Source organism: Prenolepis imparis, unplaced genomic scaffold (assembly GCF_030444845.1).
Source record: "Prenolepis imparis isolate NDT839.2.m4 unplaced genomic scaffold, iyPreImpa1.0 SCAF_3, whole genome shotgun sequence".
Lineage (NCBI taxonomy): Eukaryota > Metazoa > Arthropoda > Insecta > Hymenoptera > Formicidae > Prenolepis > Prenolepis imparis.
In genome coordinates, this window is record NW_028141161.1 from 3553616 (window position 1) to 3625704 (window position 72089).

At 35.8% G+C, this 72089-nt stretch overlaps 2 protein-coding genes, 2 long non-coding RNA genes and 2 pseudogenes across 5 annotated transcripts; 4 read left to right on the forward strand and 2 right to left on the reverse strand.

The window, feature by feature from the left end:
- The first annotated feature begins 2821 nt into the window (after positions 1-2821).
- On the forward strand, positions 2822-29374 carry LOC145934271 (uncharacterized; annotated as a pseudogene).
- Positions 29375-29533: 159 nt separating this feature from the next.
- Positions 29534-51761, forward strand: LOC145933571 (G-protein coupled receptor Mth2-like; annotated as a pseudogene). The gene is made up of 6 exons (XR_014424896.1): positions 29534-29622; positions 29802-31042; positions 31595-31673; positions 48142-48325; positions 50235-50400; positions 50935-51761. The product of XR_014424896.1 is annotated as a G-protein coupled receptor Mth2-like (transcript).
- LOC145933573 (uncharacterized) lies at positions 31687-34175 on the forward strand. Its single transcript, XM_083033393.1, has 4 exons — positions 31687-32873; positions 32967-33097; positions 33186-33333; positions 33403-34175. The coding sequence occupies exons 1-4, from the start codon at positions 32802-32804 to the stop codon at positions 33424-33426; spliced, it is 375 nt and encodes a 124-aa protein (XP_082889519.1). The 5' UTR covers positions 31687-32801; the 3' UTR covers positions 33427-34175.
- Positions 50443-53404, reverse strand: LOC145933574 (uncharacterized). The gene is made up of 3 exons (XR_014424897.1): positions 52924-53404; positions 51918-52029; positions 50443-50641 (listed from the first exon to the last, which is right to left on the reverse strand). It is a non-coding gene; the product is annotated as an uncharacterized LOC145933574 (long non-coding RNA).
- Positions 53405-60532: 7128 nt separating this feature from the next.
- On the forward strand, positions 60533-61999 carry LOC145934272 (uncharacterized). Its single transcript, XM_083034633.1, has 4 exons — positions 60533-60804; positions 61100-61212; positions 61334-61568; positions 61995-61999. Exons 1-4 carry the CDS (start codon positions 60786-60788, stop codon positions 61997-61999), a joined length of 372 nt encoding a protein of 123 aa, XP_082890759.1. The 5' UTR covers positions 60533-60785.
- A 6927-nt stretch (positions 62000-68926) lies between these two features.
- Positions 68927-69706, reverse strand: LOC145933467 (uncharacterized). Its single transcript, XR_014424867.1, has 3 exons — positions 69427-69706; positions 69136-69338; positions 68927-69060 (listed from the first exon to the last, which is right to left on the reverse strand). It is a non-coding gene; the product is annotated as an uncharacterized LOC145933467 (long non-coding RNA).
- Positions 69707-72089: the final 2383 nt, after the last annotated feature.

Sequence of the window (72089 nt, forward strand, 5' to 3'; positions counted from 1 at the left end):
AAAAATAGACGCGAGATAATAATGTTAACGTATGTGACAAAATTGATTTCAGTCACGATGAATTGGAAATAATTTCCATGTGATTCTTTTCATTCGTAAATCGTCGCATTAAATCGATAAAAAATCGAAATTTTCTTTATAAAGTATCAAAAAATAATACTTGCAGGACAGAATTATTTTATAAGAATAAAATAAAAGTTATAATCTTTACACTTAAATTATATTATAAGAGAAGATATTGTAAAGTATTTAAACGAAAAACTCTTAGTCTATTATTTTATAACTTGTGTTTTATTATATTACATGTCATTTATTAAATTTTGTTAAAGTTAATAAAGTTATTTATTAAATTTTGATCTATCGAAATGTTTATAAAATAACTTGCAGGACAGAATTTATATATATATATATATTTTTATAGAAATATAATAAAAATTATAATCTTTATACTTATATTATATTATAAGAGAAAATATTGTAAAATATTTGAACAGAAAGCTTGACTTATTATTTTATATCTTGTGTTATTGTAATTTATATCTCATAAATCATTTATTAAATTTTTTTACACTATCGAAATTGTGTTTATAAAGTTTCAAAAATACTTGCAGGACAGAATGCTTTATAAAATTAAAATTATAATTATAATCCTTATATACTTATAAATTATATTCTAAGAGAAAAAACATTACAAATTTAATTATTTATATTAAATTTTAAATATATAAACAAAGAACTCGGTCTATTATTTTATATTTTGTGCGTGATTATAACTTACATGTCATAAAGTATTTATTAAATTTTGATCTACATTATATATCCCGAGATCTCGAGAATGAAAACAAAAATAACGTCTTAGTTCGCGCGAGGAACAAATACGAGAAACCACATGGATGGGAGATTTGAGTAGAAATAACACACACGTACAACATTTATACTATACGCGCACGTGTAAATGGGAAACGGTTTCTTTTCACGACGTGTTCGTGATCGCTTGTACTCGCGGGCAGTGATTAGGAGCGATGCGTGAAACGTTCGTAACGTTAATGAAAGAAGAGATCGCCCGCGGTACGTGACGTGCCATTTTCACTCGCGGTCAGATCAAGCGGAGAATTTTATCCTCTGTAGCGCGCGCGATTGTTCTCGCCCGATCCAGCGACGTGACGGCGTTTATTGGATCGATACATCCTCGCGGTTCTTTTCCTCTTCTCTCTCGACGCTAATAAAAAGCACGGACCCGATATTATCCACTGTATATATGTGGCGCAACCAGGCTGCTGCTGGTCACTCCGGCATCTCTCTTGATGATATAAAAAATGGCGTCCTGCAACACGGCTACGTGACGTGAGTAATTACCAGCAGCCGTGTGAAACACACACATGCAGGTATGTAACACGATAGTCAAGATACGAACTCGTCCTCTATATTTTGGTGCGTAAAATGTTCCGAAGGGGGACGTTCGTTAACTACCCGCCTTTTCCCATTTTTCTCAAAACGCATCTCAGAAAACGCGACGATTGTCGCATGAAATTGCGTTTTCAATTTTAGATAAGAGACGTGACATCTGTGTCTTTAACACACTCGCATGCTGTTGTAGTAGCAGAGGATCTGAGATCGGGTTTGTTAAATTTAAATTTATACACAGAAATTGGAAAATTCTAAAAAAGAAAAAAAAAAGATCCAAGGGAAAGACCGAAACGTTCAAAATAATTAAAAAGGAATTTAAAAATAATTTTGTTCTGCGTCTGGCTCTTATTAGTCTTTTTTGTATCTGACTTATATACATAGGAGCTTTTTTAATTTATTATCTTAAAACATAAAATTTCAAAAAATATAAATTCTAAAGAAAAATGAAAAATTTCGAAAAATAAAAATTTATTTAAATAAAAATCGTATAAATTACTTGATTGCATAATAAAATGACGCAGAATCTACGTTTGCCAAAACGAAGAAAACAATCTGACTTGTGGTTTATATGCAACAAACATTTCGAGTGAAATGCAGAAGAACACGTATAATCTGTTCTGTAGCTATATGTTTTATCGCCAATGTCACGACCTTCAGGTATAAATTCTAACTTACATCCCGATTAATTTTAAATCGCTATCTAAACAGAATTAATGAAGATATTATAACATTCATGAGATTATATATCAAGGAGATAAAATTCTTATCGATTAAGATGTAAATAGTTTATATGTCGAATATGTAAATTGTAAATTTGTTGCATTCGACTTTTTTTCCTCAAGGATATAATTTAAAAATTGTCCGCGCAGGATATAATTTGTTCAAAAAATTTTTTCATTGATAATAGCTTAAATATTTTGCATATGTCATATTCAATATTGGACGAAGATTCTGAATATTCTCGTATACGATTGAAAGATTACTATCCGTCGAATTATTTATTCGATAGCAATTTTTAATGATAAATAATTTTGAATGTACTTGTACACGTAAGCCCTTAGTTAATATCTCATTTTTTGAAATATTTAAATCTGATACATTCACCTGTGTGTATATACGTGAAAACGCACACATTTTCTCATAAAACAATACCTTTCTAGAAACGCGGATTGCAGTGATTTACAATCGGAAATTAATAAAATTAAACATTTCATATCTCAGAGAAAGTTTGGATGGATGAAACAATAAAATCCAAGAAAGACGCATTTCTCCGAGGATTGACTACGGGGCCAGCTAATCCAAGAGGAAAAGGCAAACGATTAATTGTTCTGCATATTGACAGTGCTGCTGGTTTCGTTCCTGGCGGGCTTCTATGTTTCGAATCGAAGAAAGATCGGGAGATTATCACGATGAAATGAATGGCGACTCATTTCTCGAATGGTTTAAAAATATTTTACCATCGCTAGACGACAATGCTGTTATTGCCATAGACAACGCTCCGTATCATTCTGTGAAATTGGAAAAACTGCCAAATACTTCCTGGAGAAAAGCCGAAATAATAGAATGGTTACAAAGTAAAGGAAAAAAAATAAAAAATACTATGGTAAAGGCCGAACTCTTGCAGATTGTTGCACTACAAAAAGATAAATTTGATAAATATGTCATAGATGAAATAGCAAAACAGGATAATAAAACGATTCTCAGATTACCTCCATATCACTGTGAACTTAATCCGATTGAAATGGTCTGGTCAATGGTTAAGGGATATGTTAAAAGTAATAATAACACTTTTAAAATTCAGGATGTAAAATGATTACTTGAACAAGGTATTGAGCGAGTAACAGCTGAGCATTGGAGTAATTTTATTAGGCACGTCTTCAAATTTTTTTTCTTATATTTATTAAAAATATTTATTCTATTTTAAATTCTATTTTAATTTTATTCTATTTTATTCTATTTTTAATTCTATTAAAAATTTTATTAGACACGTTAGAGATGAAGAGAAAAAGATATGGGAGATCGACCATATAGCTGATAGTATGATTGACAAGATATCTCCATTAATAATTAACATAGGCGAAACAACAACTTCTGATTCTGATGATAGCGATTAATCCATTATTCAATTAAATGTCGAAATTCTATAATTCTTTAATTCTTTAATTCTTTATTAAAAATATTTATTCTATTTTAAATGTTTAGTTTAGTATATTTTAAATGTTTATTAATTAAAAAATGCTTATTAAAATGTTTATTATTTTTAAAATGTTTAATAAAAATGTTATTATGTTTAATAAAAATGTTTATTAAAAAATGTCTCAATTTACTAAGCTGACAATGAGATAATAATCCGGGGTCCGAATGTGCCTGAGCGAACTAATACGGTACTGATTGTGAGTAGCGCCGCCACGCTCTCCCCACTTTGCCCGCCTATGCGCAGCAGCAGCACGTTCTCTCATATAGTCATGCATTGATTACTTTTTATTTCGATATTAATATTAATGACATAAAGGCAAATATGTTTTTTTGTTATAATGAACTGAACTTTTTTTATCATTTTGTGATAAAATAATCGTTAAAAGATAATTCGAATGCAAAATTAAACGACGATAAACATACTACGAAGATAAATAAAAAAGTAAAGGGACAAATAAAGAAAAACACATTTATTTTAACCTATGTGGAAAATTTACATATCATTTTTCGACATAATCCCCACCAACATCGATACATTTGATCCACTACTTAATAAGCTTCTATATTTCATCCTGGAAGAAAGATTTGGGTTGGATGCGTAGCCAGTTATGCACCACTGCAATGACCTTCTCATCCAAAGAAAATTTTTTTTCTCGTAGTATTTCTTTTCTTTTTTCTTTTCATCTTTTCGGTTTATTAAAAGAAGCACTACAAGGAAAAAATTTTTACTCTTTTATTTTTTTTACGCGGGGAAATCCTTATGGATCCCCTCCGATCTCCGAGAAAGTAGTGCCGAACTCTTACGGCGAAAACCCCGCGAATATCCTACTCGGATTTTGTTTGTGCGAGATACCCGGCACAATTTGCTCGCTTCGGGACACCACCGCATTCAATGCAACATTCTTGAATAGAATTGCAACGATTCGAATTGATAAAGATAGCAGATACACATTTTAAATCACAATTTGTCCTTAAAAAACCGACTTTTTTCAAATTGCGATAACTCAGCGAAAAATTATCGTATCGAGTTCCGCCAAAGCGCATTTTAAAGAGAAAAGTTCAAATTTTCACGTGCTTTTTATCCTATTGAGTTACGTCAACTGATTCACGCCGTGCATTTCAGGAAAGTGGACCTTCTATTCAGCAATTTTGCAGGTTCACATTCTATCATTTGTCATTGCAAAACTGATCATTCCACGTAATCGGCACTAAAATTTTCTCAAACTACAGACTTCAAGTTTCATTTTCGTTTTTTAAACACCTCGATAACATAATTATTAGCTGAGTTATAAATTCTTGAACTTTGACAATTTTTTATTACTTTTCAAGTGTATCGTTTTTCTTTTGGCCGAGTGTATAAAAAGACACAAGTAAAAAATGCTTATATTATTTAATTGCGAATTTGACACGTCTATACGTGAGCTATTCGCGTATACAATCGTAATACATTACATTAAAGATCATCTACGTGGGATAATCTCATGCCTCAATCATGATAGTCTTACATAACGTATGTTGGCTGCGAGATATACAATCTAATACAATCTATACTATCTATATAATTTATATACGAGGGTAAGTCAAAATGTAAAAGGACAAATAAAAAAAGCACATTTATTTTAACCTATGTAGAAAATTTACATATCATTTTTCGACATAATTCCCACCAACATCGATACACTTGATCCACCGCTTAACATGCTTCTGTATTCTATCCTGGAAGAAAGATTTGGGTTGGATGCGTAGCCAGTTATGCACCACTGTAATGATCTCCTCATCCGAAGAAAATTGTTTTCCTCGTAGTGCTTCTTTTAATGGACCGAAAAGATGAAAAGAAAAAAGAAAAAAAAGAAATACTACGAGAAAAAAAAATTTTCTTTGGTTGAAGAGGTCATTGCAGTAGTGCATAACTGGCTACGCACCCAACCCAAATCTTTCTTCCAGGATGGAATACAGAAGTTTGTTAAGCAGTGGATCAAGTGTATCGATGTTGGTGGGGATTATGTCGAAAAATGATATATAAATTTTCCATATAGGTTAAAATAAATGTGCTTTTTTTATTTGTCCCTTTACTTTTTGACTTACCCTCGTATATATCGTGTACTATTCGGCAATGATCATGAAAGGTTCGCGTGGAATACAAAGAACCTTTTTTTTCGTTTTTAATTAACGTTCGAAAATTTGCCATTTATTATGTGTATATATGTCGTAGGCAAATGGTTATTTTAGGAAAATAGCTTTTGACTAGACAGATGCTATCTGCCTAGTCAAATGACTTTCGCCCGTTTATTTGTGTTTAAATGCTATTTTCCCAGGCAAATAGCATTTGCCTGAACACTTTTCAGGAAAATGAAAATAAATTTTATTTTGGGTGTACTTCCGAATGACCCCTGCTTCCGATCGACCTGAAATTTTACAAATAAGTTGTTTTTGATGTAAAGAATAAAGTGCGTGTGCTCCCAACTTCGGGAAATGAAAAAATAAATTTATAACAGCACTTATCGACTAAAGCGTCTAATTTCCCGGGGGATAGTGGAGTCCTTCGCAGAGGGAGTGGAATACACTGCCTTCATGGAAAAAATGTATGGGTAACTTTCATATGTAATAACTCCGCGAAAAAAAATTGTACAAACTTTGCTTTTTTTTTAAATTTGTAGTAAAAAGTCCAGATTTTACGATAGTTATGATAAGATTTGCGAAAAAAATTTATTCCACCCCGTGGAGTGCGTCAAAGTACGCAATTTTTTAGAGACAAGACACGTCCTTACTTTTGAAGCAGTAGCGTACGGGGGGCAGGATAAATTAAAAATCTGACGAATGGTTTTTAAAGTAGAGACTTCAAGCTTAACAGTAAAACAAAAATTTTTCAAATACGATCATTTTTAGCGGAGTTATGCTTATTTGAAATTATCATTTTTAGCGGAGTTATGCTTATTTGAAATTATGCGAAATTTTGACTTAAAATACATATGCGTTAATTTTGTTGACGAGTGTATATATATGTACTTACACACACACAATTATATACAGATTATATATAGGGTGTTAAAAAAGTGTCGCATATGCTCAGCGCCATTCAATAGAGAATAAAATCTAAGAAAAAATGTCTAATACTATTTTTCGATGCAATGAATAATTTTGCCACAATTAATTATTGTAATCAGTCAATCAGCGCGGAGCTACAAAAGAAAGCCAGGGGCGGAGCGCGCGAAGTGAGAAAGGCGCCTACCGCGGTTATGCTCTCGTACCGAACGGAGAGGAAGTGCTTGCAATTTGTTTATTTATTTTACTCAACTTGTTTTTGATATGAGTAACAAAATAATTTACAGGAACAATCATCACGTAAAACATTTGCGTGATTCTGTATCACGATACAGACTTCGTTAATTTAATGAAATAATTTCTTTTTAATAAGCAAAATAATTAATTTTTAATAAACAAGATAATTATTAATTAGAATAATTATTTTGCAAGACCATTGAATCGTTAGGTAAGCAAATTTTACCTAAAAAATCAATTGCAAAAATTATCAAATTGATTTTGATTCCTCTTATTTTGGTTGCAATTATAACATTTATTTTGTTATGAAGCTCATTGTGCGCGTTATAGTATTAAATGTAAATTTTATTAGAATTTAGACATGTATGATTGCTCTTTTACAAGAAAAATATACTACTGCCAGGTATTCATTTTAAAAACCATTAAGTCAAAGTGCCATGCGACAATCGAATTTAAAGAAAAGCCTTCTACGCATTTCGCTTGAGTGTGTCTGCCTCATAAAATGTACCTTAGGTTTTATTTTTCAAAATTTCGACCGAAATTCGACCCTAACGAGAAAAATGTTTTGTAAATAGTTACGTGTTTTATAAATAGATTTAGCACTTTTTGTGTTTTGCTCGAGTGCGACATCCGGTCTTATCAAACTTAACAATTTTTTAACTTAAAATAAAATGCAGCCGCAGCGAGATAATTGATTATTATTAGTAACTTCGTTTTTTTTTGCTTATCGCATAAACTCTCTAATTAAAAATAAATTCTTTTATTAAATTAACGAAGTCTGTATCATGATACAGAATCACGCAAATGTTTTACGTGATGATTGTTCCTGTAAATTATTTTGTTACTCATATTAAAATCAAGTTGAGTATATAAAATAAATAAAATAAATAAACAAATTGCAAGCACTTTCTCTCCGCTCGGTACGAGAGCATAAGCGCGGTAGCCGCCGTAGCCTTTTTCACTTCGCGCGCTCCGCCCCTGGCTTTCTCTCGTAGCTCCTGATTGACTGATTACAATAATTAATTGCGGCGAAATTATTCATCGCATTAAAAAATAGTATTAGATCTTTTCTTAGATTTTCATTCTTCTTAGCATCCTGTATATATTTATATATACAGGGTGCCCTGATAAAAAAATTCGATAGAAAACAATAAGAACCGATACGATCTATAAAAAATCTTATTGTTTCCTATCGTATTCTATATTGTTTTACTTTTTAAATTTCGAAAAAAATATTGTTTCTTATCGTTTTTTTTCATTCTTTGTTAAAAACGGATTGAGTCGTTAGAATACGATAAAATTCTTATTGTGATATATTGTTTTTTATCGTTTTATTGGAATTCATCGATAAGAAATGATTGAAAATCTATTAGTAATCAATTGTATATTTAGAAAGTTTTAAGTTTTTTAACGTACAATTACGAAAAAAACCTATAATTTTTAATTTGCATCAATTATAAACGATTGAAAATGTATTTTATTGTAAAGTTACAACAAAAAACATATTCCTGATAAAAAAATCGATAGAAAACAATAGGAACCGATACGATTTGCAAAAAATGTTATTGTTTTCTATCGTTTTCTTTCATTTTCTGTTGAAAGCAGATTTAATCATTAGAATACGATAGAAATCTTACTCGCACAGAACAGTACATTGCAATTACAGTGCAGTAATGTTACAATCTTGTAAGTTGCATTGTAATACTGTAGGGGTAGGGACATTATAGGAACGTATAACTGTAATATTTTATGAAAAATATTACAGCAACATTCCAAAAATATTATAAAAAATAATATTCAGTAATCATTAGTTCCTTCATTTACCACTATGCGACGCACGATTCACTATCTATCTCGTAATTAAGTTTTAGTCAAAAGAATTATATAAAGTTGATGAAATTAGCTCTAAGGTATCATACTTGTCTCTTAACTTTAAATGTCGAGTAAATGCTAGATTTTACGCTTAATGTTATAACATCAGTATAAACTAGCATTTACTTATACTTAAAGTTAATAATTATAGAAATGTATATATTTAAACAAATTTATTTAAACGGAATAATATATATTTAAACAAATTATATTTAAACGGAATAATGAGACCAATCAATTGGTGTAAAGAAAACAAATAATTGTTTTTAAAAAAAAGTTTGTAATTTGCAACATACAGCTGTGTACTTTTTCTTAAAAACTACTATGTGCTTTCTTTATATTAATTGATTGATCTCGATTTTCTATGCATAAAAGTATTAAGGTAAGATTACCGAAAACTGAATAATTTATAAGATATTTTGTATTTTATGTCAAAATATTGTATCTTTCAAGCCTATAACTAAAAAAATACTTAACGGAAGAACATTTTATTATAGTGTTTTGGAAAACTTTCGAGATAAGCTACAAGAATATGTAAATGAAAAATAGGGAGTTCCATTTCAGAAATTGAAGATAACCTTTATGTGACCTTCGAATGACTATCCAAGGTCAAACAGATAGTACCATTTTATGTCCCCCTCGGTCATAAAACTTTTATCTGAAACATTTTCTAAAAAAACTTCCTCTTTTCAAGATATTTGCCTGTTAAAATTAAAAAAAACATTATATATACCGGGTATTCAAAATAAAGCGTTACAAATTTTTATCTCCAAAAATAGTTTCTAGAAAAAAATGTTTCAAATAAAAGTTGCAGTATTTCAAGGGGGTGATAAATTGATGTTATAGAAATGTTTGTAGGAGACGGTTTTCAAGGTTATTTTAAGGTCAACTTGATTTTTTAAAATGAAATTACCCTAAATATTTTATGTAAATAGATTCCTTATAACATTTTCTGCATAAAAAATAATAAGGATAAAATAGTCAAAAATCAAACGTATCTTGTTAAAATGTAAAATATCTTGTAAAATATTCAGTTTTCGGTAATCTTACTTTAATACTTTTATACACGGAATAATGAGACCAATCAATTAGTGTAAAGAAAACACATAGTTGCTTTTAAGAAAAAGTACGCAGCTGCATGTTGCAAATTACAAAAATTTTTTTAAAACAATTATCTGTTTTCTTTACATCAATTGATTGGTCTCATTATTCCGTGCATGAAAGTATTAAGGTAAGATCTGTAGGATCTCTGCATCTGCAGGAGATAATTTTGAACAGAATTTGTAATACTTTTATATAACTTTTAATAATTTATTAAATAAACAAGTTAAATTAAATATCTTTTTTCTTTCTTTTTTTAAATATTTACATTTACTTTTACTGGTTGTAGTTCTGTTAGGAAGCATTTTGGGACATATTTTTATTAGACAATTTTAACTCTAAATTCTAAATGACTTCAATAACACGCCCTTAATGTATGGACCTCGAGTCATGGGACACCCTGTATATATTTGCATATAATTATATAAAGATAATTATATGTATATTATTATATATAATATATATTTATATATAATTATATATGTTAATAATCTTTTTTCTACGTAGCCATAATTATGCTGCCTTAAGAAAGTTCTGCGTAGCTATAATTATGCTGCCTGAACGTAGTTCTGCCATAATTATAGCAATGCAGAAAGATTATTAACATATATGTATAATTATATATAAATATAGATTTAATATATAATAATATATAATTATCTTTATATAATAATATATAATTATCTTTATATAATTATATATAATTATCTTTATATAATTATATATATAAAATGATAAAAATTTATGTGACAGAAAAAAATAATATAAATAAAAAATAAGAAAATGACTTACTTGAATATTGATATCTTCTTACAATTAGAATGTATCCATATATTTATTGAATACTTTAACTCTTAATTAAATATCTAATAACATTTTCAACACTAAATAACATAACAAATAACACATATGACACACTGTGATGACACAAGTTATGTCTAAGCCGACCATATGGTCTTAAGTCCAACTGTAAGTTACTGTAAGTAATTAAGCTCTTTTTTATGAACGTATCTGAAAAGAGACAAAGATATAGTTTAACCGGAGGTTAAAGTTAACCAATGTTGGTGAAATTGGCCCTTAGTGTTGAAAATATTACGACGTTAGTGAAATTGGCCCTAAGATTCTCTATACGGATGCTCACACAAATCTTATTGATGAATCATTTTGCTTATTCTTACAATTAGTTTCACTCGGCAGCCAATGAGAGATCGTATAGACAAAATAAGGTAAATTGACAAAAGGGGACCCAGCCCCAATCACCTTGACCTTGACATATGTTGTCAAGGTCATAGGACTGAGTAACCTCCAACAAATTTTAGCCGTCGCTTGTTGTTTAATACAAAGTTATTAATAAAAAAAATTGCAAAGAAAATATAAAATATCAGAAACATATATGCACACACACACACACGCGCGCGCGCGCGCGCGCGGGGGGGTGAGTGCAAGGGGGCCTTTGCCCCCCCCCTGCCGCACCCTCGCGGCCGGTAGGGGATGCATTGTGAACAGTTCAATCATAATGGACACATCCTGTAAGTTGTAAAGCGAGGTCCACCCTGCCTACCGGCGGGGCGGGTGCGGGAGGGGGGCCGAAGGCCCCCCTTGCATCCCCCCGTGTGTGTGTGTGTGTTTAGTAAACTTTTTTAGATAAACGTATTGATGCTTTTTTTGAAATAATGAGCAAAATGTATTCAATAAATAATTAATTCATCATATTAATATGTTATTTTTGAACACTCTATATAAAAAATTGAATGTTTATTTAGGTATATGTATATAGGTATATAGTATAGGTAGAGCTATTTCTATGAACTCTGTCATCAAGTTTTTCACTGTTAGACTACGTACAAATTTTAATTTTTACAAATAATTTTTTATTAATAACTTTCTTCTTAAGAAGGAGCGACGGCTAAAATTTGTTGGAGGTTACTCAGGCCTATGACCTTGACAACATATGTCAAGGTCAAGGTGATTGGGGCTGGGTCCCCTTTTGTCAATATTTACCCAAAATAATATTAATTTTTCACTTTTTATTAACAAAATAAAAAACTTTACTTGATTACGAATAAAAAACTTATGTTCAAAAGATGATATAAAATTATGCGGTATTTATCGAGGATTAAGGTCACGACCGATCCGGATTCAATGAAACGCATATTTCCTCGTTTTCGCCAACTTATGGTTGGCAACAGTCGGGAGTAAAAACAGTATTTTGCAAAAAAGAAAGTGCAAACTTCAAGAAATGAAAATAAAAGGCGTGATAACACCTTAGAGCATATAGATATGGAGGCACAGATGTCTATACTAAACCTAGATCGCTAACTTCGGGTTTTGACGTATGAAAAGCTGTGTAAGGTTTATAGCCGAAATCGGAAATCCGGCTGGTCTCAGCTTTTTTGACAGAGTTAGCGATCTAGGTTTAGTATAGACATCTGTGTATGGAGGGAGAATACTGGTCTGAAAGTGTCCACAACATCTGTGCGAGAGAGAAAGGTATAAGTTCCTATTAGTCTTCTGTGTGCAAATGTTGTTTCCAAGCAACTGTTATTGCTATGCAGTTGTTACCTATTTTAAAAGAAATTTGGAGCTGTCATTCATGTCTGCCAATTTAGCGCACGCGTATAGAGAACGAATAGGAATTACTATACCTTTCTCTCTCGCACAATCTTGGGGACACTTTTATTTCCCGGAAAATATATACTATTTTCCTTCCATGTCTATATGCTCTAAGGATAACATTCGCTCGACATTGTTGCGAGAGTGTATACGAAGTAAATTATCGCCAATGCACTGCCACCATTGCATCCGCTGCGCTCCATACTTTCTACTGCGAGTTCTTTGCGTTATCGCGGCACAACGAAATCGCTAAAACGATCCTAAAATGCATGTCTGAAAAATTTACGCAATGAGCGGTAGTTTTTATAAAAATTTTATAAAATTTTTTCTTATAAATATTAAACGAGTTTTTAAGGATAGTATTTCTGAGACAAATTTTGAATTAAATTTCAACAAGCAAAGATATATAGTATAATAGAATTTTATTTTATGTTAAAAAAATTTTTAAATGTGTAATTTAAAATTTGTAGTTAATATGTATATTGAAGAAAATTTATATTTAATCTTTACTATATATTTAAACAAAAATCTACAAACTTTATAAAAAAAAACTAATGTGTAAATAATATATATCTGATAAATACACATCAAAAAATTATTTTATTATTATTATATAATTTATCCCTAAACTTGTATAATTGCGATATATTTTTGTTATAAAAATCGATAGTTTTCATCATTTTTTGCAATAAAGTTATCATCTCTTCTACTCTTTTTTAATTTTAATTTTCAGATTTTTATTTATCACCAATTGCAGCGTTATATATCTTTTGCATAAGAAACATAAAAATATAATAAAACAAAAATCTATAAAAACTTCAGAACATCGACGTAAAAAAATCAATGAAGATTTGTACAAAGTTTAATTTCTCAACCTCAGATCACGAGTGAATGATTATTCACAAGTTTACTTATGTTACTTTTTGACGAAAAAAAGACTCACAACTTTCGAGTTCACCGCTCATCCTCATCATTATTTATTTTCTCTCATGTCACTTTTATATACATACACGATTCGTAATGTACTTACCATGATTTTATCGCTGTGTCAATTATCGAGAAAAAAAATTTTTTTAAACATTTTAAAACAAACACATGCTTCACTCAAGAGAGCGTCGCAAAAGATGACTTCTTCGTCTGCGCGCAACCAAGAGCATTTATAGGATTTATTTGATTAACTGGGAGGACAAAACGTGCGGTCCAGCATTATTACCAGCATGAGATGTATGTACGAGGGAGGATGCTGTAATTCTATTTCTTCCACGCATATGCACAGGTGAGATTTGAAAAGGGGTGTTGGAAAGGAAAAGTGGAGGGAGATAAAAAATCAGAGGAAAAGACAGAAAAGGACATAAAGAGAAAGAAAAAGAAAAAAAGAGAGAGAAAGCGAGAGATTAAAGCATGAGAAGAACAAAATTATCGGTGATATTTCAATGATTCGACCGGACGATAGCCGAAAGATTTTATCTCCGATCCCGCTACCAAAAGTGACCCAAAGATAATTAGTTCGTAAGACTCAAGGACGACGTGCGTGATTAAAAAATAGAGAAATGTCAATATTGCATCCGAGTCGTCGATTAGTGCGAGTTTCTCGCGAGCGTCAAAGGAATGCGGATTCGGTAACGATGTGATAAATAGCGGCTCGTTGAAAAGAATTTTACGGCAAGGTCGTTATTCCGGTAGAATATGTAAAGTGTAGTCACGAATGTCTTAAGAATATATGTATCTTTTATGTAAAATTTATACTGTATATTATGAGTCAAAGGTCAAAGAGTCTAAGATCTGATTAGTGGTCACAACAATGTAATATAATATATTACATAGTAATTCATTCTTTTGAATCTAACTTTATTTAAAAAATTATATATTATGCTATTCGATTTTTATCTATCGTTTAATTTAAAATTTTAAACTTTATATAAGATCTACCAATTCTCGGTATACAATTAAAAGCTAATTGAATCAATTTGCATTTGATTACATGATAACATGTAATCTCTGATATAAGATATAACATTTCGCAATCGAATTTTTTATTGTGTCTTCTGTATAAAAAAAATGCTGAAACTTATTTCGCGATTCAATAAAATTAATTTAACACACATATATGTACCAAAATATCAATGGCATCAAGCGTTATTTTATATTCAGATTTTGCTATATATTAATTTAAAAAAGGAAAACGTATTACATAAATAGGGTGAATTTTTTAACGCGTTACAAACTTATATCTCGGAAACAAAGCATTTCAGAGAAAAATGTTTTATACAAAAGTTTTTTACTTTGAAGGAGACAGGTGTCATTAGTAAGAGGGTGTCATTAATTTGACCTTGGAAAGTCGTTTGAAAATCACATAAAATAACCTTCAATTTCTTAAATGGAAACCCCCATTTTTCAATGCATATTCTTGTAGCTTACTTCGAGAGTTTTTCAAAATACAATAATAAAAGTATTTTTCTCTTAAGTACTTTTTGAGTTATAAGGTTTGAAGTTAACAATTTTTTGACATAAAATGTAAAAATATCTTGTAAAATCTTCAGTTTTCGATAATCTTACCTTACTACTTTTATGTACGGAATAATGAGAGCAATCAATTGGTGCAAAGAAAACAGATAATTGTTTAAAGAAAAAGTATGTGATTGCAACATGTAGCTGCGTACTTTTTCTTAAAACATGGCCGGCAACTTATATATGGAGTGTGGGATTCTTCCACACTCGGATTAATCTGAGTGTGGAAATTCCACACTCGGAATTTGACCAATTTGTTCCAAAATTATTAATGAATTGCGACGAGAGCTACCGCCATGAACTGTAACATTATATGGTAGAGGTAGATAAAAAATTAAAGACGAAAGGCTCCATTTTGTTAAAATTTGTTACAGTTTTTTTTTTTTGCTACCCCCTCCCCCCCCTCCCATCTAACCTAACCGATAGCAGAACTCCACACTCGGAATTAAGTTGCCGGCCCTGAAAGCAACTATGTGTTCTTTGTCAACATCAATTGATTGGTCTTATTCCGTGCATAAAAGTATTAATCTAAGATTACCGAAAACTGAATATTTTACAAGATATTTTGTATTTTGTGTCAAAAAATACTGTAAACTTCAAGCATCATAATTTGAAAAACACTGAATAAAAATATAGTGTTTTGAAAAGTTCTCGAAATAAGTTACAAGAATATGTAATGGAAAATGAGGGTTTCCATTTAAGAAATTAAAGATGACCTTTACGTGACCTTCAAACGACTATCCAAGGGTACACACAAAACAATGGCACCTTTTCATATCTCCCTTCGAGTCAAAAAACTTTTGTATAAAACATTTTTCTCTAAAATGCTTTGTTTCCGAGATATAAGTTTTTAATGCGTAAAAAAATTCACGCTGTATATAAGTACATCGATAAATACTATTCGATAATTAACGCAACGATAAACTTTGCAGTTGTGTTGTGCAATAGTTTTTTTCGCACGTTTTAAGCTTTAAGACTAATTTAAAATAATTCAAAGATGATAAAAATACGTGTGAGCTTACGCACTCGTAACTTCATAAACAATTGATTGTCTGAAGTCTAAAACAACATTTGACATATTTTGCTATCGCAAATGTCGCTTACTGTTCTATTACATGTATGACTATTATACACTTCTATCCAGCCTGTCAGTATAAATAGAACTGATTGTGAGGCAAATCCGATCGAATTTAACGATCGTCGATTTAAATAGCGAGGGTAACCGGTATGTATATTTGTGACTTATTCTGATATTATTAACATTTGAATATTACGCAAAAGTATTATAGACTCCGCATGATGTAACACTAATCGATTTACGAGCGCTGGATTGATGAAAACTGTTAACAAAATTTTGATAGTCTTTCAATAATTTCTCGCAGCATCATGAAAATGTGACTGTAATCGTTGTGAACTAAATATTTAATATAATAAAAATTATTTAACATTAAGAATTTAAAGGCTCCTCTATATTAAATATAAATTGAGAATTAAATAGGCTATATAGGAGCCGTACGCGGATTTCGGTGCGTTGATTCCAACGAAATTTAATTTTTCGTTGGAATTAAATACTTGTGCACAGGGCACAATTATTTAATATTTAGTACTTATTTAATAATTAATTTAGCTTAAACACAATATCGCATATATTTTTCTTCTATACATTTTTTCTCTTGATTATATAAATGAGATAAAAATATATGAGATTACTTGATACATTTGAACTTACTTACGACTCGATATTTCGTATTATACCTACGTGCAATGTGATAAAATTTTGTTAATGCAATAAATCCTATTTTTTATCTATGTTTGTTAACAGAATTTTTCTGATATATTTTGGGATTGTGACAAAAAAATTTATTTATTTATTTATTTATTTTTGTTTTTAACATAAAGTCGAGAGGTTCCGGCTTTGTTTCTATATGTACTTCAATCATAGAAAAGTATTTATTATTCTATTTAACCAATAAAAAGAAAAGGGTGCAGAAAAATATTGTTCTGTCGGTAAGGATCAGCATCCCCTTAATAACATTAAATTAATTAAATTATTAATATAATTGATAAAAATTTAATTACTAATAATTAAACGACTAATTTAATTGATAATAAATATATTTATACTTTTATAAAATGTATCGGTCTTAATAAAATTAAATTTTTCGCCGATTTTATGGATTCTAGTCGCCAATTTTCAAAAAAGTTTAACTGCTTATATAAGTAGACATATATAGCTACGATTTAAAACTAAAAAAATTTTTTTAATAACAAGTTTATAACTTTTTATTCAAAGAATTAAAATTATTTTTTAGTTTTTTGTAACTTTCGCCGCCATATTGGGTCTTCCATTTTAAATTTTCAAAAAAGTCTGACTGCTTATAAAAGTAGATATAAATAGCTACGATTTAAGGTCAAAATAATTTTTTTAACAACACATTTATAATTTTTTATTTAAAAAATAAGAAATTGTGTTTTAATTTTTCGTAACTTTCACTGCCATATTAAGTCTACCAATTTGAATTTTCAAAAAAGCCAGATTGCTAATGAAACTAAACATATAAAGCTACAATTTAAGTCTTGAAAGAAATTTTTTGATTAGTTTATAGTAATTTAATGCAAATTTTACGCCCTAATTTTAGTTACGGCCTCCGAGACATCAATTTTTATGCACAGAGCTGCAACTTTCGGATCATTCGATTGTTGATTGGAATTCCTTTTGCCGAGAAGTAAGTATATATATACATTGCAACGGACTTTTCCTTCCAGTGCCGCGCAACTTCGTCACTTTTCTCGGTATCTCTACACACAAAAATTCGACAGATTGCTTGGGCGCCAGGTACGGTCAGGCCGCACCACTCAAAATAACGCGATAATTGATTCTACGATAGTGACGGCTTAAGCTCGGTAACTCAGTTTCTTAATTGGCAGAGGGGCGGGATTCTTAATGCGGGGAATCGTACTCGGGGCTTCGGAGAGAAGGAGAGTCATTAAATCGACACACTGACATATTTAAATAAAAGTTATATAAATATATTTCATATTAGTAAATTGATTGCAGTTTCACAATACGTATTTACGGCCTCGTGACTCGGTAGATCCTCGACACTCGAGGTGTTACAACACAATTATTGTTCGATATTTATCGCTACCGAGGGGAACATATCCCGGATTATATTTCAATCGAGGAGGCGGGGGAGAAAGACATTTCCCAAATTATAAGACTCAAATACTCGACACAAGACAATCAGAGACGAAATTCGATAAATAATTGAACTAACATTTATACACAAAATTCTGGACTGTCGACTCGGTACGGCTCTCCACGGAGAGAGAGAGGCTGCGCAGTTCTTACGTTAATGGCGAATCTCGGTACGGGCCTCGCGTTTCGTACACTCCCGAGTGCTCGGTAACGAAAGTAGTTAACATTGACATCAATAACAATTCTAACCGTGTTACTAGAGACGCGAGTCCCCGCCGAGTTCGCTCTTACCGAGACTTTGAAGTGGTGGCCTTACAATAATTTGTCGTCCGTCGGTGTCGCACGTGGTTCGCACGCCGCAGTCTCGTCGAACAGTGTACGACTCTGGGCTCACGGCACGCCGGTAGCCTGCGTCGGTGGCGCTGTGCGCGCCGCCTATAATCGATCCTGGATCCTCTGTCGACGATAGTCGATCCTTGTGAACCTCGTTGCCCCGGTATTTTCGAAATGGCTCTCGGTATTTTTCGGAATGTTGGTGCGGATAATGTGGCTGCTCGCTGCACGTTCCGAATAATTGTTCCTCTCCTTCTCCACTGGCTGTTGACTTGCGGGGAAACCCGCCGAGAGGTGATCAGTCTCCGACGGTTCCGCTTTCCTCGGAACGGTGCCGGCGGCCCCACTGGAGCAGCCATCCCTGTCTCGGGATGTTGGTACCTTTTGATGGGCTCCTCCGCTTAATTCCGTCCGCTATCCGAGGCTGTAAAACGTATCCGGCAGTAACGGGTCCTTACGTATTTATTCTATTTATAGACACTAAATACCTTACTTTTCCTTGTTATTCGGCGTCCCCGAGCGCACCGCTTCCACCCAGGTCGTCCATTCTTGCTGCCAATTTCCGCCATCCCACGATGGCTGCTCCCTTCGATACATCCGAGCCTTCTTTGACCACTCACTTCCACTCGGTAAATCTATTGGACTTAATTAACTAAAGGCGAGTCGACGAAGAAAAGTTCGTCGCTCGCCGACCCAAAATTCGCCCTCTCTCTCGACCCTTCCTCGGCCGGGCCGTGCCGGCCCTGTGACGGGCGTTAAAAACGTCACGTCACAACTCCCCCCCTCCCGGGGAGGACCGAGGCGGTCTTGGACACCGACGCACGTCGATGACCACCAATCCGAAGCCAAAACACCAATTTCACCAGGACGTCCAAAACGTCATCTGAACTAAGCGCTCTCCCCACTTCTCTCCGGGAGCTCCCTGTACCGTCTAAGTCCCTACACTTACTATACAGAAATTCTAGAGCACGACCATTCTTATTCAAACGAGTCAGGAGGGTCTAGGGTTAAACACAACATCGGCATAATCTCTATTTATTGCGTCTCCGCTTATCTTGTACAAATGATACATATAAAAATAAAAAAAAGGTAGGAGACTTATATACAAGGAGAAAGAAAAAAAACAAAAAAAAAACCTATCAGTACCCTTAGGTGATCACAGCCGAGCGATAAAAGACAAAAAAAAAAAAAAAAAACAACGGCTTAGACTAGCGGGGGTGGATACGAAACAAAAAAAAACAAAACAAACACGCAAAAAGCAAACAAAACAAAAAAAAAAAAAACTCTCGCGAGTGGGCCGCTCCTTCTAGCACCAGGAGGGGTAGGGGGTGGGACGCGACTCTCGTCGACGGCCATTTCGTTCCTCGGCTTGGGTCTTCCGCGGGCCTCGGTCGTCCTGCGATGGAGCGTCCGGCTCATACGAGGGGCCGCACCGTGGGCAGGAGCGCACCGTCTCCCCGACGCGCCCGCACCCGTAGCAAAAATCAGCCCGTCGCGGCTGTGGACAGGCTGCCATTCGGTGGCGGCCGCCACAGTTCCAGCAGCCGCGCGGTAGCTCCTCGGTAATCGGCACACGGACCCCTCTGTCTCGCTCCCTCGGTATGGTGGCCGGTCTAGTCGGATCCGTCTGCGTGGCCCGCTCTGTGGACCCCGGGGGACCCGCCTGAGTGGCTCGATCCCTTAGGGAGGGCCAGTCCGTTTGGACTGCCCTCTCCCTGGTCCACGGCATCACGGGGATCTGCAGCCCCACGCTGCGACTCTCCGGGCGGCCGCGGATTTCCGGCCCTGATCGGGCGGTTTGCGTGCCCGTTTCCCTGGTGGATGGGAACGTCCGCACTACTGCCCCTCGCGTAGTCACCCGCAGATCCCGGATCGTCTCTCCGACGTCCGCTACGTCGCTCCAGAACTCGGGGCAGTTCTCCGCGATGTACGCCACGAGGTGGTCGTACCTCCCCAAAAAGCGCTGCCACACGACCCGGGCGGGATCCATTTCGAGAAAAGCTAGTTGGGGTCAGGGGTGTGATATGGTTTAAGATCTTGAATATGGATTTTGCCTACGATCGACCCGTCTAGGCGAGTCAACTCGTAGACTACGGAGGATAGTTTCCTGCCGATCCGGAAGGGACCCTCGAATTTAGGTGCCAGTTTCGCCGCGAAGTTATGCGCGGCGGAAGACAGAACGTGCTGTTTTTTCAGTACGAGCTCCCCCGTACGGAAAACGCGGGGCCGGCGCCGCAGATTATAATACGACGCTTGCCTTTGGTGTGCCCCCTCTAAATTCTCGGTAACCCATTCCTGTATCGCTTGGAGGCGGTTCATTCTATCGGCCCAAGCCGCGGGGTCTGCTGCTTCGACCTGAGTCATACTGTTACCTCGGTCTCGCAACCTTGCCCTCGGTACTAATTCCCGCCCCAGATTCAAAAAGGCCGGCGATGTTCCTATCGAGGAATGCACGGCTGTGTTATAGGCAAATCTAAAATCAGCAATATGTTTATCCCATTCTCTATGGTCTCTTTCGATAAACGCGACGATCATAGTTTTTAAAATTCGATTCACTCTCTCTACTGGGTTCGCTTGAGGGTGATACGGGGGAACTGTCGTGTGAGTTATCTTATGATTGTCGGCGAAATCCTTTATTATTCTATTCACAAACTCGGTACCGTTATCCGTTAATAGAAATTTTGGCGTCCCCCATCGCGAAATTACTAGATCTTCGAGAACCTCCCTTATTTTCGATCCGTTCGCCGATCTAAGCGTCTTACATTCTATCCACTTGGTGAATAGATCTTGAATCACCAAGAGATACTGAAATCCCGATTTACTCCGGGGTAACGGTCCCATAATATCCGCTGCGACTATCGTCCACGGCGCTTCCGGGATCCGCCTACCCATAAGTCCCGCAGGGTTGGCTTGCTCGACCTTAGTCCTCTGGCACGTATCGCATCTCTTTACGTATTTGACTACGTCTCGAAACATTTGCGGCCAATAGTACGATACTGCCAGACGCTGATAAGTTTTATCGATACCGAGGTGTCCGGATTGGGGAACATCGTGCGCTTCGTGTAACGCTTCCCCCCTCAATTCGCAAGGTAATACCAGCTTCCACCTATCCAAATCCTCCACTATCTCTGAAATAACCGGTTTCGATCTTAGGAAATATAATCGCTCGTCTAGGACTCTCCACTGATTGTATCGCTCCGGCTCTTGTACTACCTGTACGTACCGTCGCTTGTACCATTTCTCTTTACTCTCGGTATCCGGGATATCGACGATTTCGGCCGGCGCGATCAAAGCGACATTAACTTCCCCCTCGTGGCTTCGCGATAAGGCGTCAGGCACATGGTGTAGTGCGCCTTTCCTATGTACGATCTCGTAGTCGTATTCTAGTAACTCGAGGGCCCACCTCGCTAGCCTGCCCGTGGGGTTTTTTAAATTATGGAGCCATCTCAAACTACTGTGGTCGGTTATGACTGTGAACCGGTAGCCCTCTAGATACGGTCTAAATTTCTTAATGGACCACACCACGGCTAGACACTCCTGCTCGGTAACAGAGTACTTTTTCTCGGGGTCCGCGAGGGCTCGACTCGCGAAAGCGATCACTCTCTCCCCCTCCCCAAAAGATTGCGTCAAAACAGCTCCTACTCCTACCGAGCTGGCGTCTGTTTGTAACACGAAAGGTTTTTCGAAATCCGGGCATGCCAAAACCGGGGCCGTTGTGAGGTGTTCTTTAATAGATTGCACCGCGTTAGACTGCTCTATCCCCCACTCCCATCGCTTATTTTTCTTAAGTAGGCGGGTCAAAGGTTCCGTAATCGTGGCTAACTGGGGTATGAATCTGCGGTACCAAGAGGCCATTCCTAGGAAACGTCTGAGTTGTCGGATGTTTCTCGGTATCGGGAACTCTAAAACGGGTTGCGTCTTTTCCGGATCCACTGTGAGTCCCTCCCTTTGAACGATAAAACCAAGGTACCTTACTTGGGACTTGCAGAACTCACACTTCTCCGGATTGATGGTCAAACCCGCGGCTGTTATTTTTGTCAAGACTCGCTTCAACCAAACTAAATGTTCTTCAAAAGTAGGAGTCGCGATAACTATATCATCCAAATACGCGAACGCGAATGGTTCCATCTCCGGACCGATTAATTTATCTAACAATCTCTGAAACGTGGCCGGGGCTCCGGTGAGCCCGTACGGCATCCGTTTGAATTGATACAGCCCCTTACCCGGGACGCTGAACGCGGTGACTTCCCTACTTCCTTTCGCTAAAGGGATCTGAAAGTAGGCCTGACTGAGATCGAGAGTCGAAATGTAACGGGCCGCCCGTAGTTTGTCCAAAATACTATTCATGTTAGGCAGAGGGTAGGCGTCTTTTTTCGAGATCTCGTTTACCTTTCTAAAATCTAGACAGAATCGGTACTTCCCGTTAGACTTCTTCACCATCACCACCGGGTTTGACCATTCACTGAACGAAGGCTCGATTATACCCGCGCGTAACATCTTATCTACTTCTTCGCGGATGGCCTCCTGTATTCGCGGCGAAACTACATAGCAACGTTGTTTGACCGGTCTATTAGATCCGGTGTCGATACAGTGTTCTGTAAGTGACGTTACCCCGGGAGTTTCGCTCGGTATCGGAACAGTCTCTTTTAAAAATTCGTCTAACTTTTCTCGTTGGGTGATGGTGAGTTCGGGTAGTCCGCTGCACGTATAATTGGTTCCCTCGGTAGAATCGAACTGATGGCGGACGGTAGGTTGCCGCGAAAAGAACCACTCGGATCTTGCCAAATCTAACCCTATGCCGAATTTGCACAAAAAATCCATCCCGACAATACAGGAAACTGCCAGATCCGGTAGCAACCCTACCATAAGTTTATGCTCGACGTCGCCTAACCGGAGGGGTACTTCGCAAATTTCGCCGATTCGCGCTATCTGACCGTTTGCTGTCCTTATTTTTCCGTCTTGGTATCGCGACACGGGCATTTTGAGAGATCTAATCAATTGAATGCCTTTACTCCCGAAGAGTGTTCTACTAGAACCGGAATCTACCAGGGCGGTCAACGGGTTTCCTCGTATTTGTATATTAAAATATTGCAATGGCGGAAACTCGGTATCGTCTAACGTAACGTACGACTGAATGCTTGCTGAATTTACATTTTCGCGGGTCTTCTCCACCGGAGTCGTTAGGACCCGTTCTACCGACTCCCGCTTCCGTTTCCCGAACATTGAGGACAGGTACGCAGCGTGTGTTGTTTCTTTCCACACCGATAGCAGTGGAGATTTCGCGCCTGCCTACAGTCTCGCGATCGGTGTCCCTTCCCCTCACAGTTCCAGCATTTTAATTCGGCTAACCGATTATTATCCGCGGCGGAAGTTGAGGGTCTCGGCTCGGAATTGGCGTCTGATATTACGTTCGCGGAGGGCCTCCCTCCCGTCTCGGTAGCCCCGCCCTTCTTTCCTTGATGTTTCGGTACGGATATTCCTGACGCGGTAATCGTCTTAGAATTTTTCGAGGATCGCGGGGTTGCGCGATAGGCAAGCTCCGGGAAAATAGAACGCGTCGCGACTGGTAGCTTGTCTAGATCGTAGCATTCTTCTACCTGAGAGGCCAACGTTTCCAACGAGCGAAAGTCGTAAATCTCGGTACGGCGTACCGCGACGCGCAATCTCGGTAGCATATTTCGGTGGGCGTAGTTTAGTTGCTCGCCTAGATTCCATGTGGGGTCTAGGCGTTCGAATAAAGCCTGCATACAGGTTATATAATCCGCCACCGGCTCATCTTCCCCCTGTTTCCGGCGCATGATTTCATCCCTTAACATGAACTGAAAATTTGGACAACCGAAACGCGAACGCCATGCGGCCTCGAAGGCTCCCCAAGTATGCCAAAGATGTCGATTCAATCGGAACCAGTGGGCCGCGGTGCCCGATAGAAAGAATGGCAGACACTTAAAAATTTCTTCATCGTCTAAAGGAATTAATTGACGACCCTGCTCTATTTTAATTAGGAAAGCTTCCGCTTCCCCATCCCGGGCCCCGGAGAAATTGAGGTTCCACTTCCTCATAATATTATACGCGTCCATTGCCGTATTTGCCCTACCGCGAAGTAGTCGTGGGTTAAGGGCCCTTCGCAACTCTGGAGGTGTCGGGACCTCCACTCGGGTCAGGGGTCGTCTCGGTATCTGCCTAGGCTCCCCCCCGATCGCCCCCTCTTCCTCTTTCTGTTCGTCATCGGAGGAATTATCGGATATCTCGGGGGTAGATACGTGTTCCTTCCCGGCTAAGTTCGCGGCCTCGAATCTAAGCAGTCTACTCCGGAGGGTGGGGAGAATCCCTTTTACTGATAATCCCCTTCCCGCGAGCTCCCTCTTCAGTTCGTCTACCTTGAGAGCGCATATCCATCCCAGGCTCTCTTTAGTGGTCATTATTGCGAAATATCGCGAAAGAAAGAAATATTGTCGATATTCAACGCGTATCTCTCGTTAATAAACCCCGCGCGGACGCCACCGAGCGATAAGAACCAGTACACTCTAAATATTCTTCCGCCCCGCGAGATCGTCGAGTTCTGATTCTCACATAAATATTACCTCCCTATTCTTCGACCTCCCAATCCAACGCGACCCAATACACATCAAATTCCGTAACCGCGATCTCAATCGTTCCGTTTCAAAATATAGAGAGACAACTCCTTTGTCTCGAGCGTCTTAATATTACGGGAGTATCCTTGGTGATTCATTCAAGGACTCTCGATAACTCACACATATAATATCTAAAAGAAAATATTATGCCTAACCATTCCAATGTATCCGATAAAGTCGGAAGGTTCACGAAACGATACGCGCGGGGACACTCCGAAAGGGGAAAAAAAAAAAAAATATATCAGGAGAAAAGAAAATATATCACCCGAAAGAATCCTTCGATCCCACTTCGTTATTCTAAATATTCTATTACTAAAGATAAGATTCATATAACAGAGAAAAAAAAAAATTATTGAATGAAAAGATGCAGCGTTATTCCAAACAGAAAATAGAACTGAAGCGAGAGGGAAAGAAAAAAAAAGTATATATATATCCCTTAATTACCCTGTCCCCGTTAGGCGAACATTCCCGCCGAAAATTATTTTCCCAATACTATACAATCGTAATGACTTTACTCGAATCCTCTTCATTACACACCGAGTCTCAAAGAGACATATAAGGACACACAATATTATGGTCGGTAACCGATACGCGGTGTTTACCGTGCCGCGCGCGAGCTTCAAAGGAATGCGTGCTCGAGCCCGCGCAGCGGTTCTCCGCCTCGAGGGAGAAACAATGTATACGCGATGGCACTCTAAATTCGGGGTTTATTCGTCTCGGCAAGAACCGTTTCACAGGGAAATCCTTTTCCCAGCTCAAAATATATTAATTAACTAAATACAGACGAAAAAAAAAAAATACACATAAATAACAGAGGGAAAAAAAAAATTATGTGGAAACAATAAGGCAACGAAAAATGTTCGGGGAATATGGAACGGCTGTGCGATGGCGATAGCCAACACAAAGAAATCTCCTATCTCTCTCCTGACTCCTCTCCTTATCTCCGTCGCTTAAACCGAGTCTCAAATTTCTCAATTAATCGAGGAGAAAGAGAAAAAAAAAATAATTATCCCTCTCGGGCCCCACGTTGGGCGCCAAATTTGCAACGGACTTTTCCTTCCAGTGCCGCGCAACTTCGTCACTTTTCTCGGTATCTCTACACACAAAAATTCGACAGATTGCTTGGGCGCCAGGTACGGTCAGGCCGCACCACTCAAAATAACGCGATAATTGATTCTACGATAGTGACGGCTTAAGCTCGGTAACTCAGTTTCTTAATTGGCAGAGGGGCGGGATTCTTAATGCGGGGAATCGTACTCGGGGCTTCGGAGAGAAGGAGAGTCATTAAATCGACACACTGACATATTTAAATAAAAGTTATATAAATATATTTCATATTAGTAAATTGATTGCAGTTTCACAATACGTATTTACGGCCTCGTGACTCGGTAGATCCTCGACACTCGAGGTGTTACAACACAATTATTGTTCGATATTTATCGCTACCGAGGGGAACATATCCCGGATTATATTTCAATCGAGGAGGCGGGGGAGAAAGACATTTCCCAAATTATAAGACTCAAATACTCGACACAAGACAATCAGAGACGAAATTCGATAAATAATTGAACTAACATTTATACACAAAATTCTGGACTGTCGACTCGGTACGGCTCTCCACGGAGAGAGAGAGGCTGCGCAGTTCTTACGTTAATGGCGAATCTCGGTACGGGCCTCGCGTTTCGTACACTCCCGAGTGCTCGGTAACGAAAGTAGTTAACATTGACATCAATAACAATTCTAACCGTGTTACTAGAGACGCGAGTCCCCGCCGAGTTCGCTCTTACCGAGACTTTGAAGTGGTGGCCTTACAATAATTTGTCGTCCGTCGGTGTCGCACGTGGTTCGCACGCCGCAGTCTCGTCGAACAGTGTACGACTCTGGGCTCACGGCACGCCGGTAGCCTGCGTCGGTGGCGCTGTGCGCGCCGCCTATAATCGATCCTGGATCCTCTGTCGACGATAGTCGATCCTTGTGAACCTCGTTGCCCCGGTATTTTCGAAATGGCTCTCGGTATTTTTCGGAATGTTGGTGCGGATAATGTGGCTGCTCGCTGCACGTTCCGAATAATTGTTCCTCTCCTTCTCCACTGGCTGTTGACTTGCGGGGAAACCCGCCGAGAGGTGATCAGTCTCCGACGGTTCCGCTTTCCTCGGAACGGTGCCGGCGGCCCCACTGGAGCAGCCATCCCTGTCTCGGGATGTTGGTACCTTTTGATGGGCTCCTCCGCTTAATTCCGTCCGCTATCCGAGGCTGTAAAACGTATCCGGCAGTAACGGGTCCTTACGTATTTATTCTATTTATAGACACTAAATACCTTACTTTTCCTTGTTATTCGGCGTCCCCGAGCGCACCGCTTCCACCCAGGTCGTCCATTCTTGCTGCCAATTTCCGCCATCCCACGATGGCTGCTCCCTTCGATACATCCGAGCCTTCTTTGACCACTCACTTCCACTCGGTAAATCTATTGGACTTAATTAACTAAAGGCGAGTCGACGAAGAAAAGTTCGTCGCTCGCCGACCCAAAATTCGCCCTCTCTCTCGACCCTTCCTCGGCCGGGCCGTGCCGGCCCTGTGACGGGCGTTAAAAACGTCACGTCACAACATATATATGTATATATATATATATATACAGGGTGTCCCATAATTCGCGAACCACCCGTCAGTTGCAGGTAGAGCATGTTGAACTGAATAGAAAAGTCCTCTACCATTTTGCGATTTTCGCAATAATTAATGAGAAATAAATTAAAGAAGATCAGCCAAATCGCGTGACGACGGCGAGAAAAGACAGCCCAGTTTCATATCGTTACTAAGCATGCGGCGAAAAAAAACAGTATAATGTTACACGGTTGCTAAGCGCGCGATGAAGCGGGGTGGAGCGCTTTACAAAAGACAGTAACTACATACGAGTAGCGCTAACTCTGGACCCCCGAGTGGGCTGTCTCTTCTCGCTGCACGCTTATCATCGCTCGAATTGGCTGATTTTCTTTAATTTATTTCTCATTAATTATTGAGAAAATCGCAAAATGGTAGAGGACTTTTTTACTCAGTTTAACCTACTCTACCTGCAACTGACGGGTGGTTCGCGAATTATGGGACACCCTGTATATATATAATATATACCGGGTGTCCCATTTTAAAGGACCCACTCAAATATCTCAGAAACACTGCGTTAAATCAAAAAATGTTTCCTACAAAAGTTGTAGGGTTTCGAGGGGGACATAACATAGTAATATTCATATGACCTTGGGCGGCGTCTCCAAGGTCAAGTGAAGGTGAGAATAAATTTTTTAAATGGAAACCCATATTTTTTATTATAACATCTTTTTCTACTAATTAATTTGAACAACTTTTATCTGAAGCATTTTTTAATTTTCTTCAAAATTCATTCTCACCTTCACTTAAGGTTAACCTTCACTAATCTTGGAGACGTCGCCCAAGGTCAAATGAATATTACTATGTTATGTCCCCCTCGAAACCCTACAACTTTGTAGGAAACATTTTTCGATTTAACGCAGTGTTTCTGACAATGAGATATTTGAGTGGGTCCTTTAAAATGGGACACCTGGTATATATAATATATATAATATATTTAATATATTTAATACATTAAATATAAATATGTCAAATATATTTAGTAAATTTATGATGTTAAAATTATATAGGTTTGCATATATTGGGGGGAAAAAAATTTCCCAAAACTTGGAGGTCCAAATATAATTGTGGAAATCGACGAAGTAAAAATCGGTAAAAGGAAATACAACTGTGGCCGAATAATCGAAGGAAAGTGGATCTTCGATGGATACGAACGCGAAATTCAGGAAATATATTTCTTGTACCAGTTCCGGATCGCACTGAAGGAACATTATTAAATATTATTAAAGAGTGGATCCTACCTGGGACGACGATAATGTCAGATTGTTGGAAGTCTTACAATTGTTTAAACAATGAAGGCTTCCAACATTTAACAGTTAATCATTCTCTAAATTTCGTCGACCCATGTACTGGTAAGTACAGATATTTTAAACATATAAAATCTTATACATTTTTTATTCATGCAACTATAATATATTTAAGAAAAAAAATTAAGGAATATTATATAGAAATATTAAGACAACTTTTTCATTTTTTAGGAGCTCACACTCAACATATTGAACGCGTTTGGAGAGAGGTAAGAGCTAATATTCCACGGTACGGAACGCGTACTACGCACTTAGTGGGATATCTACGTTAAACTATCATCAGTAGAAATTTCAATGCATTTTTTTGTTTTCTTTGTATATGTAAAAGTTATATGTATGTATATAGTTTTAGAGTAGTAGACAGACGTTTCCTCGTAAAGCTATATCGACAACTCGTCGTCCTCGGTAGTCTCATCTTTTCTCCCGCGTAGACACATGTTTCTTGCGCATTCTTCTCTCTACCGGGAAGAGAAGTAAAGACCGGATACACAGTGATACAGTATTAGTGTTATTCAATCTAGTGAGATAAATAAAAATCAACCGCGCAATCGTCAATGTTAACAGTGCCAAAATAAAATCAGATCAATTCTTCGAAATTTCGATGAGAAAAGCAAAAGAAAGAATAATTTGATTTTATTATATTTATATATTTTACATTTAACGCATTTTATATATTTTACATTTAATTTCTCTATTCAGTTAATATACAAGCAAAAATATAAATAAATTTAATGTGAAATTTTTTAATTATTAAAAATTCGAAATCTATGTGAGAAATAATGAATACTAATTGTAAGCTCGACTAGTTTGATTATATAATTACTCTAAAAGTTTATCCTTATGCAAAATAATGTGTGGAAAAAATTTCGCGTTTTTGTGTTGTGGAGTTCTTCTCCTCGTCATTTCGTCATCAAAATCTCAGCAAAATTCCACGAACAACAAAGTAAAAGATGATAATTTGACAATACGATATAAGATAGACACGGACTCTACAAACTATAGCGATGAAATAAAAACACTACGATATGATTTGTACGAGAAGTTTACCAATAATACGCAATACAACGAAATGCAGTATGAATTTCGCTCTATTTCCACGAATAATGATCGCGAGGATGTTAAATCGATGCAATTTAAACTGAGCAGGCGGTCCGTTGAGAATCATGAGAACGATGAGCAAATACCGATGGAATCTCACACGAATTCGACAAATGTCAATCATAAGAGAAACTTCATGACTGAAAAGAATGATTCCATGTCGCATGAAGTCTTCGAAGATTCCAGTAAAGACAATAATAAAAGCAACGTGATCCCATACGAAATGTGCCAAAATATTACTTGTATTCTGCTCTGCTGTCCTCTTGGCGATCGCATGAAGATAGAAGACGACAAATGCATTTCCGAAGATATTAAATACGTTTTTCCAAACGTGTACGAATATACAAACGATTCAATGCAGAGCGAAAATAAGAGAGTGGACGAATTATTTCACCTGGCCGTGTACAATTTGTGCCAGGAAGAGAAACATTACCTGCTTCCTTCTGGTCATGAGCACGATTATATGATTTTTGGCAACGGTTCTATTTATTTATCTTATTATAAAATAATTGTTAAATCGACATTATATTGTCTCACCGTTACGGAAGGGAATGAATTCGAAGTGGTCTATTGCTCAGAAACAAACGACGAGATCAACAAGCCGTCAATTAATGCTTCCTCGAATTTTTATGGACACATCATACATGGGAGCTTCCATATAATATCCATACTATTTTTGATGCCAATATTTCTGGTGTATTCTATATTGCCAGAGCTCCGAAATTTACACGGTTTTATGTTGCGCAATTACAGCGGTGCTTTGTCTATCGCATACACAATTCACATTGTCATTATTATCATCAAAGCGGATGATGTACAATATCCGATCTGTGTTACAATAGGTACAGTATATTTAAATCGTTATATGCAAGTATATGCAATTATAAGCAAACAATGCAGTGTATATATTTGTCAGACATATATTGTATATTCATATATTAATTATACTTTTTCAATAACTTAAATATATATAATTTGTTAGACTCTAAAAAATGCAAGGATTAATAGATAGATAGATAGAGAGAGAGAGAGAGAGAGAGAGAGAGAGAGAGAGAGAGAGAGAGAGAGAGAGAGAGAGAAATTTTAAATACATTTAAATGTATAATTAATCTGAGTTCGCCTTAATATACACGTATATATTTTCATGTATTATCGAATTTTGTAGAGTTATGTCTTGAAACATTATTTAATATCCGTAGTATTTGCTAAATATTGCTATTTAGTACAGGAAATTATATTATATATAAATCTATTTCTTAATGTGTGGAGAAACAAAAACATCATAACTTTGAGTACCTGCATTTTAACGCGCGTTTAATGATTAAGATATTATTTATTATCGCTATATATTTATTATAGCTATATGTATATATAATTTTTATTTATTTTTGCAGCCTTCTTCAACTATTTCTTCTATATATCGGGTTTTTTCTGGCTAATTACGATAAGCTTTAATATGTGGTGGACATTCAGGTAAGTTACTAATTATTATACTCTATTTTTTTAATTTGCTTCCTATTTTAATTTACCTTCATAATATTGTTTTATATTATACGACACGACGTGACAAAATAATTTCGTTTAAAATATAAATGTATTTGATATCAAGAGACACGACAGTGTCTTGCGCCAAGTAAAGGCGTAGCGATAGTGACAGCGAAACGCACCGTATATATATACATATGTATGTATACGCGAACGGTCCAATTGCGAGTTCCTCATATTATCGGATCTCATATAACGACTGAACCGATCGAATTCTTAGTGGTCTTAATGGATAGCTTGAGTCCTAATTATATAACAAAAATGTCTTTATTTTTGCTCTACGTAGTTTATAACCAGAGATATTATTATGCAAAGTCCGAAACAGAAAATATATGATTAAGAAACGTCTTCTTCTTGGTCATCTCTCCGGGAAATTCTACATCTCACGATTCTGTCGCATAGCGGCGCTTTTGACAGATATCGATATTTTATTTTGACAGTTATATATTTTGACAGATTGTGTTTCATGATGTGTGTAATGAGGGTTAATTAGCATACTCAGCGCAAAAAGATATATATTTTAAATATTATTAAATTCATTTTATTATTATATTATTTAATCGTTTTTCCATCTCATTTCCTGTCCGTTTCACTGTTTTATCGTCTTTCCAACTCATCATTTCTTTATGTCATTATTTTAACAGTTAGATATGTGTTTTGACAGATTGTGTGTAATCATGTATGATGTATGTAAAGCCGGCGTCACACGATGTACATTTTTGTGTGTGATTATCTTGTATGCTAGCTTGTATGCTGTACGTTGTTTGATTTGCTGCATGGAGCGTTGTATAAAAGCGTCACACGATATTTGTTTGCCGTATGAAGCGTTGTATGAAAACGTCAGACGAAAGAAAACGTCAAACGTCAAACGTAGCTGTTTGACAGGTTTTTCAGGATAGATCTCGATAATCAAATCAAATATTTGTAAAAAATTGATATGGAGGAACAACAATTATTTTATATAAGAAATGAAATTTTGTGACGACAGAGATTAGCTGCATTCGCGCTATTACTTAATCGTGAAATAAATAGAAGAAATCGTAGACGTAGAAGGATATGGATTCGAAATTGGCTACAGAGAAGGAACGAAGGAAGAGGAGTTTTAAATATGGTGCAAGAGGAGCTTCGGTACATTTAATCTATATCTATATTGAATCATCAAATTAAATATTTTGTCATTTTTCAAAATAATTTTTTTTAATTAATTTAATTTTTTCTTAGTTTGCAAGACATTCTTATAACAATTATTATCGAATGGATGAAGATCTTTTTGAAGAAATTTTGATCCGAATTACTCCACACATACAAAAAAAAGATACTGTTATGCGTCAGGCTATAAACCCTCGTCAACAGTAAATTTTAACGAATCCGTATTTCTTTTCAATATGTTCTTTCACATTGCGTTATCGGTTAAATTTAAATATAAAATTAATATTGTAGATTGGCTGCTACATTGCGCTTTCTTGCATCTGGAAATTCATACAAGGATCTTTTCTATGCAGTACGCATAGCTCCCAATACACTTTCAGTTATTGTTTTTAATACATTACAAGCAATAGTTCTTGAACTTCAAAATGAGTGTATAAAAGTATGTACCTCTCATTTCTAGTTAAAATTATTATCGGCTTTTTTATCTAAAACTATGTTTTATTATTAGTGTTCTAACAGTAAAGAGAAGTGAGCTGAAATTGAAGCTGAGTTTCGAATTTTATGGCAGTTTCCTCATTGCATTGGAGCACTTGACGGAAAACACATAAACTTTCGCCCTTTAAGACAAAGTGAATCATTTTATAGAAATTATAAGAGTACAGATAGTATAATCCTTATGGCTCTTGTTGATGCTAAATGTAAATTTTTATTTGTTGATGTTGGTAGAAATGGACGTATGAATGATGGTGCAGTATTTCGAGACAGTGAGCTAGCTCAACATTTGAATAATAATTCTTTAAATTTACCTGAACTTAATCTATTACCTAGAATTACTGTACCAATGCCCTTTGTAATAGTTGCTGACGATGCTTTTCCCTTGTCAAATAATTTATTAAAACCATATCCTGAATGTGGATTGACCTATAGTCAGAGAATTTTTAACTATCGTTTGAGTAGGGCAAGAAGAATTGTAGAAAATGCATTTGGTATTTTGGCAAATAGATTCAGAATTCTCCTCAACACAATTACTTTGTCAGTTGATAAAGTCGAATTAATTACTCTGGCGTGTTGTATTTTACATTATTTTATTTTATCTCGAAGGCCATATCAAAATAATATGATTGAAGATAATTCGGAAATTGATATTCAAAATCGTCTTAATGGTATAATTAGACAAAGAGGTAATAATCCTACTCGAAATGCAAAAGTAATCAGAGATCACTTTATGCATTATTTTAATACCACTGGTTCTGTTCCGTGGTAGAATGAAGCTGTGCAAAAAGGCAATTATTAATAATAATTATTATCAATTATTATAATGTTCAAAAGAATGAAATATTTGTATATTGCGAAAATAAAAATTGTTTATTTAACATTTATATGGTTATTTAATATAATATTTTTAACATATATATATTTTTTTAAAAAGATTTAATTACAACATAATTAAATAATTATATAATATAATTAAATAATTATTATTAATTATTTAGATATATTTAAATTTAACTTTTATTTAAATTGAACCGATTAATACAATATAAAGAAATATATTAAAAAGAAATACGAATTTGATAAAATTTATTTTTTAAATTTAATACGTATAACTGGGTGTCTGACGTAAGGTGTCACACCGAAAATATATAAGTAGATCTCGTTAAACTGAGTCGAAAAGTCCTATACCATTTTGCAAACAACCACGTAAAATTTCGAGATATTAATTAAAAAAGATCGACCAACGAGCGCGCGAATTACGTCGGGGCGGCCCGCCGCATGCTAGGCACGCGTTGCCTATAGCGATACGGCACGGTACACCGCTTAGCGGGCCGTCCCGACGTAATTCGCGCGCTCGTTGGTCGATCTTTTTTAATTAATATCTCGAAATTTTACGTGGTTGTTTGCAAAATGGTATAGGACTTTTCGACTCAGTTTAACGAGATCTATTTGTATATTTTCGGTGTGACACCTTACGTCAGACACCCAGTAGAAGAATAGAAGAATAGATCTATCAAGCGGATAATGATCCAAAACACTCTGCAAGAGTCGTGTAGACATTTTTGAGTGACAATAATAATCACGTAATGAAGTGGCCGGCACAATCTCCAGATCTGAATTCAATCGAGATGCTGTGGATTAATTTCCACATATATGTAAAAAAAACAAAAGCCGAAAAATATTGAAGAATTATACTCTATTATACAAGAAACGTGGACTTCGCTACTTGCTAGTAAATATGCAAAACTTATTGAATCTATGCCGTGAAGGTGTGCTCCAGTCATTAAAGATAAAGGTCTACATACGAAATATTAACGTTATTATAATTATGAGTCAAAGAAACTTATGAAAATATACATTTCGATATGTACTTAAGTATGTGTTCGCAGAAAATTTGACATTTAAATATAAAAATATAAGAAATTATATTTAATTATAGTAAATTAAGAAATATAAATATCTTGATTAATTATTCAAATCGCTAGTAAAATAAATAATACGAGTTTAGAATAATCGACCCAACTAGCTTGAAAATAATTTCTTAATATTCACAACGTTTCGACCATGTGGTTGTGGTCCTTTTACGAAGGAATATACTGAAATTTTACATATACGATCCCCTCTGTCCCCCCTAAAGAAATGTAGGCGAGAAAAAATATAGATCCGAAGCGACTTTCGGATCTATATTTTTTCTCGCCTACATTTCTCATCTCAACAACAAGTTCAGAGACTTCTTTGAGAAAGAGGGAATAGTGCACCAGCTTACCACCGAGTATACACCGGAATAGAATGGCGTAGCAGAGCGCTTCAACTGGACATTAGTCGAAACGACAAAGTGCATGTTGATCTAGACGGACCTACCACCAAAATTTTGGGCCGAGGCTGTATTGACATCAGCCTACATACGCAATCGATGTCCATGCAAGACATTGAAAGAAAACCTATTCTACACCATAGACATATTAAGATAAACTGCTTATAAGGTAATGGGGGGCGTTCTCCTGAGGGAAAAAGATAGCATGAACTTGGCTTTCTGTCTTCTTCTAATGGTATACTGGTGCGCAGATTACGTCATAAGTCACGTCCATTAGAAGAAGATAGCAAGCCAAATCAATTCATGCTATCTTTTTCCCTCAGAGGAGGATGGCCCCACTCCCGGTTTCACTGCCTCATAAGCAGTCTATCTTAATATGTCTATGCCCTACACAGCCTGGACCGGCGAGCCACTCCAGCCGTTCGGAAAAGTGGCACATGTGCTCGATAAAAGTGGTAAACGCGGAAAATTTAATCCGAAAACAAGTAGATGTATCTTCATCGGTTATTCGCCCACCTCCAAGGCATATATGTAGAATGTGGAATCCAAAGTCTCGTAAAGTATTAAAAAGTCGCGACGTATCGTTTCTAAATGAATTCCCAGCAGGTGAAGATACCGGAGAAATTATAGATGACGACATTACTGATGTGCGCCAAGGAACGCACAAATACCGACCCGATACAAGAATCAGATATCATGTCTGACGGCGGGGATTCAACCGACAATTTCCACAGCAGTCGATTCAGCAGAGGAGGAGCAACTCTTGTCCAGCAGCTCAGACATTTTAGAATTCACCCCAGCGCTAGATCGTCTAATCTTCATAGGCGATGGCCCAGGAAGACCGAAAAAGCGTCCAACAACGAAGAATTCGCTGGATTAACTAACTCTGATCCGAAGAGCGCCAAGATCGCCCTAGCTGCACCTAAAGCGGATGAATGGAAAGCCGCGATGAAAAAGGAATTCGATGCGCTCATGAAGAATGAGACATGGACTGTCGTCAACCGGCTGAAAGATCAAAAGATTATCGGCTGCTGATGGGTCCTACGCACCAAATTGAATGCTAATAGTTTAGTCGAACGTCGAAAAGCCTGACACTAGTCAAAGGGATTTGCACAACGTCGGTACACCGACTTCAACGAGACGTTTGCCCCCGTAGCACGAGCCGGGTTAATAAGATTCGTAATGGCTCTCGCAGTTGAAAAAGAACTGGAAGTCCACCAACTTGATTTTGTCAGCGCATACTTGAACGGTGAAATAGAAGAAGAACTGTACATGGAGATCGTAAACCATTTATCGAACATTCTGAGTGAGGCAGAGCTACGAAGGATCCCCAAGGACAAAGTGCTCAAAATGAAGAAGGCGTTGTACAATTGAGACAATCCGGACGCCAGTGGTTCACCAAACTCGATGAAAAGTTGAGGTCAATAAGCTTCAAACAGTCGGGAGCCGACAACTGCGTGTACACGCTGCAAACGGAAGCAATATCACAATCGTGGTAATATACGTCGATGATGTCATCATCGCTGCAAGCAACATCGAAAAGATGAATGAAATCAAGAGACAATTGTCCAGCTTTGAAATAAAGGACCTTGGGAGAATTTATCATTGTCTTGGAATTCGATTTATTCAAACCAACGACTGCATCACCATGGATCAAGAAAAATACACTGAAGAAGTACTCGAAAAATTTAACATGGCTAAGTGTAAAGCCGTATCGACTCTGATTAGCACGTCCGTGAAGTTATGCAAAGAAATGTGTCCAAAAAACGCGTCGAGCGGAAAAAGATGTCAAAAATACCATACCGGAGCCTGATTAGATCTCTCATGTATCTCGCGGTATCGACACGCTAACATAGCCCATGCCAACAGTGTCTTGGGACAGTACAATTCCAACTACGGACTCGAACACTGGAAAGCGGCAAAACGCGTCCTTTGATATCTTTAGGGAACAAAACGCATTAAATTGGTATTCAAGAAGACGAACAAACCTCTGGTAGGATTTGCTGACGCCGATTGGAATGCAGATGTGGACTACCGACGTTCTTACACTGGCTACGTATTCCAAATGGCAAACCACAGCAGTCAGCTGGATGTCACGCAAGCAGAAGTCTGTGGCAATGTCAAGTACAGAAGCCGAATACGTCGCCCTGTCAGAAGCAGCCAAGGAGGCTGTGCACCTAAGAGCATTCTTGTCAGGAATCATAGGTGAGCAGCCTACAACAACAATCTACAACGATAATCAAGTAGCTGGCAACACGGCTCGTAACCCAGTCCAGCATGGACGAGCCAAACACATCGATCTCCGATACCACTTCATTCGTGAAGTAATCAAGAAAAAGGTAATAAAAGCGGAGTACCTTCTAACCGAGGAGATGACGGCCGATGTGCTTACGAAAGGATTGAGCTCAACCATGCATCAGAATTGTACCAAGAACATGGGCATAGAGCATTAGCCCCAATGTTTTTTGCCTTTTTGTTGTTTTGTTACAGGTACCTTTTAAGAGGGGGTGTTGGAAAGTTAAAAGGTTCCCGTCTAAAGCTAATTTCCGTTCGTTGCTTCTTGAGAATGAGCCGTAAGGTTACGACACGCAGCCATGTGAGGAAGCTACCTGCGTATTCATTTCCATCGCCTTCTCACTCGCTGTGCAATGTCGCCACGTGCTAGTCTATTCCTCTTTTGTATAATTGTTTATTCGACTGTCGTGCTATAAAGGGACTATCTTTTGCATAAATACTCGCGTTTATTTCCTACATTTTATTATTTTAAATATTTAAAAAAAGTTACTCAGCCAAATATAAATGTGTATTAATTTTGCAGATTATTATCTGATCTGATATAAAATTTATCACAGAATCATCTTTGTATTTTTAAGAATAATGCATCTGCATAGTCAAAATGATTTAGATCCGGCATTGAAACGATTAAAATGACGAACAAAAACTTGGCGTGCCCAGGTCGGGGCATTAAAAATTAAATCAATAATTAGAAGGCTCTGTAAGGATCAAATTTACTTGGAACAAGAGCTAATAAGAGCCAATAAGTTAAATACGATATTAGGAAATAAAAGAAATGACATGATCTTGCATGATCCGTTGTTTAAAATCTACTAGTAGTGTTTAGTGAACTTAAAGCTACGAGAAAATTGCCCCACCAGTGGGTAAAACCGGGTACTCATTTAAAAGCGTAAATTACCGTGCAATTACGAAATCTTGATTTTTTTAAATCATAATACAATACAAAAATGCACAGAGAGAATTTTCTCTTAGAATTTACCCTAAAAATCATGGTAATCATGGGATAATATGGTATAAAAAGAATTTTATGAAAATTTTTCTGATTAATATTTATCACAATAAAAAATAATAATATCTATCGCAATAAAATATAAAATATGCTTGATTAAATATACTAAAAGTATAGTTTCACTAAAAGTATGGTAAAATTAATCAAACATATTTTTAAAATTCTTTCAATACCATATTGTCTCACGATTACCATAATTTTCAGGATAAATTCTATAAGAGAAAATTCTTTCTGTGTGTATTCTATAAATAAAAATCACAAAAAAGCAAATATCTTGCTCTACATAGTTGCAGAACTCGTAAATCCACCTTTGGCATGTAATGCACTGTATCTAGCCTTTGATTGGTGTTAAGTACAAATTATTGCAAAAGATGCAGGCTACATCTTTTTTTTCTTCTAAAGATAAATTGTCTTCTTGCTTTTTTTATTATTTTATTTTTTAATTCTATATTTTTTGTACCCGATTTTGCCCCACACGTACCCAGATAGCCAAATCTGTCAAGAGCATGTATTAAAACTGTGTGCTATATATTTTTGCCAGCAAAAAAACTGCAGATTTTATCAACTTGTTATATCAGATAATGATAGCAGAACGTTGGCAGAAATGTTATAAAATCTGCTGACATAATTTGGCAGCAAGTCAGTAGCAGAAATCAAGCAGGATTTGTATAGAATTATCATAACAGATTGGTAGTAGAAACCGAGCAGGATTTGCGCAACGCAGTTTGGTGTCAGATTGACAGCAGAAATCGAGCAAGATTTGCGCGCGCACAATCTGATGGCAAATTGACAACAGGATCTGCATTTTGCAGTTATTTAATAGTTCCTTCACCTACCGCTATGTGATGTATTTTCTCGCAATCAAATTTCTGTTAAAAATAGATATAAAGTCTGCAAGTCGTGGCTATTAATAAAAGATCAAAAGTATATTTTTCTATCAGTTTAATTTTTGATATCTGACAAGTCTAACATGAGAATATTAAACTTATTAGAATCAATAGGATATACATGAAAAATTATCCATTTACTTTCTATTTAAAGCATAAAGCAGAATTTAATTCTCATATAAATTATATCTTAAATTTTATAAATTATATAAATTTAATTATTTTTACAATTTATTTTATTAATTTAATTAATAGATTAAATTGAACATTTAATTGCTATGTGAGATATAACTACATACAATATAATATGTTATACATTAAATATCATATTTATGAAAAAAAAAATTATAAGTAGCGGATAACACGTCTTATGCATCTGTTATATTCATCGAAAAATATGAATTTTATTATACTTATATATTCAAATGGCAAGGAACTGTGCAGATCCTGCTCGATTTCTGCCGCCAATCTGCTATTAGATTGCGTTTGACAGATCTGTTCGGTTTCTGCCGCCAATCTGCTGTCAGATTTTGCTTACTAACTATGCTAGCAGAATATCATCAATTGCGGACACAGTGGATAGGAATCTGCTGTAAAGTCATGATTAGATCTGCTGTCATACTGCCGACATGCTGCTAACATTTTGCTATCTGGGTAGATACTCGGTTTTGCCCCAACACGAGGAAAATAATACGGCGGCTGTATATTCCGACGTAAAAGAAACGATGAAAACTAATGCAATCTATACTTTCTAATATGTACAGAATTCAGTTCTGCATTTATCAAAATAGATGTTTTGTAGAAAAAAAGTCCACGATGACTTGAATGTTGCTCCGATATCGATCTTTTTTGTTTCGAAAACTTTAAACTTCTATAAAAAAAAAGAAGTATCTGTATACGTGGACACGGTTCATCTCAGAATAATAATGGCGTCAATTTATAACTAATAAACGAATTGGCCACAAATGACAATATCTATCACAAAGAAATAGAGGTACCCGATTTGACCCGGCTACCCAGTTTTACCCGATTTTCCCCTATATATACCGGCAACATAAAGACAAAGAGGAATGAGACACACACAACATTTTGAGTTGATCAAACAGAATTTTTTTATGTTGTATTAATATGTGACTGTGACAGTATAAAAGCAACTATATTTAATAGTTTGTAAATTAGAGTACGGAGATAATAGACTTAAAGTATAATTTAAAATAAATAGTTTTCTTAAAAGTTTTTATTATTGCATAAAGTTTTTAGACGGTTAGTTTCTATGTTGTTAAGATTAAGTTAACTTTTTGAAAAATGGCATATTAGATAATATATATATATGTATACATTATATATTTAGTTTAAATATTTATAAAATATTATAACATGGTGTTGTGTGCCTTGAACAAGGCACTGGGGTTGCGCCGAATTAAGGATGAGGATCCTCGGATCGACCAGGACTTCGTAGGAAGTTAGGAGGGTTACACTCTGTTCTCTTCTCTTTAAATACACTTCTATTGCGAATTAAATATAGTTTCACTTTATTATTAAAGGGACGCAAAATAGTATATATTGTTGTCGGATCACAGTAAGTATATAACAGTAAGTATTAGTTTTCTATAAATAGCTTTAGTCTATTCGTATGCATGCGCACTGCTTTTCTTCCCTTTTTAATTGTGTAGTTTACGTCGGAATTCTTTTCGGTTATTACGTACGGTCCTGCCCATAGTGCATCTAATTTTTTCGATCGTCCCCGTCGGAGCGTTTCGTCGTATACTAGTACTTTGTCGCCTATCTTAAATTTTGTTTCTTTCGCGGATTTATCGTAGTACCCTTTAGCTTTTATTTTTTCTTCTTTAATATTTTCTTTCGCGAGTTGGTTTGACGCCTGTATTCTTTCTTTTAATTCTTGTGAGTAGTCGTCGTAACTATATGTTAGTTTAGGCGGTCTCGCTAGGGCTGTCGGTAGGTCCGCTTGATGTCCGTATACTAATTCGAAAGGTGTATGCCCCGTAGCCGTGTGTGGGGTCGTGTTATACGTAAACATTGCGTAGGGAATCCACTCGTCCCAGTCTGTTTGGTCGGCATTTATATAGTGTCTTAAATATTCGGCTAACGTACGGTGTGAACGCTCTAATGCTCCGTTGCTTTCGGGGTGATAAGCTGTTGTCTGAATTTTATCGATTTTAAGTAATTTGCACGTATTCTTAAATATTTCACTTACAAAATTTGTTCCTTGGTCGGTTAGAATTTTTTCGGGAATCCCGTATTCGAAAATTATTTTCGTGGCGAATTCTTTCGCGATCGTGTTAGTTTCTTGGTTTGCGATCGGTATCGCTTTGCTAAATTTGGTTAAATTATCTTGGAAAGTTAGTAAATATTTGTTTCCGTTATTAGTAATTGTTAACGGTCCGATTATATCTAGCGCGCATTTTTCGAATGGTTTACTCGGCGTGTCCGTAATAATGAGGGGTGCTTTTACTCGTCGCGATAATTTATTTTTCTGGCAGGATTCGCATTTCGAGATTTTTCGACGTCTCTTGTTAATCCTGGCCAGTTATGTTTTAATCGAATTCTTTTTATTGTACGTTCGATTCCCTGATGTCCTCCTGTGGGTGCATCGTGATATTCGTAGAGTATTTGTTGTTTCTCCTCTTCGGTATATACTCTTGCGTTATCGGAATCGTCTTTTTCTTCCTTTCTTTCTAACTTGTGGATCTCTTCTTTCTGTTCCTTTTTGTTGGCGTCTCTGGTTACGTTTCGACTTAGCGCGTCGGCGTTCGCGTTCGCTCGTCCGGCCTTGTGTATGATTTCATAATCATATTCTTCTAGTTTCAACCTCCAGCGGATTAATCTTGATCCGGGATCGTTTACGTTGAAAAGCCATACCAGGGGTTTATGATCCGTAATAATTTTAAATTTTGTTCCATAGACATATGGTCTAAAATGTTTCACGGCCCATACGATCGCTAGTAATTCTTTTTCTGTTGTGTTGTAATTTTGCTCCGCGCGAGATAATACTCTGCTTGCGTAAGCGATGGGTCGGTCGTTGCCTATCGGTCCCTGTGACAGCACAGCTCCGATTGCATAGTCGGAAGCATCTGTGGTCACATTAAATTCTTCATTGAAATCTGGATATTGTAATACTGGTGCTGTCATTAGTTTTTCTTTTAATATATCGAATGCTATTTGTTGTTCGTTATTCCACGCGAATGTTTCACTTTTCTTTGTTAATTTTGTTAGAGGTTTCGCGGTTCTTGAAAAATCTTGTATAAACTTGCGATAATATCCGGCTAGTCCAATGAATGACTGGATGTCTTTTACTTTTCTCGGTGTCGGAAAGTCTTTTATCGCTGTTAATTTTGATGGATCCGGTAATATTCCATTTTCGGAGATAATGTGTCCCAGATATATTACCTCCTTGCGCAGAAATTCACATTTATCCGGTTGTAGCTTCAGGTTGTGTCTTCGTAGTCTCTGCAGGACTTCTACGAGTCTTCGGTTATGATTCTCCAGGCTTGATCCGTAGATAACGATGTCATCTAAGCCCTTGTATTCCAGTAAGTACTGAATTCATCAGGCGTTGGAAAGTTGCTGGCGCATTCTTCAGTCCAAACGGCATTCGGTTAAATTCGTAATGTCCGTAGGGGGTTGAGAAGGTCTTGCTTTTATCCTGTTCCGCCATTTGTATCTGGTAGTATCCTGATGCCAGATCCAAGGTGGTAAAATATTTGGCGTTTCCCAGCTGATCTAATATATCTGTGATATTTGGCAGCGGGAATGAGTCGCCTATTGTTAAATTATTTAACCGCCTGAAGTCTACGACTACCCTTAATTTCGGTTTTCCGGATGTATCTGCTTTTTTCGGTACTACTAGTAATGGCGCGTTCCATTGACTAACGCTTGTCCGAATAATACCGGCCTCTAACATTTCTTGCACTAGTTTATTTACTTCTGCCTTGTGTTTTTCCGGCAGACGATATGGTCGTACATTGACCGATGATGTGTCAGCGCGCGTGGCTATCTCGTGTTTCACTGTCGCGGTGCAGCTCAGTGACTCTCCGCTCAAAAGAAATAAATCGCTATATTCTTCGCATATCCCATGTATTGCCTGTCGTTCTTCTGAGTTGAGGTGCTCTGTCCTTAGTAATTGTCATATTTTTTTGTTTCTTTCGGACGAATACTTCGGAGTTTCTGTTTCTATACTATTTATTTCGTGCGTTGATGTTATGTTTATGTCGTCTATTGTTACCAATGGTGTTCTGATTTCGACGATCTCGTCGGTGGTATTAATGACGCTAATCGGACATTCAAAATTTTTTGGTTCGACTAAGCATCGCCCTATATAGACTCTAGGTGTGATTTCCTCGGCTCTTACGATTCATATGCTATTTAGGTTTGTAGCGGCCCGTACTATCGTTTCGCTGCGCGGTTGTAACCGGATCTTATCGTACGGTTGTAGGTTTAACACGGCGTTTCCTAGGTGAATTCCCGTTTCTTAAAATCGCAGGTGGCTCCCTGTTTCCGCAAAAAATCCATCCCGAGAATTCCTTCATATTCCATGGGGAAGTCATCTTTGACGACATAAATTGTATGTTTTATTTTCCTCTTGTTTAAGTTGATTGTTGCATGTATTTTTCCTATTGTCTTTATGTCCTGTTATGCTAATGAGTGTAATTTTTTCTCTATATACTAGTATATCGTCTTTTAAATGTTTAACTTTCATTAATGATATTGTGGCCTCTGAGTCGAACAGCATTTTAACTGTGCCATTCCGGGCTTCGCGCATCGGCAGTGTAATTAGATCTAACCCCGCGCTCTCTTGTTGTGTTCGTCGTACGTGCGATACTCTAAATTCGATCGCGCGCGCCGGAGTCTCCTCTCCCGTGTCTTCCTTGTTGCTACTGCTCTCGGTGTCGGATGTATCTTGTCGCGGCCTACTTTTCTTTCGGTCGTCCTTCTCCGACTCTATCTGGGCTATCTTCGCGTTTGTTTTCTTTGCTTTTTCCGCGGTATTTCTTTTCGGTCGCCCGTTTAAAGATCAGCATTCTTCACGATTGTGTCCGCGTTTTTTGCAATAATTGCAGAATTTCTCTACGGTATTTGCGCGAGGGGGCTTGTCCGGTTTTGGGAACGCGTATTTACTGCTGCGGCAATCGCGTCCGTAATGTCCCGATTTTCCGCATTTATAACATTGCGTGGTTTTATGTTGACCTTGTCGCGGTTGTTGCCCAGTTTTGCTTTGCGATGCATTTGTCGTTCGCGACGCGTTAGATCCTATTAACTTTTCTTCTGCGGTTGCGCCCGTTATCGCTTCTTGGAGTGTTGTGTATCGTTGTGATCGCACGAGTATTTTCAATTCGTTACGTAACTAGTTGGTCTTTCAATTCTTCGAACGTTTGAATGTCTCGTGTCTCGAAATCTTGCATGGCTTTTCCCCGTAATTTAGTAAATAATATTCCTTGAATTAACGCTTCCTCGTCATCGGGGTGAATATTTTTAATTGCGTACGTACAGGAGTTTAAAAATTCTTGTAATCGGGTTCGCGTTGTGCCGTCGAACTCCGGTATCATTATTCGCGCCTCCTTTAGTGACATGTACCGTTGTGAGGCATTCCGCCGATTTCGGATGTCACGCTCGGTTCGTCCGTAAGCCATACGAGGCTCGTGCTCTTCGTCCGAATCTCGATCATAAGCGCGTTCGCGGGATCTAATCTGCCTATTGTAGCGCCTATCCGCTCCCTGTTCGCGTGTGTGTTCGCGTAGATTCCGTCGATCTTCTGCGTCTCGATTGCGAGGGTAGTCGCGGTGATCACGTTGATTATTTCGGTCTCGCTCGGGAGTGAGTTCGCGTAAATCTTGCCGACTGTCGCATCTTCCGCATCTTGATTACGGGTGTGTTCACGGAGATGTCGTCGATTATCGCGGTGCCTATTTGCATCCCGTTTGCGTGCGCGTTCGCGGGAGCTTTGACGACTGTCGTCTGATCTCTCTCCGCGTGACCTCGAATCGTACATTTTATTTATTTCTGTCCGCATTTCAATTCGTAAGTCTCGTAGGCCTTGTAATACGTCGCGCATCAAAGGGTTTTCCTCTTTCGCGTTGTTTTCGACGGGTGTCCTATGTTCGGCGGGTGTCCTGTGTACGTCGACTTCTACGCGATGTACGTTTCCGCGCTCTATAGTTTCGCGTAGGCGACAAATTTCGCGGTCTACAACACCCACGGATACGTCCGCTGCACCATTTGGTGGAATGTGCATTACAGACATGTTGTCTTCGTTAGAGTCAAAATCGCTACTATCGTACGTAGTTGACCATCCGCTTTTCTGCGACGCGTTGCTAGGGGTTTGGCTTGCGCGTATTTTAATTTCTTTTATATTTTCGTTATTACCGTCTGTTCGCGTCTTTAGTATACTTTCGTCAAAACTATCGAAGGGGAACTCGCGTTTAACAATGACGTTCGCGGGTAATTCGTCTTCGCTTTCGCTTGAATATTCGTTCTCTAATTTTCTACGAACTCGCTCGAGTCTTTCTACAGTTAATGGTAACGCTTGAATCGCTCGTTTGGCTGAGTCGCTATGTAGCCAAGATTTGTTCGCTATCGGTTTCGGGGGTGTCTTGTTCCCTTCCGACATTCACGCAGAAATATTATAAGGATCGGACTTACAGTATTACGGTTCGCATCGTTACGCTCTTTATCGCTCGGTACGGCTTGGCTGCTGCTACTGCAACTCGATCGCTCGTGGACTGATAACGGCTGGCGGCTCGGTGCTCGTGCTTGACACGGCAGGTCGTCGCTCCGTGATGATGCGTTGTCCGTGAGATTGTCGCAGGTCGGCGTTGTCCTTGGGACGTTGGCGATCCTACTCGATTTTCAGCTGCTTGCTTCTCGCTCTTCGTATTGCTTGCGTTGTCCGTCCTTCTCTCTCACTGCACTGTGGCTTCTGCTTATTTCCGTCTGCTGTTTTTCTAACTGACGTGCCTGCTTCCACACGTTGTGTATGTGTGTATTGCGGGTCTTAATTTATTGTATGCTGCTTTCTGTGTTGTCCGTCGATTATTTCGACGTGCCTGATTTTTCTAATATTTTTGTATTGTTTTCAGGTCTTCAGGTTCCTGCTGGTCCTGGCGGTCCGTCGGCGCCATCCCACCGCTGCCACCAAATTGTTGTGTGCCTCGAACAAGGCACTGGGGTTGCGCCGAATTAATGATGAGGATCCTCGGGTCGACCAGGACTTCGTAGGAAGTTAGGAGGGTTACACTCTGTTCTCTTCTCTTTAAATACACTTCTATTGCGAATTAAATATGGTTCCACTTTATTTCTCGTCCTTTCTTTAATTATATATATATATATTCGCGTAACATTCGATGTTTGGCTAACGAGCGTTTATTAGTAATTCTTCTTAATGATTCAGATTTTTATTAGTGAGTCTCGTCCTGATGTTCCGGATTCTTATTAGCGACCACGTCTTGATGTTTAGGAATTGTATTCGAGACTGCCTTCGCGGGCGGGCTCTCCGTCTTATATCTTCTTTTGTTCTTTGATTTTCAACGGACGAGGCCCTTGGAAACAAGTCCCCGATTGGTTAATAATATTCACGCGTTTTTGGTCTAAATGCAAGCGAAGCAGGTCGAAGTCCCTGGCTTTCGTTTGCAGCTCGCGATTTCCGTGCTTCGTGCGTATTTCGCTGCGTTAGCGTTTTCGTTCGTTTTCAAGCGTTTGGCGAGAGCGCTCGTTTATAAGTAAAAATGTTTTACAATATTATTATTCCTAATAACTACTGGTTATAGTTCGGGCTATAACAATGGTCTAATTATTCGCGATATAATGTAACAAACTTTTCTCTTGAATTCTTTTAACATTATACAAACCTGACATTTATATTGCTTTGATCTTTTTTCTTCTTTATGTATAAAATAAGGCAACACTTTATAACATTTTAACAAAAATAGATTTTTTTGTCAAAAATTCGTCTCCTAAAGTTAAATATAAATTTAGATTACCTTTGTCGTGTCTATACAATAATAATGTAAATATGTAATAGTTCCTGAATGTTATACGAATGTTATAACATTTCTTAATGGTAATCGAGTGTCGTGTATCGTGTAACGTATTATGTAAATCTAGTTTTATATCTATCTAGTTTTATAGTTGTATGGAATAAGCTTTCGAGAAAGCTTCGATCAAAGGCAAACGCATTTACAGTGTGATTTATTTTATCTAGTGCTATGATTAAATATGACGTATAAATTGCAGAGGATTCTGTTCGTTGCGAAGAAACGTCGGACATCGAGAAAAAAAAAGTTGATGTTTTATATGATCTATGCATGGGGTTGTCCCTTCATCTTAGCTATTTTCTGTGTCATCATGGATTCTGTTTCCGAATATGTACCAAAAATTTTGCGACCGGAATTTCGTTTAGGAGATTGCTGGTTCCATGGTAAGTGAACGTCTCTGATAGATAACTTGATTAAGGGGATCCTGAAAACCTTTTTTTTTTGTTTTTAACATAAAATCGATAGGTTCCGACTTTGTTTCTATATATACTTTAATCGTGGAAAAGCATTTATTATTTTATTTAACCAATAAAGAGAAAAGGGTGCAGAATAATAATCGTTCTGTCAGTCAAATAGAACAGCTTCAGGATCCCCAAGGAGATCCCTCAGCGAACAGCGAACTCCGACTAGAGACTTTAATAAAAGATTGGCCATAAGGGGTCACTTTTGATTTGTCCGGCATTTTTCGTTAATTTCCGCTCATATTCAAACAATTAGTCTATTTATTTTTAATATAAGTAATATTAAATGATAAATATTATGGAAATATATATATTGAAAACTATATACATAATATATACATAATATTAAAAACTAATTTTTATACTAATCTAAATAATTTGTTAAAATAGTACATTTTTTTAAATTTTATTAAAAATATGCTACTTAATCTCACAAAGATACAAATTATTTGAAGGTTTCCAATTTTCACGGCCAACATTTTTGGCCCATAATGCACGTCGTTCAGGATCTCTCGGAAAAACTTTCATTATACATATAACCCTTTGATAATGCGAGTTGTTACAAAATTCGGCCGAACATCCACCCATTTTTGCAATAAACACACAATGTGTCAGCGTGTCACCACAGTATATCCAGTAGCGCAACTTTCTCGATTTTGTGTTGGCCAAAATGGAGTGCGCATGCGCGAAGTAAGCGAGTTGCCCAGTAATGCCATCTGAACTTCTCTCTCACTCACTCTTACTTGTTTCGGTCTCTCTCAGTCTCATTTAAATGCCTCAACACATTTAAATGCTCTCTTTAAATGTTTATGTGTACATTTGATGACAGAAATTGGCGGCAATAGTTAGAGAGAGAACAAACAAGAGTGAGCGAGAGAAAAGTCCAGATGGCATTATTGGGCAACTCGCTTATTTCGCGCATGCGCACTCCATTTTAGCCAACACTAACTTCAAAGACGCCGACAGAGAGTTGCGCTACTGAATATACTGTGGTGTCACTTTACATGAAGGCTCATGTATAAACAAACATACATTTGTGTAAATGAAAGAGTGAGATAATCTGTTTTTCTCTCTCATTTGCAGGATTTTGACGAAACATGGACGAAACGCTCTTATGGTCAGTCTCTTATTAAAAGGTCTCTAACTCCGACAAAATAGTAGCGCTCTCATTCTGGAATTAAAAATATCGGTAATTATCGACTGACTATCGAAAAGTAATTAATGGACATTTTGAATTTCACATTATCAATCATCTTAGGTCAAACACATGAATATTAGAAATTCATGTATATACATTGCAAACATGGAGTCATTTTTTGCTACGCCTAATACTATTATAGATTTGAAATGTAAATATGTATTGCTGGTTTCGCTCTACCACACCTACGCACTCATACATACGCATGAATCGTAATGCAAACTATACTTTTATATCAGATTTCTAATCTAAATTTAGATGGTAACAGTATTATTTTCGTGTTCTTTTTAACCCCAGGAAATTTGGTTTTACGTTCAAACAAATTGTACACTTTTTATATAAAGCACATATTATGATGACTTGACAATTCGTCTACAATTTGAGACGCCATATTGAAATAAAAATAAATAAGGACAATTATTTCGTAATTATTTCTTGGTTTTTCATATGAAATCGGAGTTTCCTGGGATCATTGATGTATGCAGTGCAATTGTGGAGAAGCATTTTTAATTCTGTCAAATTAATGCGACGAAAGACTAGAAATACGAAAATAATAATTTTGTCGGTAATACAGACAGTTGAGGGATCCCACTGTAAGAAATAGTATAATAATTTATTATATTATACTTACAGACAAGGAAGCTTTTGCGTTATATTATTATGGGCTCAAAAGTATCTGTATTATTAGTAGCATTTGTTTATCCATCTCTACGGCGCTGAAGATCACACGCTACGAAAAGGATACAGGTCTTCTACTGACAGATTCAGAAAGCAAGCGGTATAATGACAATAAAAAATGGTTTGTAATTAAACATTTTTGCATCGATGTGCGGATAATTTTTTATTTTATTAATGAGATTTATCCCGATACATTTTTATCAGTTTCTCTGCCAACAATATTACATAATAAATTGATCTGTGGTGGTGGTGTGTGGTACTCCTGATGAAAGGAAAAGATGATTATTTGAAAGCTATACATCTTTTCGGTGTTCTCATTTTTTTCTTGTTTTCTTTTTTTCTCTTTCTTGTAGTTACATAATCTGTAGAAAAAAAAAACATTGTTGTTATTATTACTTCAATCGTGTTTTTTTAAGAAAGTCTGAAATTCTCAAAATGTGGCAAATAGTGAGAATAATAATATTAATGAATTCATTTTTTTATTTTTTAAAGAAAATCTCATTTTTAAACAATTTCTTTAAACAACTATTTCCGTCTTTCTTTTTAGAATTGTAATTTATTATATAATTTTTTAAAGAGATAACTTGATAAATACATAGTATTTACTATTTTTATTGAAAGATATTCAAATGTAAATATAAATATTTGTTTGCAGGTTAAATCTGTATTTGAAACTATTTATCGTGCTGTTCGTCGTGATGGGCATTCAATGGATCGTGAAGACAATGTCATGGTTGTATGGAAATGCATCTAATTACATCTGGTATGCTACTGATTTTGTGGATATCCTGCAAAATTTCTGCACCTTTATCATATTTGTATGGAAAAAAAAAATCAAGTTAATGATATTGAAGAAATTCGGATACGAAACAAATGTGACATCGAGCACTTGTACTACTACATCAGAGATGCCTATGCAAGAAAAGGCGAATTCTTGCGAACAAGAAAACTGTCACGCGATAAGTTCGTCCAATGGAACTAAACTCTAATATTTTCCAATGTGTAAAAAGAAAGTTTTATCATCAGGAATCAACGATTAATTAGCAATTAATTATAATATTATAATTTTTCAATCAAAAATAACTTTATTAGGCACTAATGTTTTTATTTTGGTCTTCAAAAGATTTAGCTCATAATTTCACAAAGAAAATTTATCTTTTTCGGATTTTCTTATTCAATAATTTTTATTCTTTAAGATTTATTTTTAAGTTTTCTTTAATATAGTTTATTGTCTAAAAGATATATGTAGATTTCGTAAATTTTTAACGCATTTTATTTTTGATCCTTAAGTGCTCGTAATGAATCACTTATCGGATATTATTGAATCAAATTAATGGTTGTAATTCTATAAAAAAAAGTTCTAATAAAAAAATAGGGCTAGACTTCCGTATACAACCCACCTCCAATTTTAATCAAATTTTACAGGTATGTAATATACATACTAAATGAAGTCGAACACCCAACACATATTCTTAAAAATATAATGGCTCATCAATTAAACATGAAATATTAAAAAAAAAAAAAAAAAAAAACAGTCAAAGAATTCATTTTATTTCGCTGCTCCATTGATTAAAGCTATCATCAGTAGAAATTTTAATGAATTTTCCTTGTATATGTAAAAGTTATATGTATGTATACAGTTTTAGAGTAGTAGACAGACAGTTTCCTCGTAAAGTTATATCAATGACTCGTCGTCCTTGGTAATTATATCTCCTCTCCCATGGAACAGGTTTCTTGCGCATTCTTCTCTCTACCAGGAAGAAAAGTAAAAACCGGATACACAGTGATACAGTATTAGTGTTATTCAATCTAGTGAGATAAATAAAAATCAACCGCACAATCGTCAATGTTAACAGTGGCAAAATAAAATCGGATCGATTCTTCGAAATTTCGTTGAGAAAAGCAAAAAAAAGGTTAATTTGATTTTATTATATTTATATATTTTACATTTAGCGCATTTCCTCTATTCAGTTAATATACAAACAAAGATATAAATCAATTTAATATGAAATTTTTTAATTATTCAAAATTCGAAACCTATGTGAGAAATAATGAACACTAATTGTAAAAGCTCGACTGGTTTAATTATATAATTACTCTGAAATTTAGCCTTATGTGAAACAATGTGTGGAGAAAATTTCGCGTTTTTGTGTTGTGGAGTTCTTCTCCTCCTTACTTCGTCATCGAAATCTCAGCAAAATTTCACGATTAACGAAGAAAAAGATGATAATTTGACAGTACGATATAAGATATATATAGATACGAATTCTACAAACTATAGCGATGAAATAAAAACACTGCGATATGATTTATACGTGAAGTTTACCAATAATACGCAATATAACGAAATGCTGTACGAATTTCGCACTATTTTCACGAATAACGATCGCGAGGATATTGATTTGATACAATTTGAACTGAACAAGCGGTCCGTTCAGAATCATGATAACGATGAACAAATACCGATGGAATCTCACACAAATTCAACAAATGTTAATCATATAAGAAATTACTTCACGTCACCAGATCTTTATAAAAATTTGATTCAAAGGAATGATTCCATGTCTAATGAAGTCTTTAAAAATTCCAGTAAAAACAGTAATAAAAGCAACGTCATCCCATACGAAATGTGCCATAATATTACTTGTATTCTTCTCTGCTGTCCTCTTGGCGATCGCATGACGAAAGAAGACAACAAATGCATTTCCGAAGATATTAATTACTTTTTCCCGAACGTGTACGGATATACAAACAATTTAAGGGTCGGCAGGCGACCCAGGCAAACTCCGAATTGATATTGGAGACCTCACGCGGTGACAACGCGAAACTCCGATTTCAGTGTTGCCAACGCTGAGAAACTAACTCTCAGGTTTTATGTAGTGGTGTATGTCTGTACACGTACACACACCATTGCATTGCTCACGCGGACGCACGGTAGAGAGACAAGGATCGATAATCTCGTTATCCTTGTTCCTCTACCGTGCTGATCACGTGCTCATGCTACACGCGAGATACGGCCTGAAAATGCTTTCTGGCCTTCCGTAGCAGAAGGCAGTAACGTAGCAAGGCTAATAAGCACCCACGTTTTGTAAATTTTATATACGCTTATGCACATATGTGCGTATATTATATATAAATATATATATATATATATATATCACTAAAAATTATATGTATGTTTTATAATTGTCTAATGATAAATAATAACAGTAGCATAATTGAGAGTGAATTAGTATACAATATATGTTAGACACGGGTACTTTAGACTTGACAATTTATTGCTTATACTTTTTTATCGATACTTTATGTATAGTCAGCGCGATAGAGAGACAAGAATAAGAGAACGAATATAAATTATCATTAGCTTGTAGCAATCATAGATTGACGAATATGTTGATTATTCTTCATTTCTTTTCGATTATTGATGTTATTGTATAATTTGCTCCATAAATACTTATAATGTGAAAAAACTTATGTCGAGTAATGTATGATGGCTCAATGCAAGGATGTTCAGTGTATCACCCAGTAAACTAGAGTTCAAATCAATATCAATTTTTTTATAATATATTGCAATATAGAAAAATTATAAAAAAAATATATTTCGCCGATTAATTTAAACATTTTTTGAAAATATTTTAATTATTTTACTACACACACTATATAAATGCAAAATAATTCAGAAAATAAATTTAAAAAATTAATAATAAAAATCAACATACCAGCTATTTGTGTGCGTGTGTGTGTGTGTGTGTGTGTGTGTGTGTGTGTGTGTGTGTGTGTGTGTGTGTGTGTGTGTGTGTGTGTGTGTGTGTGTAGCTGCAATTGATTTATTACTTGATTAATTTATTTACGGAATTATTTTGCATTTAATATATATAGTGTGTGTAGTTGTAAAATGATAAAAATATTTTCAATATAAAAATTTTTAAGTTTATCGCCTTAAAAAATATATTTCTATGATTTTTCTATATTCCAATATATTATAAAAAAAATTGATATTGATATATTTGAACTCAAGTTTTCTACGAGATTGAATATTCTTGCATTGAGCCATCATACGTAAGTTCTTACACGTTATAATAGTATTTATGTAGCAGAGAGAAAGAGATAAGAGAGAGATTATACAATATAACATCAATAATCGAAAAAAAAATCAAGAACGCTTGTCATATCTGTTTGTATGTATATATATAAACTTATATATTATATATTTTATAAATAAGTTAAATATTATATGCAGACAATGTACAAGACGTTCAGTTTGTGCCATAAAGCTCAAGCTTCAATCAATAAAATACTCCAATGAATATATATAATCAACAATTATTTTTATATAATAAGTATTTGAATATATAAAAATATTTAAAAAAATTTGTTTAAGATTATTTTAAAAAGAATATTTAAAATATTTTTTTAATATTTAAAATATTCTTTTTCTCAATTAAAAAAAATATTTTTTAATATTTTTATATATTCAAATATACTATACACTATAATATAAAAATAATTGTTGATTATTATATTGGATTATTAATTGATTGAAGCTAGAGCTTTTAACATGGCAGTAGCGTTGTTTTTTTTTTTTTTTTTTTTTTTTACGTGGGGGAAACCTTCAAAAGGCACCCCGGTTTTCCGGGGTAGTGTGAGATTCTTACTCACTAAAACCCCCACTGTGCATACGTTACCTGCTGCAATATAATGGCGTTGATTCAATGGTATCCACGCCTCTTCATTGAAAGTGATCCGCCCTTCAGACGTCTCCAAATCTATCTGCAACAAGCAACTCTATAGATAATATCAATATAATTATAATAAAGAAATAATTCATTATAAAATCTGAAAGGAAAACAATGTCAAATATATAATATTAAAATATCAATTACTTATAATAAAATCATAATTTTTTGCGCTTATTGGAAACACAACAATAGAAGCGCTACAACATATTGTTACATATTCTTATCCCGAAAATCGTTATATATAAATATTTAATACAAAATATTGTAAAAAATATGTAATATAAATATAAAAAAATAATATAAATAATAAGAAATGTTAATAAAAGTATAATATATGCAATTTTTTCCAATGCAATCAAACATCTATGAATTATATATTTGATTGTATTATTTTTGAGATCTTTTCTATTTTAAAGTTTTTAATGTAGTACGATTACTCTGGGTTAAAGATATATAATAATATGTATACAATGTACAGTAAACAATAGCAAGCAATGTACATATAAACATACATACATTTAAATATCTTTTCTATAATTTGAAGTTAATAAAAATTTAAATTTATGTAATTGCTATTGTTTCGGTACATATTTAATAAACAACACGAATTAATAATTCGAGTGGATCGCAATTTAAACTAAGTTAAATGATTGCGTCGCAAAGTGACCTCAACCATATTATGGGAAGTATACTTGTACTATAAAATATTTCTTATTTTACATGCAACTTTGTTTGTGTTTCTATACTTTGTAATTTGTTACCCATTACTAAATATTTTTGAAAATAGTACATTGCAAAACAAATTATATCTGATATTAACACTTTGCAACGCAATTACCTCAGTTCAAATTGCGATCTAATTTGCAATGCACTATTTTCAAAACAAAAGTATAACAAAATTTAATTGTCATAATAAATTTAATATTACATATATAAAATATAGTATGGGCCCCTCCAACGCCCATTCCCGTGAGAACGCAACCAATATTCTTTTATCGTCTCTCCGAGATTTTTATGTTATACTATATGTTCTATACAATGACGATTGCAGATAACTTGTACCATTTTATTTTATCATTGCTTATTTTTGCATAATGGCAGCAATAAAAGTTTACAAAGATGGGTTAAATAATTAAAAATATTAATTCGGGAAAGGCAATAATTTGTTGCTTTCTAGAATTTTAATTAAATGACGTCTCATGCACTTTACGTCACTGGAATATTTTTCATTACAAGGATTTCCTTTCAAGGCTATAGTTGTAGCGAAAGCCGCAGCATAAATTCCACAAGAAGTGTTATCTAATTGTGTTTGTACTTCTTCGAAAATCATATCATATTCGTTTATCTTGGGATAACGAAGGCGAATATATTCTTTTTCTTTAGCATGCAATTTATCATACGTAGTACCAGGTAAGCTGTCGTACACGTGAAGTTTGGTGCCATCAAAATAAATACATCGCCAATGATCTGTGCAATTTCCGCCAATAATTTGTAAACTTTTATTGCTACGACTAGCTTCAATTATATGCGGGTATTCTAAATATAACACACTTTGTGTTTCAAAGCAAGAAGTCTCTCTTATAATACGTAAAAATAGATCTAACGATTCATCATTTAATTTACTATCTATGGGCAATACATTATTCTTCACTAATAAGAGTGAAGGTATTATATCATCTAACATTTTTCTTTGTCTTTTTATATCATCCTCAGTTAGATCTCTTTTTTCATTTGAGTAATCAGTTATAATGCAATCGTCATCTTGCTCCATTTCTGGAATAGCAACAGTGGTAGTGGTGCTTTCAATAACACTTTCCACTTTTATGTCATTTTTCTTAGCCGCTTGTGCTTCGATGACATACTGCGGTTCCCGAATAGGCATATTTCTTGCTGCTCTACTATCTATTATTTCAGGAACCAAGCAGTCCTCGTAGAATCGTTTAAGGGGGGAACCTCATTTATCGGGTCAAAAAAATACATGATTTTCACGAATTATTTTCTCAGGTATAATAACTCGAAACGCTTTGAAATTTTTATGACAATTTAATGCATAATTCAAGAGCACAGTGTAATTTTTTCACATTAAAAAAATCGATATTTAATTTAAAAATGGATGCCATGTTAATATCGCCTCGTTTATTGCTGTGTACACTCTAGCGTCCTTAATTTTGATCTGAAACAAAAAAACAAAAAGTTTTTGTAAAGTTTATGATACTAGCTTCTAGATGACGTCGAGTATTTTAAAGAAAAAGTTGAAATTGCATGTTTTTTTCGTATTTTAAAGTCGATTTTTTTAGCGAAAAATGCACTTTAAATTTAAAACTGTGTAAAAACATGCAATTTCAACTTTTTCTTTAAAATACTCGACGTCATCTAGAAGCTAGTATCATAAACTTTACAAAAACTTTTTGTTTTTTTGTTTCAGATCAAAATTAAGGACGCTAGAGTGTACACAGCAATAAACGAGGCGATATTAACATGGCATCCATTTTTAAATTAAATATCGATTTTTTTAATGTGAAAAAATTACACTGTGCTCTTGAATTATGCATTAAATTGTCATAAAAATTTCAAAGCGTTTCGAGTTATTATACCTGAGAAAATAATTCGTGAAAATCATGTATTTTTTTGACCCGATAAATGAGGTTCCCCCCTTAAGCAGTGCTGACATTTTTGTTTCCCAAAATCTGTCATCACGCTCGACAATCGTGTACTTCAATCCCAAGGGTGTCCACACAGCAAAAATGCAATAATTTTTTTGTGTTATGTGGAGTTGTCCCTGTACTTGGAAGTAGTACGCGTGTCTTTGATTCATTCGAGTGTCATCCGTTTTATCAAACATTCTATGAATGTCTGAAATCTTATTGAGCATTGCATCGATGGGAGACACTTGCCGCGCCGCATAAGGACATTTAATCTCAACGATAGTATCGTCTCCGACAATGCCATCAGGCGTCGCAGCAAGATATGGAATATTTTCATCAATATATATTCCACAATTATCAATTTGTATCCCCAACTCCTCCTGCAATTGCTTACGTGCTATCATTTCTTTTTCTTTACCCCACTCAACAGCCGCATTCGTCAATTGAGGAGAATAAAGAATTGCTTTAACTAGATTTTTGCACGAAGTTGTTTCTCTTCTACTACAAACTTTTCCAAAGTTTGAAGCAGTGAGAAGATTTCGCCGTATGTTGTGCCACATCGGGTTTTCATGCTGATCCCGTGTAGCATACTCCAATACAGTACGATTACTTTGCTGATCTAATAACATTTGAAAATGATTACGTCTCAGCTGTTCGTACATATTACTTTCGATATCTGGCCGTTCTGCATTTGGTCCATAATCTTTATCAGCCATTATTTTAGTGAAAAATTTAGATGTACGAACAGAGAGACCTAATTCTTTCGCCGCACGTGTTCGTTTAAGCTGGTTGGCATTTTTTTTTATATTTCTAGTTTCAATGATATCTGTTTGTGTGGGTGGTTTTTTATCCATCGCACGACAAACAGAACTCAAGGCTCGCGAAGTATTATGTTGCACTACTGATGCTTTAACGCGTATCTGGTAAGAGCCTTTCATGGCAAAATGAACGCGCTTGCCACCAATAAATTTACTAATAATTGCATTACAACTTTCAACAGAATTACTAGTAAATTGATAGAGTAAGCTATCGGCATTTTCTATTACGCGTTTCATAGCATTTTCTACTTTTTGTAATAATCCTGCACGCTGTAATTGGGGCACAAGATTTTCTTCGCCTTCTTTCTGTTGTCCATTACAGAAATATTGAAGCGAAGCACAATCTTTATGTTCACCAAATACATGGCTAGGTATATTATTTAAATCTTTGATTAATTCTGAAATTTTTATTTGCCAACTAACTTCACGATTGCGGCAAAAGGTGACAGCCTTAACCACAGCGTTTCGAATTTTCATAACGCTGTGCTCAACGACCTTTTTCAATTTTGAAATATTTCTACTACCGGTACTACTTGCCTCACGTATTTTATTAGAAAGATTGCGGAGAAGATGATTCGTGCATTCAATCTTCTGCACAACAATATTTGGATACGGTGGAAAATCTCTCAATTTTTTTAATACGTTACTATCACCGTCACCGATATATTTACTATAAATAAGGCGATGCATTTCTAAACTAAGTCGGAAGCCTTCGAGGATTATATCACTTTCCATACTGGTGGAGCTCTGATTGCTCCCCCAATTTTTATAACATACATGCTTTTTTGCTACTGTATTAATTTTAACTACTCTCGCACAAACAATACAATATTTATTTCGGACACCAACAAATAATACTTTTTTTGAATGATATCCCGTAATAATAGCTGCTCCGGATGGAGAATCGTAACTACCAGTACGGTAGGATCTCTTCATCCACGAGCCGTCTGTTATCACGGGTATATGCGGAATGCCGTCTATGACATCTCCTCTTTCTATTGCCAAACGTTTTTCCTCTTCGCCAGCTACGCGCATTTCTTTTTCCGCGGCGGCGGCGAAGGCTTCCGACATTTTATTATGATAGTTTATATATGTTTTATTACGCATGCATGGAATATCTGCAGCAGCAAGAAGTTCTTCAAGCTGCTTATGACCAGTCCCTGTCAATATAGTACCGGAAACGATACCACTATTGACATCCAATATTCTCTCATCTGTCGGTTCACTCCAAAAGTCACCTGTGGTGTGACACATTCGACATTTGACAGAAAATTGGGTTTTCAGACCGTCACGCTTCTTTTCACTCAATACAAGATCAGTAAAACGACATTCGCCGATCCAATGAGTGGACAGTCTCTGCAATTCAGCAAAAGCATGCCCAAAATCGACGATACGTCGTCCACTAATCTCTTCAGAAATAATGTGCGTCGATATTCCCATCAGTGTGCAAAACAATATTTTCGATATCTTCGACGTCTTCAACATTTTCGACGTTTTCGACGTTTTCGATATTTTCGACGTCTTCAACATTTTCGACGTCTTCAATATCTTCGATATTGTTTTGCATTATACTCTCCGAATCTGTCAGTATGCATGCATCTGCTGAATTTTCAAAAAATGTATTCAACGACTGCGGTGTGAACGCATCATTATCTGTCATCACATTTCTCTCATCTGTATATGTATGCGGCTCGTTCATCGACAAACATGTCAAATTTTTACAAAACTCACGAACGTCTGATAATGATCCTACAGATGAATCATCATCATCTAAAATATTATTTTTTTCTGATTGAAACTTCTGTGTTGCGCATGCATCGACAGATGATTGAGAAAATGTTTCTATAAAAGATAATGATGTCGACATGTCGTTATCTACATTTCTGTTATCCTCGCATGCATATAATTGGTGTGATTTACCTGGAATTTCCATGAAATCCGATACGCATCCCAATGATTTTTTTCTGGAGTCCTCATCAATTCTTTCTTGATTCACAACAAAAGAATTGTCACAAAAATTTTTGTCACGCGCTTGTCGCATGCGACGCATTTTTTTGGATAAAGACACACGTTGTGCCGAAGCTATTTTAATCTTATTAGTATATTTAGGCATAATGAATGTATATGCTCTCTAAATAATACTAATAATACTCTAATAAATACTCTAATAACACAGAACACTTTGACACCAAAACAATACTCTATACTCTATATACTCTGTGCTACTGAAACCATATGGAAGCTTAGATCGCGTGATATAAACGATATAATTGCACTCGATAATCGATAGTACATGTTAGCATAATGGCGAACCGTGAACGTGGTAAGTAATTGTTCTCTTTATTTATATATGTATTTATATATGTATATGTATATATACGTACATATTATACCCAAATATAAAAATATTGCACATTTTATATATTTATATATAAAGCATTCATTTATTCATTTATGGCATAACATTATTTTTGTAAGCCATGATTTTTTCTAACCTGTAATAACCTCTATTTGACCTTTATATATTTATCGATGTATATATATGTACGTATTTGCACATGCATAAATACATGTGCAAATATTGTATGCATTATATATATAATTAACATTTTTTGCAGCAATACCGATGCCGCCCATTCCTGGCGACTTGCCAGCGAATTTTGTGCCGCCCGTTCCTGGCCATATACAGGTGCCCCGGGGATGCATAATTTTTGTGCAAGCACCTCCAGCTGTGAGTATTTTTATAAAATAAATGTATTTAGAGAGAGAGAGAGAGAGAGAGAGAGAGAGAGAGAGAGAGAGAGAGAAAGAGAGAGAATAAATTTTACAATAAAAATAATTAATTTTTTTAGGCTCATCAAATGGATCGTCGTCGACGTTATCGCCAACGTCGTCGTGAACGGCGGCAACAGCAACAGGGGCAAATGCCTCCGCTACCACCGCCGCCGCCAGCACAATATCCGCCGCCGCAATTTCCGCTGCCGCTGCCACCACCACCACAATGTCCACCACCACCGCCGCCGCCACCACAATTTCCACCGCCGCCGCCACCACAATTCCCACCGCCAACATATTTTAAAAATAGGGGTTGGGGGGGAAGAAGGGGACAAAGAGGTCGAGGTCGAGGTAGAAAACAAGGAGGAAAAATTTTTCAATTCCATTTTCATTAATATTATTTTATGTAATAATATTAATGAAAATGGAATTGAAAAATTTTTCTTCCTTACCTTGACTCACCGCCTTCTGGTCATTGTATTTTTTTAATATGTGAAAACATTTCTAGCTTTTATTTTCCACAAATAGCTTTTTCTGCATTTTAATAAAATAGATTACAAAAAAATAAAATATACTTTAGAAGGAAATAAATCTCTGTAAAAGAAAGATTCTTTCAGAGAGGATGAAGAATTTATTTTGTGAAATTGCAAGTTTCTTTAATTTTTGAATTGACTTTAGAAAGATTAAATTTTTTTATACTTAATATTTTCATCATTTAAAAACGATTGTTTATTCCAGATTAATTTTTATTACATTATGATGCTATAGATCATATATAGAAAAAAAACATCTCAAAGAGAGTTCAACACAAGAGACTCTCACTACATAATATTAATTTTATGCTGTGTATACAACATCCATGTCACAAAATTCAATTTCTATGACTATGTAAATATAATTACATGTAATGTAATGTAATCCTCTTTACAATTCATCACTAATGAATGTGTGGAGCAGTTTTAAATAAAAAAATTAATTAAATTTTGATCATGGATTATTTGATTATTATGTACAATTTTCAATGTTGTAATATACTGGTCTTTTCTAATCTAAGCGTTTCTAAAGATGTGTATCAATATTATTATTATTTCTTTATGATATTACCACAATGCCACGAATGCTAACTTATATTACTCTCTATGATATAAAAAACATCTGTATATTATATATTATATGAATCACTTCAATAATAAAATTAGAATCAGTATAGACACAATTATCTTCAAGCCAAACTTTTAGATGCTATAATAGACAATTAATAAAAATTATTATGAGAACCATGATAAATAAAGAAATAATCATTCGAGTGCCAATTACATCTCGTTACATAATGGATCATACAATGATCGATAATATAAATTACATATGGAGAATGCCATTAAGTGACTGTCTTGCAAAAATATAAACTGCAAGTCAAATTATATTGCAAGCTATGTCAAAGTAATGTATGCACTATACCGGCTGCTCATTTTCCGGTAAGTCTAAAATCTCCCCGACAAATTCCGTCACATTTGTGTCCTTCTGAGCATGTTCTACAATAAAGTCGAGTTCTAACAATTGACTGTAATTTGGACGGGCAGTGTAATTCTTCATTAGACTGAAAACAGATAGAATTATACATGAAAATAATAATATTTTATAATAATATTTTTTAATAATATTTTATAATATTTTTTTCATTGCTTCTAAACATTCAGCTAAAAGAGCAGTTGAGACTATTCGAATAAAAAATATTTCATCTTATTTTCCAAATAATATAATATTTATATATAATATATTCTTTTCTACATGTATTGTTTTATATACAGGGTGTCTGACGTAAGGTGTCACACCGAAAATATACAAGTAGATCTCGTTAAACTGAGTCGAAAAGTCCTATACCATTTTGCAAACAACCACGTAAAATTTCGAGATATTAATTAAAAAAGATCGACCAACGAGCGCGCGAATTACGTCGGGGCGGCCCGCTACATGCTAGGCGCGTGTTGCCTATAGCGATACGGCACGGTACACCGCTTAGCGGGCCGTCCCGACGTAATTCGCGCGCTCGTTGGTCGATCTTTTTTAATTAATATCTCGAAATTTTACGTGGTTGTTTGCAAAATGGTATAGGACTTTTCGACTCAGTTTAACGAGATCTACTTGTATATTTTCGGTGTGACACCTTACGTCAGACACCCTGTATATATAGATACACAATTGCAGCATTTCAAATTTCATTTAGATTTTGTCATAAAATGTTTTCCTATCGGGGTATATATTTCTAAAATAAAGAAATATAATAAATAATATAATTATAAATTATAGGTATACATATTTCTAAAAAGATTATTTCTCATTGTTAGTCATATTCGTGATACAAGAGAGACAAAGACAGAATCACTGACGAGGTACTATTAAAGACCGACAGCCCTGGGTAAATTTTCGTGTCTACCAAGTGGGCTCGGTGGGCCCGGAGGTAATTGGAGGATGATGACATTACCGACCGGTTTGATCTGTACAGAGGACAACAAATAAGAACAGTTTACCCAGTTTACCCTTACCAAATCATATTATACATATTTCATATATATATATATATATATATAATATTATACACATTATTTTTGAAATGACATATAGGAAATGTAACAAATTTAACAGCCAAATTTCTCTCTCTCTCTTTCTCTTTTTCTTCTTTTCTTCTTTCATATCTTGTAAACAAGCATTGAAATCTCTCTCGAGGTTTAATATTTCTTATTTTACTTTTCTGGCTTGTTTTATATATGTGACAAATGGCTTTTGTTTGTACTAAATTTTTTATATTTTTTATTTTATATTTTTGAATGTAATTTTATTAGATTAATAAGATTTTTGCGATTAAAATGACATCAATTATAACATAAATTGGATAATTTTTCACTGAACAAGTAATTCAAATTACATATTTAATTAAAAATTATCCGATTTATGTCGTGTTTGGTGTCATTTTAATCGCTAAAATTTCATTAATCCATTAAAATTATTTTTAAACCGATAAAATGCAAATTAAAAGTTTTAATTTTTATTTAAAAGATATTTACATTCGTGAATTTATTGTAGATAAGGAAAGGTTCTCGATGTCGTCGAAGGCAGAGCGAGAACGAATAAAGAGCGAGCGAGATGACGTATCATCAAAGAGTTCCGAAGTCTCTCTCGCGAGGCTCCCTTTATCTATAATCTTTTATATCATATGACATGTGTTACTATAGAAAATAAAATTTGTATAATTCGCAATTTATTGGTTTGAAAATAATTTTAATGGATTATTGAGATTTTTGCGATTAAAATGACACCAAACACGACATAAATCGGTTCATTTTTAATTAGATATGTAATTAAAATTTTAATCGCTTATCTAATTAAAAATTAACCGATTTATGTCGTGTTTGGTGTCATTTTAATCGCAAAAATCTCAATAATCCATTAAAATTATTTTCAAATCGATAAATTGCGAATTATACAAATTTTATTTTCTCTAGTAACATGTCATATGATATGAAAGATTATAGATAAAGGGAGCCTCGCGAGAGAGACTTCGGAACTCTTTGATGATACGTCATTTCGCTCGCTCTTTATTCGTTCTCGCTCTGCCTTCGACGACATCGAGAATCTTTCCTTATCTACAATAAATTCACGAATGTAAATATCTTTTAAATAAAAACTAAAACTTTTAATTTGCATTTTATCGGTTTAAAAATAATTTTAATGGATTAATGAAATTTTAGCGATTAAAATGACACCAAACACGACATAAATTGGATAATTTTTAATTAAATATGTAATTTGAATTACTTGTTCAGTGAAAAATTATCCAATTTATGTTATAATTGATGTCATTTTAATCGCAAAAATCTTATTAATCTAATAAAATTACATTCAAAAATATCAAATAGAAAATATAAAAAATGTAATACAAACAAAAGCCATTTGTCACATAAATAAAACAAACCAGAAAAGTAAAATAAGTAATATTAAACCTCGGGAGAGATTTCAATGCTTGTTTACGAGATATGAAAGAAGAAAAGAAGAAAAAGAGAAAGAGAGAGAGAGAGAGAAATTTGGCTTTTAAATTTGTTACATTTCCTATATGTCATTTCCATAATAATGTGTATAATAATATATATATAATATCTGAAATGACGTGGAAAATGTGTGTATATATGTATATTATAAATTTAAGAGCTAAATTTTTCTTTTTAAAAAATACTGTGAATAAATGTTTTTATTATTTGAAAAGAAACATCGTCATTTCGAAATATATACATGTACGATATATTTAAATAATTATATATATATATATATATATATAAATATTTCGTATATACTCGTATATACATATATATACTCTAAAATAATTTCTTTTTAAATTGCATTTCTCGTGTTACTATACACATGTATTATTTTATTATCTCTTACAATTAGATTTAGTTACTATTTCTCACTTCGGCCGCAATATTACTGAGAGGGCGCTAGTACACAGCGCTCTTTTTCCAGTCACACTAACTCCCGTAAGACCATCGGTCTTTAATAGTACCTCGTCAGTGACAGAATGCGATAATCTCTCCTTGTCACTCTTGTCAGTATGTTACCACGAAAATTCCCCATGAGCTGCTCTTAGATATAGATCTAGTGAGATTCTTTCATATAAGATTTTGCATCGAAGAAGTCACGTAGCTTCACGAAATTTTTTTTATATATTCTTTATATAATAAAGCAAGTCGCCAAAGAGCCGGATTTTGCATTTTCGCTGTTAAAAATTTATAATAAATAAAATACGGACTCGCGGCTAACCCAACCTTACCCGTTGCTAGCTGCGCGTTTCCCCAAAGTTTATTATAAATTTTATTTTTATCTTTTTTCCAAAAAATAGATCTTTGGCGAGTTGCGGGCAATTCTACTGATTAGAAATATCGCAAATTTAATCAGATTCATTCAGTATTTTGGCTAATATCTTATATGAAAGAATCCGTAATTCCCGGCCGGCCGATAGGCGTCTCCACCATGTCTACTGCCGACCCTTAATGCGAAGCAAAAATAAGAGAGTGGACGAAGTGTTTCACCTGGCCGTCTATGATTTGTGCCAGAAAAAGACACACTACATACCTTATCCCTCTGGTTCTGAGCACGATTATATGATTTTTGCCCCCCAACGGTTCTATGTATTTAACTTATTATAAAATGTTTGTCAAATCGACGTCATATTGTCTTACCGTTTTGGAAGGGAATGAATTCGTAGTGATTTACTGCTCAGAAACAAACGACGAGATCGACAAGTTGCTATCTTCCTCGATATTTTACGCACACATCCTAAATGATAGCTTCTATATAGTATCTATACTATTTTTGGTGTCAATATTTCTGGTGTATTCTATATTGCCAGAGCTCCGAAATTTACACGGTTTTATGTTGCGCAATTACAGCGGTGCTTTGTCTGTCGCATACGCAATTCATATTGTCATTATTCTCGTCAGAGCGAATGATATACAATATCACGTCTGTATTATAATAGGTACAGTATATTTAAATTATTATATGCAATTATATGCAATCAATGCAACGTATATGTATATTTGTCAGACATATTGTATATTCGTATATTAATTTTTTTAAATAATTTGAATATATAATTTATTAGAGTCTAAAAAATGCAAGGATTATACTAGTGAGTAAAATTAAAATTTTAAATGCACTTTAATGTTTAATTAATCTGAGTTCGCCTTATTATACATATATAAATTTTTAGTGCAGGAATTAGAGTAAATCTATTTCTCAATGGAGAAACAAAAACATCATAACTTTGAGTACCTGCATTTTAACGCGCGTTTAATAATTAAAATATTATTTATTATTACAGCTATATTTGTATTTATTTTTACAGCCTTCTTCGAATATTTTTTGTTCTGTCAGGTTTTTTCTGGCTAATTACGATAAGCTTTAATATGTGGTGGACGTTCAGGTAAGTTACCAATTATTATACTCTATTTTTAATTTGCCTCTCATTTTAATTTACCTTTATAGTATTGTTTTATATTATACAACACGACGTGACAAAATCATTTTGTGTAAAATATAAATGTATTTAATATTATATATACTGGCAACATATATAAAAGACAAAGGGGAATGATGCACGACATTTTGAGTTAATCAAACAGAATTTTTTTTTGTTGTATTAGTATGTGACAGTATAAAAGCAACTATTTAATGACTTGTAAGAGAGTAAGGAAATAATAGGCTTAAAGTATAATTTGAAATAAAGTTTTCTTGGATATTTCTATTATTGCAAAGTTTTTAGGCGATTAGTTTCTATTTTGTTATGATCAAGTTAACTTTCTGAAAAATGGCATATTAGATAATATGTATATACCATATACATTATATATTTAATTTAAATATTTATAAAATATTATAACATGGTCTAATAATTCGAGATATAATGTAACAAACTTTTCTCTTGAATTTTTTTCAACATTATACAAACTGATATTTATATCGCTTTGATTTTTTTTTTCTTCTTTATGTATAAAATGAGGCAACACACTACAGGATGTCCGGTGGTTCGCGTTTCACCTCTCGTAGGCAGGTAGAGTGGGTTAAACCGAGTGGAAAAGTCCTGTACCATTTTGCGAAATTCGCAATAATTAATGAGAAATTAATTAATAAAGATCGGTCAATTTACGCGCGCGGCGAGAAGAGACAGCCCACAGTTACGCCGTTTCTAAGCGCGCGGCGAAGCGGTAGGAGGAGCGCTCGACAAAAGACAATGCCTGCCTGTGTATGTACATACGTGTAAGCTGGAGCTTCGCGTCGAACTATATCTCTCATTCTCTCTTTCTCACTCGTCAAAATAGATTTTGACAAACTATTTTCTACGATTTTAAAATTATTGTAGTTACGTCGACATCATATTTGGCAATGTACACCGTAAAAAAATACGTAAAATTACTATAATAATAAGTGTAAAATTACATGATAAATAATGAAAACGTATAACATTTCTATTATTTATCGCGTAATTCAACACTTATTGTTAATGTAATTTTACATAATTTTCTACAGTGTATCTCGTAGAAATTCAGCGTGCATAGAAAGCTGAAAAATTTGATGCAAATTATGCAAATTGACGATAATACTCGAATACGTTCTGTCGAGATTTTACTTTAATAATAATCAATGGCATTCCTTTCTGTCTCTTTGTCTCTCTCTCTCTCTCTTTTTCTTTCGTGGCATAGAAAATATTTGTTATCTTTTTCACACCACCTAGCGGTAAATAACATGGCGCATTTTTTTAAAAGTGGTATCCCCAATAGGTCTAATCCACTCTCATATTTTAATGCAGGAGTTGTTCGAAATGACATCCTCCTTCGTGCGAACACATTTCGGCCCTTCGAACAATATTTCGCGTAGCACGATACGCCATTCCTGGCGTGATGGCATTAAAAGCAGCGAGAATTGCTTCTCGTACCTCTGCTTCTGTGCTTTCACGCCTGTACTCGACTAAATTTTTAATGTGATCCCACACAAAATAATCGAGCACATTGAGGTCTGGCGATCGCGCTGGCCAAATAATTGGACCACCTCGACCGATCCATCTTTCGCAATAGTGCGTATTTAAGAAATCACACACTTGACGCGAGAAATGCGCAGGTGCCCCATCATGTTGGAAAATGAGACCTGCTCTTACGCCGAGAGGAACATCCTCGAGTAAAACAGGTAATTCATTTTCCAGAAAACGTCTATAGACTTCGCCATTTAGTCGCGGTGGTAAGAAATAAGGGCCGATCTAAAAATTGTCGAAAAAAAATGATTTGTTAAAGCTGCAAAAGAAAATTTCTTAATAAGAAATTTTGCTACTTACAATTCGGTTCGCAATTATTCCTGCCCATACGTTTATTGTCCAGCGATTCTGAAACGTACACTGCCGAACAACGTGCGGGTTTTCATCTGCCCAATATAAAAAATTACGGCTATTAAATACGCCGTTCGGCGTAAACGTCGCTTCATCACTCCAAACAATACGATCCGGAAAAGCTTCATCTCGCCGGCATTGAGCGAGAAATCCTACGTGTGTTTCGCCGATTTTTAATATTTATTTATTTATTTTTTTTTTTAATAACGCGAAAACATGAAATTGAGGATGATAAAATACCTTCACAAAAGTAGACGCGCTGTTCTCTATCTCTCGGTAAAAGTTGTTGTGCTCGCTGAAAATGATACGGTTGCAATCCGTTTTGGCGTAAAGTACGGTGCACCACGTATCGCGAGAGGCCGAGTATTCGAGCTGCACGTCGCACACTGTTCTGGTGATTCTCTTCAAACTCTCTCAGGATTATTTCTTCCTCATTTACACCATAATGCAATGGTGCATTTGCATTTCGACGATTTGGAATAAGATTTCCTCTCTCCCTCGCGCGTTGGACACATCTTAAAATAACATTGTAAGGTGGATATCGCTCACGTCCGGGAAATCGCTCCGCGTAAAGGCGAGCCATGGCTTGGGCGTTTTCTCCGGCTAAACCGTACGCGATAATTATATCGATATACTTCTTTGTAATATACTTCATTTCTTAATCAGGTTCATATAATCGCGGCAGGATCAACAATTTTTTAGGTTTTCAATTTGTTATGTTCTCAGATGAAGCTACTTTCCATAGTACAGGCCAACTGAACCGACACAACAGTCATTATTGGTCTCACGATAACCCACATTGGCACCGTCCAGTTGATCACCCACATCGCTGGAGTCTTTTAGTGTAGTGTGGTATTGTAAATGGATACTTAATTGGTCCCTTCTTTTTTGACGGAAACGTTAACTCAGCGAACTACTTGCATTTCCTTGAACATGAATTGCCAGTTCTCTTGGAGGACGTAGACCTAGTGACATGACAATGCATGTGGTACCAACATGATGGCGCACCACCTCACAGGAGTCTCAGAGTCCGACAGTTTCTACACCATCTCTTCCCACGTAAGTTTATTGGACTTGGAGGACACATTGAATGCCCAAGATCTGCGGATCTGACAAGTCCCGATTTTTTCCTATAGGGATTTATAAAAAATGTGGTTTACGCAAAAGTACCTACAACTAGAGACAATATGATAGACCGTATAAGAAACTGTTGCAATTCTATTCCTAGGAATGTCCTACTGGAAACTGCTCGAAATTACAAACATAGAATTCAATTATGTATTCAGAATGAAGGAGGAATTTTCGAACACTTATTGCGATAGAAAATTCTCAAAATCTTGCTTTAACTGGCCGGATCTTTTCCGATCTTGCCTTAACCGGCCGGATCATGTCCCGATCTTGCCTTGACCAGCCGGATCGTGTCCCGATCTTGCCTTGTCCAGCCGGATCATGTCCCGATCTTGCCTTGACCAGCCGGATCATGTCTCGATCTTGCCCTGACCAGCCGGATCATGTCCCATGTATTTGATAGTTTATGTAAAATTATGTCAAACACTAAAGTATAACATATCTCGTAAACTATTCACTTTTTGGCCATCCTATCCTTATAACTTTTTATGCAGAATATTGTGAGGAATCGATTTATGTAAAAAAAATATAATAGTTCCATTAAAAAAATTGAAAGTGACCTTCAAGCAACTATTCAAGGTCAAATTAATGACACCATCCTATGTCCCCCTCGAAACCATACAACTTTTGTCTGAAACATTTTTGCTCAAAAATGCTTTGTTGAAGAATTATCGAGGTGCGTTTTTTAAAATGGGACACCCTGTATACAAGCAGTAAGTGACCCCCAAAAAAATCTCTTCATACATATATATATATATATATATATATGTGGTGTGACGTGGTCGTCACGACGCGCGTCCGCCCTAACCTAATCGCGGGGCAAAAAGCCAAGCGGTCACGCCAATCGCGAGAGAGCGAGAGAGAGAGAGCGAAACCGAAAATCCCAGAGAGACTGAGCAACACAGTATCAATTGTTACTAATTCGCGTGTATTTTACTTTATTTTTGGGAGCCTGACCGAGAGAGAATATTGTCGCTGGAGAAAGAGAGAGAGAGGTGTTATCGTCGCAGGAAAGAGACAGCCGCGGTTGGAGAGATTAGCGAGATAAACATACCGCCGAGAACCGTAAGAACTGCCCTTCCTAACAACAAAGAAGGAAGCAAATACAGAGCGTCACGTAGGAATTCGGCCTTGACAATCTACTGACAGGAGATCCAGTGAGGCGCCCGACAACAGGCGCCGGAAGGGCCCAGACCGGGAAGATAACTTTCCTCCCGCGGGTTACCGCTCCGTCGGATACTGGACACAAGGCCACCGCGGGGAGGCCCGCGGCGTGAGGTCGCGAGGGCCTCGAAACCCCACGCAAATACCGCGCGAATAAATATATTTTGTCACCATCACGAGGGGTGCTGTGAACCCCCGTACGGCCTTGCTAATCTCGCGCGACGACGGTAGACGGCACGGCGCCGTAATTGGTTATCGCGTACGCACCCCGCGTGCGCAGCATTGATCCAGCTGTCGATTTTCGGGCCGATAGATCCGGCAGATTGGTGCGACCGCTCAACTTGGCGAGACGTGTGACGACCTGAGATCGATTCTGGCGATAAAGACGAGCTCAAGAGGGACCAAGTCGAAGGGAGAAGTACCGGTGAGGCTACCCTTTCGTAAGCGTATCGAATAATTATCACGTCTGTCACGGTGTTAATCCGAGTCTCGTCCGTTCTGACGCGATTGTCTTATTTAGTGAAGTTTTGTCGCGTGGGCTCTGCCTTATTCGGGAAACTATTTGGTGTACGAGCGATCGACGTCAAGCGGCGAGTACTTTCGCACCTTCG

Coding starts and splice junctions, on each gene's coding strand:
- LOC145933573 (XM_083033393.1), top strand. CDS start 32,802: ATGGATTCGAAATTGGCTACAGAGAAGGAACGAAGGAAGAGGAGTTTT. Junction 33,098..33,185: donor GCTATAAACCCTCGTCAACA/GTAAATTTTAAC, acceptor TTAATATTGTAG/ATTGGCTGCTACATTGCGCT. Junction 33,334..33,402: donor TTCAAAATGAGTGTATAAAA/GTATGTACCTCT, acceptor TTTTATTATTAG/TGTTCTAACAGTAAAGAGAA.
- LOC145934272 (XM_083034633.1), top strand. Junction 61,213..61,333: donor TTGTGCAAGCACCTCCAGCT/GTGAGTATTTTT, acceptor TAATTTTTTTAG/GCTCATCAAATGGATCGTCG.